The 54,855-nt window shown below is 45.8% G+C and overlaps 2 protein-coding genes across 3 annotated transcripts; one reads left to right on the top strand and one right to left on the bottom strand.

The window, feature by feature from the left end:
* Positions 1-19,170: 19,170 nt before the first annotated feature.
* Positions 19,171-41,908, bottom strand: LOC120037314 (general transcription factor 3C polypeptide 3-like). Its single transcript, XM_038983474.1, has 20 exons — positions 41,711-41,908; positions 41,444-41,555; positions 40,997-41,262; positions 40,596-40,719; positions 39,819-40,010; positions 39,324-39,489; positions 35,547-35,694; positions 35,126-35,468; positions 32,674-32,774; positions 32,379-32,550; positions 30,064-30,266; positions 29,885-29,986; positions 29,622-29,757; positions 28,376-28,518; positions 28,119-28,201; positions 26,075-26,129; positions 25,829-25,964; positions 24,106-24,230; positions 23,259-23,411; positions 19,171-20,548 (listed from the first exon to the last, which is right to left on the bottom strand). The coding sequence occupies exons 1-20, from the start codon at positions 41,807-41,809 to the stop codon at positions 20,426-20,428; spliced, it is 2,982 nt and encodes a 993-aa protein (XP_038839402.1). The 5' UTR covers positions 41,810-41,908; the 3' UTR covers positions 19,171-20,425.
* Positions 41,909-42,217: 309 nt separating this feature from the next.
* Positions 42,218-45,253, top strand: LOC120037315 (PEST proteolytic signal-containing nuclear protein-like). 2 transcript variants are annotated; one of them, XM_038983476.1, is made up of 5 exons: positions 42,218-42,301; positions 43,047-43,270; positions 43,362-43,436; positions 44,102-44,154; positions 44,592-45,253. In XM_038983476.1, exons 1-5 carry the CDS (start codon positions 42,253-42,255, stop codon positions 44,704-44,706), a joined length of 516 nt encoding a protein of 171 aa, XP_038839404.1. In that variant the 5' UTR covers positions 42,218-42,252; the 3' UTR covers positions 44,707-45,253. The 2 variants fall into 2 exon arrangements, with proteins under 2 accessions (XP_038839404.1, XP_038839405.1); XM_038983477.1 differs by having other exon boundaries at positions 42,231-42,301; positions 43,050-43,270.
* Positions 45,254-54,855: the final 9,602 nt, after the last annotated feature.

Raw genomic sequence — 54,855 nt, 5'->3', positions numbered from 1 at the left:
CTGTAACCTGATAAAAACAACTCCACTAACTCCTGTTATTTACTGTAGACCTGATAAAAACAACTCCACGATATACTGTAGACCTGATAAAAACAACTCCACTATATACTGTAGACATGATTAAAAACAACTCCATTATATACTGTAGACCTGAGAAAACAGCTCACATTATAGACTTGTAGACCCTGATAAAAACAACTCACTAGATTACTGTAGACCTGATAAAAACAACTCCACTCATATACTGTTAGACCTGATAAAAACAACTCCACTATATACTGTAGACCTGATAAAAACCCCCTATATACTGTAGACTGATAAAAACACTCCACTATATACTGTAGACCTGATAAAACAACTCCACTATATACTGTAGACCTGATAAAACAACTCCATGTATATACTGTAGACCTGATAAAAACAACTCCACTATATACTGTAGACCTGATAAAAACAACTCCACTATATACTGTAGACCTGATAAAACAACTCCATGTATATACTGTAGACCTGATAAAAACAACTCCACTATATACTGTAGACCTGATAAACACTCCACATATACTGTAGACCTGATAAAAACAACTCCATGTATATACTGTAGACCTGATAAAAACAACTCTGTATATACTGTAGACCTGATAAAACAACTCCACTATATCTGTAGACCTGATAAAAACACTCCACTATATACTGTAGACCTGATAAAAACAACTCCACTATATACTGTAGACCTGATAAAAACACTCCACTATATACTGTAGACTGATAAAAACAACTCCACTATATACTGTAGACCTGATAAAACAACTCCATATATACTGTAGACCTGATAAAAACAACTCCACTATATACTGTAGACCTGATAAAAACAACTCCACTATATACTGTAGACCTGATAAAACACACTCCATATATACTGTAGACCTGATAAAAACAACTCCACTATATACTGTAGACCTGATAAACAACTCCATGTATATACTGTAGACCTGATAAAACAACTCCATGTATATACTGTAGACCTGATAAAACAACTCCATGTCTATACTGTAACCTGATAAAACAACTCCATGTATATACTGTAGAACCTGATAAAACAACTCCATGTATATACTGTAGACCTGATAAAAACAACTCCACTATATACTGTAGACCTGATAAAACAACTCCACTATATACTGTAGACCTGATAAAACAACTCCACTATATACTGTAGACCTGATAAAACAACTCCATGTATATACTGTAGACCTGATAAAACAACTCACTATATACTGTAGACCTGATAAAAACAACTCCACTATATACTGTAGACCTGATAAAAAACAACTCCACTATATACTGTAGACCTGATAAAAACAACTCCACTATATACTGTAGACCTGATAAAACAACTCCACTATATACTGTAGACCTGATAAAACAACTCCACTATATACTGTAGACCTGATAAAAACAACTCCATGTATATACTGTAGACCTGATAAAAACAACTCCACTATATACTGTAGACCTGATAAAACCAACTCCACTATATACTGTAGACCTGATAAAAACAACTTCCACTATATACTGTAGACCTGATAAAAACAACTCCACTATATACTGTAGACCTGATAAAAACAACTCCACTATATACTGTAGACCTGATAAAAACAACTCCATGTATTTACTGTAGACCTGATAAAACAACTCCACTATATACTGTAGACCTGATAAAAACAACTCCATGTATTTACTGTAGACCTGATAAAAAACAACTCCACTATATACTGTAGACCTGATAAAAACAACTCCACTATATACTGTAGACCTGATAAAACAACTCCATGTATTTACTGTAGACCTGATAAAAACAACTCCACTATATACTGTAGACCTGATAAAACAACTCCATGTATTTACTGTAGACCTGATAAAAACAACTCCACTATATACTGTAGACCTGATAAAAACAACTCCACTATATACTGTAGACCTGATAAAACAACTCCACTATATACTGTAGACCTGATAAAACAACTCCACTATATACTGTAGACCTGATAAAACAACTCCACTATATACTGTAGACCTGATAAAAACAACTCCATGTATTTACTGTAGACCTGATAAAACAACTCCACTATATACTGTAGACCTGATAAAACAACTCCACTATATACTGTAGACCTGATAAAAACAACTTCACTATATACTGTAGACCTGATAAAAACAACTCTGCTGTCACCTCCCTCTACTCTCTCTCTCTCTCTCTGTCCATCTCCCCTCTACTCCCTCTCTCTGTCCATCTCCCCTCCCTCTCTCTTCCCCTCTCCCCTCTACTCTCTCTCTCTCTCTGTCCATCTCCCCTCCCCTCTCCCCTCTACTCCCTCTCTCTGTCCCTCTCCCCTCTACTCCCTCTCTCTCTCTCTGTCCATCTCCCCTCTACTCCCTCTTTCTTTCTAACAGGACATGACTGACCAGCTAACCATAATGAAATAGTTTACATAATTGAGTCTGGTTAGTTTTAGTGTTAGAGATGTAGGTTGGTATGGCAGTCTGGTCCCTGTAGTGCAGTCACACCCCTTCCACTTGAACCTAATGTAGCAGGCCTGACCTGCCTTTCTTTCTGACCAGAAGTCCTGACCAGAGGTTTTCCTCTGCACTGTTCAACCAATCCAGTAAACGTGGAGGAGGAGTTAAGATGGAGTGTCTCCTTGTTAACGTCCAAAAGAGGAAGTCGTGTCACAGGCTCTCTTTCCATTTCCCCTGAAAACCGGAAGCAACCGGTTGTAACCGACCCCGTTGAGGGTGCCGCCTCTCTAACGTCTCCAATGTCTCCATTTCCTCAATCTGTCACAGCTTCAGTCCAGTGAGATGACTTTTGACCTCTGGCTGTCACTTAGACAGAGCAGGGTGTCAACAGGGGCAACACACTGACCTCTGGGAAACGTAGTTGAGAGGCAGTAAAGGGGATGGTCCTGTCTGTCTGAAATATGAATGGGGATGGTCCTGTCTGTCTGAAACATGAATGGGTGTGGTCCGGTCTGTCTGAAACATGAATGGGTGTGGTCCTGTCTGTCTGAAACATGAATGGGGATGGTCCTGTCTGAAACATGAATGGGGATGGTCCTGTCTGTCTGAAACATGAATGGGTGTGGTCCTGTCTGTCTGAAACATGAATGGGGATGGTCCTGTCTGTCTGAAACATGAATGGGGATGGTCCTGTCTGTCTGAAACATGTATGGGGATGGTCCTGTCTGTCTGAAACATGAATGGGGATGGTCCTGTCATGAATGGGGATGGTCCTGTCTGTCTGAAACATGAATGGGGGTGGTCCTGTCTGTCTGAAACATGAATGGGGTGGTCCTGTCTGTCTGAAACATGAATGGGGATGGTCCTGTCTGTCTGAAACATGAATGGAGATGGTCCTGTCTGTCTGAAACATGAATGGGGATGGTCCTGTCTGTCTGAAACATGAATGGGGATGGTCCTGTTTGTCTGAAACATGAATGGGGATGGTCCTGTCTGTCTGAAACATGAATGGGGATGGTCCTGTCTGTCTGAAACATGAATGGGGATGGTCCTGTCTGTCTGAAACATGAATGGGTGTGGTCCTGTCTGTCTGAAACATGAATGGGGGTGGTCCTGTCTGTCTGAAACATGAATGGGGATGGTCCTGTCTGTCTGAAACATGAATGGGGATGGTCCTGTCTGTCTGAAACATGTATGGGGATGGTCCTGTCTGTCTGAAACATGAATGGGGATGGTCCTGTCATGAATGGGGATGGTCCTGTCTGTCTGAAACATGAATGGGGGTGGTCCTGTCTGTCTGAAACATGAATGGGGATGGTCCTGTCTGTCTGAAACATGAATGGGGATGGTCCTGTCTGTCTGAAACATGAATGGAGATGGTCCTGTCTGTCTGAAACATGAATGGGGATGGTCCTGTCTGTCTGAAACATGAATGGGGATGGTCCTGTCTGTCTGAAACATGAATGGGGATGGTCCTGTTTGTCTGAAACATGAATGGGGATGGTCCTGTCTGTCTGAAACATGAATGGGGATGGTCCTGTCTGTCTGAAACATGAATGGGGATGGTCCTGTCTGTCTGAAACATGAATGGGTGTGGTCCTGTCTGTCTGAAACATGAATGGGGGTGGTCCTGTCTGTCTGAAACATGAATGGGGATGGTCCTGTCTGTCTGAAACATGAATGGGGATGGTCCTGTCTGTCTGAAACATGTATGGGGATGGTCCTGTCTGTCTGAAACATGAATGGGGATGGTCCTGTCATGAATGGGGATGGTCCTGTCTGTCTGAAACATGAATGGGGATGGTCCTGTCTGTCTGAAACATGAATGGGGATGGTCCTGTCTGTCTGAAACATGAATGGAGATGGTCCTGTCTGTCTGAAACATGAATGGGGATGGTCCTGTCTGTCTGAAACATGAATGGGGATGGTCCTGTTTGTCTGAAACATGAATGGGGATGGTCCTGTCTGTCTGAAACATGAATGGGGATGGTCCTGTCTGTCTGAAACATGAATGGGGATGGTCCTGTCTGTCTGAAACATGAATGGGATGGTCCTGTCTGTCTGAAACATGAATGGAGATGGTCCTGTCTGTCTGAAACATGAATGGGGATGGTCCTGTCTGTCTGAAACATGAATGGGGGTGGTCCTGTCTGTCTGAAACATGAATGGGGGTGGTCCTGTCTGTCTGAAACATGAATGGGATGGTCCTGTCTGTCTGAAACATGAATGGGGATGGTCCTGTCTGTCTGAAACATGAATGGGGATGGTCCTGTCTGTCTGAAACATGAATGGGGATGGTCCTGTCTGTCTGAAACATGAATGGGGATGGTCCTGTCTGTCTGAAACATGAATGGGGATGGTCCTGTCTGTCTGAAACATGAATGGGGATGGTCCTGTCTGTCTGAAACATGAATGGGGATGGTCCTGTCTGTCTGAAACATGAATGGGGATGGTCCTGTCTGTCTGAAACATGAATGGGGATGGTCCTGTCTGTCTGAAACATGAATGGGGATGGTCCTGTCTGTCTGAAACATGAATGGGGATGGTCCTGTCTGTCTGAAACATGAATGGGGATGGTCCTGTCTGTCTGAAACATGAATGGGGATGGTCCTGTCTGTCTGAAACATGAATGGGGATGGTCCTGTCTGTCTGAAACATGAATGGAGATGGTCCTGTCTGTCTGAAACATGAATGGGGATGGTCCTGTCTGTCTGAAACATGAATGGGATGGTCCTGTCTGTCTGAAACATGAATGGGGATGGTCCTGTCTGTCTGAAACATGAATGGGGGTGGTCCTGTCTGTCTGAAACATGAATGGGGAGGGTCCTGTCTGTCTGAAACATGAATGGGGATGGTCCTGTCTGTCTGAAACCTGAATGGGGATGGTCCTGTCTGTCTGAAACATGAATGGGGATGGTCCTGTCTGTCTGAAACATGAATGGAGATGGTCCTGTCTGTCTGAAACATGAATGGGGGTGGTCCTGTCTGTCTGAAACATGAATGGGGTGGTCCTGTCTGTCTGAAACATGAATGGGGGTGGTCCTGTCTGAAACATGAATGGGGATGGTCCTGTCTGTCTGAAACATGAATGGGGATGGTCCTGTCTGTCTGAAACATGAATGGGGATGGTCCTGTCTGTCTGAAACATGAATGGGGATGGTCCTGTCTGTCTGAAACATGAATGGGGATGGTCCTGTCTGTCTGAAACATGAATGGGGATGGTCCTGTCTGTCTGAAACATGAATGGGGATGGTCGTGTCTGTCTGAAACATGAATGGGGATGGTCCTGTCTGTCTGAAACATGAATGGGGATGGTCCTGTCTGTCTGAAACATGAATGGGGATGGTCCTGTCTGTCTGAAACATGAATGGGGATGGTCCTGTCTGTCTGAAACATGAATGGGGATGGTCCTGTCTGTCTGAAACATGAATGGAGATGGTCCTGTCTGTCTGAAACATGAATGGGGGTGGTCCTGTCTGTCTCTTCAAATGAAATAGGCTAATAATAAATCATTCTATAAAACTCTCTGCCCTTTCCGATTTATTTTCTAAGCACTCAAATATGGTTTCTATCTTTGAAATGGGACCATCTGTCTCAGATAAGGATGAACAAATACAGTATTACACTATTAAACATGGTTATATATAATATAGTATTACACTATTAAACACAGTTATATATAATATAGTATTACACTATTAAACATGGTTATATATAATATAGTATTACACTATTAAACATGGTTATATACAATATAGTATTACACTATTAAACATGGTTATATACAATATAGTATTACACTATTAAACATGGTTATATACAATATAGTATTACACTATTAAACATGGCTATATACAGTATAGTATTACACTATTCAACATGGTTATATACAATATAGTATTACACTATTAAACATGGTTATATACAATATAGTATTACACTATTAAACATGGCTATATATAATATAGTGTTACACTATTAAACATGGTTATATACAATATAGTATTACACTATTAAACATGGTTATATACAATATAGTATTACACTATTAAACATGGTTATATACAATATAGTATTACACTATTAAACATGGTTATATACAATACGAGGCTATTTACATGACTATGTATTTGTATCACTGCATACCCAGTGTGTAATATGCAGTCTTAGTTCTGTGTACTGCAGTGCTGTGTGTCTAAGACAATTCCCCTGTCTGGGACATTAAAGTGGATCCTATCTGAATAGAAGAAGGCGTCTATAGGACGAGACGTTGAGTCTATCTCCTAACCATGAAGCAGTCCCTGATACCTGGTGGCCAGAGTAAACCTGCTACTGATAACCTCTAACCAGAGTCAGTTACATCAGGGAGGAGGATAACCTCTAACCAGAGTCCGTTAAATCCGGGAGGAGGATAACCTCTAACCAGAGTCAGTTAAATCCGGGAGGAGGATAACCTCTAACCAGAGTCAGTTAAATCCGGGAGGAGGATAACCTCTAACCAGAGTCAGTTAAATCCGGGAGGAGGATAACCTCTAACCAGAGTCAGTTAAATCAGGGAGGAGGATAACCCTGTGGTCGCGATGGTAAATACACACACACACACACACACACACACACAAACACACACACACACACACACACAAAGACACAAACCCAAACAAACACAAACACACACACACAAACTCACCTGTGGCATTAAATGTACTGTAATCTGGCCACATCAATCTAACTGCTCTGAAGAGATGGCTTTGTAACTGGACTGGGTCGACACACAAACACGTAACCTCTGGCTCTGTCCTGGTTGTAGAGTCATGTGGCGCCGTCTCAACCCTCTATCAGTATCAGTGCAGGGCTGGCTACTGTCTGTCAGAACACCTGAGACCCATTAGCTAATGATCTGACACCCCTCACTCCTACTGGGCAGAGAGACACACGAGAGGACCTACCTCCTGAAGACGCCGGCAAGGGCAGAGAGACACACGAGAGGATCTACCTCCTGAAGATGCCGGCCAGGGCAGAGAGACACACGAGAGGATCTACCTCCTGAAGATGCCGGCCAGGGCAGAGAGACACACGAGTGGATCTACCTCCTGAAGACGCCGGCAAGGGCAGAGAGACACACGAGAGGATCTACCTCCCGAAGATGCCGGCCAGGGCAGAGAGACACACGAGAGGATCTACCTCCTGAAGATGCCGGCCAGGGCAGAGAGACACACGAGTGGATCTACCTCCTGAAGACGCCGGCCAGGGCAGAGAGACACACGAGAGGACCTACCTCCTGAATACGCCGGCCAGGGCAGAGAGACAATTGAGAGGACCTACCTCCTGAAGACGCCGGCCAGGGCAGAGAGACAATTGAGAGGACCTACCTCCTGAAGACGCCAGCCAGGGCAGAGAGACAGCTGATTCAGCCATCTCCCCTACCTTCACCTCCCTACCCACCAATCACCTCCCTACCCACCCACCATTCAATATCCTGTTGTAGTCTACACACCATTCAATATCCTGTTGTAGTCTACACACCATCCAATATCCTGTTGCAGTCTACACACCATTCAATATCCTGTTGTAGTCTACACAGCATCAGAGGGAGGGATTCTGGGGCCTGAAGTATGTATTTGACCCAGCAGGTCTTGTCCCAAGACATTACTCTCTCTCTCTAAATATATATATCTATATCTCCCTCCCTTAGAGGTGAGAGAGACACTGCCAGAGCTGAAGGAAGGGGAACAAACATGACCAACACAACAGTTAGTGTTACTGTCCTGGTTATAACACACATGACCAACACAACAGTTAGTGTTACTGCCCTGGTTATAACACCCATGACCAACACAACAGTTAGTGTTACTGCCCTGGTTATAACACCCATGACCAACACAACAGTTAGTGTTACTGCCCTGGTTATAACACACATGACCAACACAACAGTTGGTGTTACTGTCCTGGTTATAACACCCATGACCAACACAACAGTTAGTGTTACTGTCCTGGTTATAACACACATGACCAACACAACAGTTAGTGTTACTGTCCTGGTTATAACACCCATGACCAACACAACAGTTAGTGTTACTGTCCTGGTTATAACACACATGACCAACACAACAGTTAGTGTTACTGCCCTGGTTATAACACACATGACCAACACAACAGTTAGTGTTACTGTCCTGGTTATAACACACATGACCAACACAACAGTTGGTGTTACTGCCCTGGTTATAACACACATGACCAACGCAACAGTTAGTGTTACTGCCCTGGTTATAACACACATGACCAACACAACAGTTAGTGTTACTGTCCTGGTTATAACACACATGACCAACACAACAGTTAGTGTTACTGCCCTGGTTATAACACCCATGACCAACACAACAGTTAGTGTTACTGTCCTGGTTATAACACACATGACCAACACAACAGTTAGTGTTACTGTCCTGGTTATAACACCCATGACCAACACAACAGTTAGTGTTACTGCCCTGGTTATAACACACATGACCAACACAACAGTTAGTGTTACTGCCCTGGTTATAACACACATGACCAACACAACAGTTAGTGTTACTGCCCTGGTTATAACACCCATGACCAACACAACAGTTAGTGTTACTGCCCTGGTTATAACACCCATGACCAACACAACAGTTAGTGTTACTGTCCTGGTTATAACACCCATGACCAACACAACAGTTAGTGTTACTGCCCTGGTTATAACACCCATGACCAACACAACAGTTAGTGTTACTGTCCTGGTTATAACACCCATAACCAACACAACAGTTAGTGTTACTGTCCTGGTTATAACACACATGACCAACACACCAGTTAGTGTTACTGCCCTGGTTATAACACACATGACCAACACAACAGTTAGTGTTACTGTCCTGGTTATAACACACATGACCAACACAACAGTTAGTGTTACTGCCCTGGTTATAACACCCATGACCAACACAACAGTTAGTGTTACTGTCCTGGTTATAACACACATGACCAACACAACAGTTAGTGTTACTGTCCTGGTTATAACACCCATGACCAACACAACAGTTAGTGTTACTGCCCTGGTTATAACACACATGACCAACACAACAGTTAGTGTTACTGCCCTGGTTATAACACACATGACCAACACAACAGTTAGTGTTACTGTCCTGGTTATAACACACATGACCAACACAACAGTTAGTGTTACTGCCCTGGTTATAACACACATGACCAACACAACAGTTAGTGTTACTGCCCTGGTTATAACACACATGACCAACACAACAGTTAGTGTTACTGCCCTGGTTATAACACCCATGACCAACACAACAGTTAGTGTTACTGTCCTGGTTATAACACACATGACCAACACAACAGTTAGTGTTACTGCCCTGGTTATAACACCCATGACCAACACAAGTTAGTGTTACTGTCCTGGTTATAACACCCATAACCAACACAACAGTTAGTGTTACTGTCCTGGTTATAACACACATGACCAACACAACAGTTAGTGTTACTGTCCTGGTTATAACACCCATGACCAACACAACAGTTGGTGTTACTGCCCTGGTTATAACACACATGACCAACACAACAGTTAGTGTTACTGTCCTGGTTATAACACCCATGACCAACACAACAGTTAGTGTTACTGTCCTGGTTATAACACACATGACCAACACAACAGTTAGTGTTACTGCCCTGGTTATAACACACATGATCAACACAACAGTTAGTGTTACTGTCCTGGTTATAACACACATGACCAACACAACAGTTAGTGTTACTGCCCTGGTTATAACACACATGACCAACACAACAGTTAGTGTTACTGCCCTGGTTATAACACACATGACCAACACAACAGTTAGTGTTACTGCCCTGGTTATAACACACATGACCAACACAACAGTTAGTGTTACTGTCCTGGTTATAACACACATGACCAACACAACAGTTAGTGTTACTGTCCTGGTTATAACACACATGACCAACACAACAGTTAGTGTTACTGTCCTGGTTATAACACACATGACCAACACAACAGTTAGTGTTACTGTCCTGGTTATAACACACATGACCAACACAACAGTTAGTGTTACTGTCCTGGTTATAACACCCATGACCAACACAACAGTTAGTGTTACTGTCCTGGTTATAACACCCATGACCAACACAACAGTTAGTGTTACTGTCCTGGTTATAAATAACTGTAACTGTTACTGCTATTTATACCACAGCAGAAAACACACACACCCACACCACACATGAGCGTGGACTTCTTCTCCTGACATGAACCCCTCAGCCCTCCTAAAACAGCCCAGAACATGGAGCTCAATGTCAGCTACATTACTGACACGTCCTGTCTAGTCCAGAGAGGAAAACACCAACATAGACCTTTCCTTGACCCCTTCCTGTGTACGCAGTGATCACACACACACACACACACACACACACACACACACACACACACACACACACACACACACACACACACACACACACACACACACACACACACACACACACACACACACACAAAACAGGCACACACACTAAAAAACACAAGTATACACACACACACAAATAGACACACATGCAAAAAACCACACACACAGTTCAGACTTCCAACACACAGTCACATGCTCTTTCTTAAAACGTCATCACAGATGTATAAATTACTATGTGAAATGTTTGAACATTCAGATAGGAGATGACTTGGCTCACTAATGGAATGTGTAAACTAAATACCTGAGTCAATCTATTCCTGTCCGGTATGTTGTTGTTCCACTGGTACTGTTGGTTTGTAGCTGCTATAAGAAACAGAGAAGGGAAGTTCTGGCTCGGACAAGGCTACTTAACAAACAAGTAGTAGTCCAGGTTATTACTATGTTACAATGTAAGCATGTTACCAGGTTATTTCTTATTAAGCACCTGGTCATTTATGTGTTGTAAAATAAAGGTGCCATATCACTGCAACTCTATACTACCAGCCACACCTACTGCCTTCAGGGTACTGAGATCAGATTGTCAGACTACTGCCTTCAGGGTACTGAGATCAGATTGTCAGACTACTGCCTTCAGGGTACTGAGATCAGGTTGTCAGACTACTGCCTTCAGGGAACTGAGATCAGGTTGTCAGACTACTGCCTTCAGGGTACTGAGATCAGATTGTCAGACTACTGCCTTCAGGGTACTGAGATCAGGTTGTCAGACTACTGCCTTCAGGTTGTCAGACTACTGCCTTCAGGTTGTCAGACTACTGCCTTCAGGTTGTCAGACTACTGCCTTCAGGTTGTCAGACTACTGCCTTCAGGGAACTGAGATCAGGTTGTCAGACTACTGCCTTCAGGGTACTGAGATCAGGTTGTCAGACTACTGCCTTCAGGGTACTGAGATCAGGTTGTCAGACTACTGCCTTCAGGGTACTGAGATCAGGTTGTCAGACTACTGCCTTCAGGGTACTGAGATCAGGTTGTCAGACTACTGCCTTCAGGGTACTGAGATCAGGTTGTCAGACTACTGCCTTCAGGGTACTGAGATCAGGTTGTCAGACTACTGCCTTCAGGGTACTGAGATCAGGTTGTCAGACTACTGCCTTCAGGGTACTGAGATCAGGTTGTCAGACTACTGCCTTCAGGCAACTGAGATCAGGTTGTCAGACTACTGCCTTCAGGCAACTGAGATCAGGTTGTCAGACTACTGCCTTCAGGGTACTGAGCTCAGGTTGTCAGACTACTGCCTTCAGGGTACTGAGATCAGGTTGTCAGACTACTGCCTTCAGGGTACTGAGCTCAGGTTGTCAGACTACTGCCTTCAGGGTACTGAGATCAGGTTGTCAGACTACTGCCTTCAGGGTACTGAGATCAGGTTGTCAGACTACTGCCTTCAGGGAACTGAGATCAGGTTGTCAGACTACTGCCTTCAGGGAACTGAGATCAGGTTGTCAGACTACTGCCTTCAGGGAACTGAGATCAGGTTGTCAGACTACTGCCTTCAGGGTACTGAGATCAGGTTGTCAGACTACTGCCTTCAGGGTACTGAGATCAGGTTGTCAGACTACTGCCTTCAGGCAACTGAGCTCAGGTTGTCAGACTACTGCCTTCAGGGTACTGAGCTCAGGTTGTCAGACTACTGCCTTCAGGGTACTGAGCTCAGGTTGTCAGACTACTGCCTTCAGGGTACTGAGATCAGGTTGTCAGACTACTGCCTTCAGGGTACTGAGATCAGGTTGTCAGACTACTGCCTTCAGGGTACTGAGATCAGGTTGTCAGACTACTGCCTTCAGGGTACTGAGATCAGGTTGTCAGACTACTGCCTTCAGGGTACTGAGATCAGGTTGTCAGACTACTGCCTTCAGGCAACTGAGATCAGGTTGTCAGACTACTGCCTTCAGGGTACTGAGATCAGGTTGTCAGACTACTGCCTTCAGGGAACTGAGATCAGGTTGTCAGACTACTGCCTTCAGGGAACTGAGATCAGGTTGTCAGACTACTGCCTTCAGGGAACTGAGATCAGGTTGTCAGACTACTGCCTTCAGGGAACTGAGATCAGGTTGTCAGACTACTGCCTTCAGGGTACTGAGATCAGGTTGTCAGACTACTGCCTTCAGGGTACTGAGATCAGGTTGTCAGACTACTGCCTTCAGGGAACTGAGATCAGGTTGTCAGACTACTGCCTTCAGGGAACTGAGATCAGGTTGTCAGACTACTGCCTTCAGGGTACTGAGATAAGGTTGTCAGACTACTGCCTTCAGGGAACTGAGATCAGGTTGTCAGACTACTGCCTTCAGGGTACTGAGATCAGGTTGTCAGACTACTGCCTTCAGGGAACTGAGATCAGGTTGTCAGACTACTGCCTTCAGGGTACTGAGATCAGGTTGTCAGACTACTGCCTTCAGGGTACTGAGATCAGGTTGTCAGACTACTGCCTTCAGGGAACTGAGATCAGGTTGTCAGACTACTGCTTTCAGGCAACTGAGATCAGGTTGTCAGACTACTGCCTTCAGGCAACTGAGATCAGGTTGTCAGACTACTGCCTTCAGGCAACTGAGATCAGGTTGTCAGACTTGGCACAGAGACAGGTATGGAGGTATGTGGGTTTCCGTGACCTGTTCTGTCCTGCCTTATCCTGTCCTGCCCTGTCCTGTCCTGCCCTGTCCTTTTCTGTCATGTCACGGTGGTGATGCTCATACAGGGTAGACTAGTGAATCTCAATTAAAAGGAGGAGGGATCAGGATTGGACCAGGCTCAGAGAGAGAGAGTGATCCAGGGCCGAGAGCCTGTCTAGAGCCTAGAACCTAGAGGAAGAGAGGGAGAGAGTGATCCAGGGCCGAGAGCCTGTCTAGACCCTAGAACCTAGAGGAAGAGCGGGAGAGAGAGAGAGAGAGAGAGAGAGAGAGAGAGAGAGAGAGAGAGAGAGAGAGAGAGAGAGAGAGAGAGAGAGAGAGATCCAGGGCCGAGAGCCTGTCTAGAGCCTAGAACCTAGAGGAAGAGAGGGAGAGAGTGATCCAGGGCCGAGAGCCTGTCTAGAGCCTAGAACCTAGAGGAAGAGAGGGAGAGAGTGATCCAGGGCCGAGAGCCTGTCTAGAGCCTAGAACCTAGAGGAAGAGCGGGAGAGCGGGAGAGAGGGAGAGAGAGAGTGATCCAGGGCCGAGAGCCTGTTTAGAGCCTAGATCCTAGAGGAAGAGCGGGAGAGAGGGAGAGAGGGAGAGAGAGAGAGAGAGAGACTAGACACAGCCAACCGTCATCCAATCAGCTTCAAGCTTCAGGCATACAGGGTTTACATTCCCTAATCACCCTGTCAGGAGATTACACTGAGAAAGGAGGGAGGGATGAAGGTAGTATGGGAGGAAGAGGAGAGAGGGAAATGGGGTAGAGAGAGACGGAGAGAGGAGGGAGTAGGCAGCGAGAGAGAGAGAGAGAGGTGGAGAGAATAAGTGAAAGAGGGAGAGAGTGAAAGAGGGCGAGGTAGCACTGTACAGAGAGCAGAGCTCTTAAAGGGCTGGCACAGCGGAGGTGGTATTGAGATATCTGAGATGTAGCCTACAAAACCGTTTCCACATGAGGCAGAAATAGGATGGTAGAGAGAGCGATGCCATATGGGTGTGTTTGTGTGTGTATGAAGTGACAGGTGTCTAGAACAGTTTAGGTTATAGTGTAGTAATGTTAGGTTAGGTACCATAAGATTCTCCCTCTCCTCTCCTGTCCACCCTCTGGTTTTGGATTCAACCACAGACAGGTACCATTCCCAAAATACACTGGCGTTATGTGACAATATTGTTGACTAAAGTACTAAAAACAACCCTCTATTCTCTCCGCTTACAGGAAATTAGGTCATAAGTCCAAGAGAAAAGCAGAGGCAGCCAGGCAGTAGACCCCAGTCACATGGGTGGTGGGTAGCGGTTCAGGTGTATTAACAGAGCTAGAGGTAAGGTGTGTTAACAGAGTTACAGGTAAGGTGTGTTAACAGAGCTACAGGTAAGGTGTATTAACAGAGCTAGAGGTAAGGTGTGTTAACAGAGTTACAGGTCAGGTGTATTAACAGAGCTACAGGTAAGGTGTATTAACAGAGCTAGAGGTAAGGTGTGTTAACAGAGCTAGAGGTAAGGTGTGTTAACAGAGTTACAGGTCAGGTGTATTAACAGAGCTACAGGTCAGGTGTATTAACAGAGCTAGAGGTAAGGTGTGTTAACAGAGTTACAGGAAAGGTGTGTTAACAGAGTTACAGGTAAGGTGTATTAACAGAACTAGAGGTAAGGTGTGTTAACAGAGCTACAGGTAAGGTGTATTAACAGAACTAGAGGTAAGGTGTGTTAACAGAGTTACAGGTCAGGTGTATTAACAGAGCTACAGGTCAGGTGTATTAACAGAGCTACAGGTCAGGTGTATTAACAGAGCTACAGGTCAAGTGTATTAACAGAGTTACAGGTCAGGTGTATTAACAGAGTTACAGGTAAGGTGTATTAACAGAGCTACAGGTCAGGTGTGTTAACATAGCTACAGGTCAGGTGTATTAACAGAGCTATAGGTCAGGTGTATTAACAGAGTTACAGGTACGGTGTATTAACAGAGTTACAGGTCAGGTGTATTAACAGAGCTACAGGTCAGGTGTATCAACAGAGCTACAGGTATGGTGTGTCAACAGAGCTACAGGTCATGTGTATTAACAGAGTTACAGGTAAGGTGTATTAACAGAGCTACAGGTCAGGTGTATTAACAGAGTTACAGGTCAGGTGTATTAACAGAGCTACAGGTAAGGTTTATTAACAGAGCTACAGATCAGGTGTATTAACAGAGCTACAGGTCAGGTGTATTAACAGAGCTACAGGTCAGGTGTATTAACAGAGTTACAGGTCAGGTGTGTTAACAGAGTTACAGGTCAGGTGTATTAACAGAGCTACAGGTAAGGTTTATTAACAGAGCTACAGATCAGGTGTATTAACAGAGCTACAGGTATGGTGTGTCAACAGAACTACAGGTCATGTGTATTAACAGAGTTACAGGTCAGGTGTATTAACAGAGTTACAGGTACGGTGTGTCAACAAAGCTACAGGTAAGGTGTATTAACAGAGCTACAGGTCAGGTGTATTAACAGAGCTACAGGTCAGGTGTATTAACAGAGCTACAGGTCAGGTGTATTTAACAGAGCTACAGGTCAGGTGTGTTAACAGAGTTACAGGTCAGGTGTATTAACAGAGCTACAGGTAAGGTTTATTAACAGAGCTACAGATCAGGTGTATTAACAGAGCTACAGGTCAGGTGTATTAACAGAGCTACAGGTCAGGTGTATTAACAGAGTTACAGGTCAGGTGTGTTAACAGAGTTACAGGTCAGGTGTATTAACAGAGCTACAGGTAAGGTTTATTAACAGAGCTACAGATCAGGTGTATTAACAGAGCTACAGGTATGGTGTGTCAACAGAACTACAGGTCATGTGTATTAACAGAGTTACAGGTCAGGTGTATTAACAGAGTTACAGGTACGGTGTGTCAACAAAGCTACAGGTAAGGTGTATTAACAGAGCTACAGGTCAGGTGTATTAACAGAGCTACAGGTCAGGTGTATTAACAGAGCTACAGGTCAGGTGTATTTAACAGAGCTACAGGTCAGGTGTGTTAACAGAACTATAGGTCAGGTGTATTAACAGAGTTACAGGTAAGGTGCGTTAACAGAGCTACAGATAAGGTGTATTTAACAGAGCTACATATAAGGTGTATTTAACAGAGCTACAGATAAGGTGTATTTAACAGAGCTACAGGTCAGGTGTATTTAACAGAGCTACAGATAAGGTGTATTTAACAGAGCTACAGATAAGGTGTATTTATTTAACAGAGCTACAGGGTGATCCATGGAGTCACTGTGTTTAGGGACAGTGAATGTAAGAGGCAAAGTGGACAGCCAGTGTGGAACGGAATGACTGATATTCTATTCAGTTGGTCAACAACAACACAGATAGGATGCAACCTAAATGGCACCCTATTCCCTATATAGTGCACTACTTTTGACCAGAGCCTTATGGGCGCTGGTCAAAAGTAGTGCACTACATTGGAAATAGGGTGCCGTTTGGCCAAAGAGTTCGGAAGTTCCCGGCCAGTGGCACAGGATGGAATGTTATGGGCAGGGCTCTGAGCTCTGGGCTGTGAACAGGAAGCTAGCTGCAGTGTGTGTATGTGTGTGTGTGTTGCCTAGGCTACATATTGTTCTCCATCACACACCACCAGTTATTTCTGGACTCCCAGTCAGCCCCTGTAAGGTCTCATGTACATAATGTCCAGTGAAATGTCCAGTTCTAACCCTATGAAGGACATGACTAGGCCTATACAAGACAGAGCCTACCATTAGTTTATAACAGAAAATACATTCACATAGTTTGGCCATGAGTGTCCACTCAAAAACATATAGGTCCGTGACTCCCCTGGCCAGCCCCACTGTCCTGTGTGATTCTCTATGATCTCAATAAACTGGTTCGCTCGCTCGCACACACACACACACACACACACACACACACACACACACACACACACACACACACACACACACACACACACACACACACACACACACACACACACACACACAGCCAGATGTTGCACAGAAGTAGTTAATGTTTTACTCTATTCCTGTGGTGTCTGTGAGTTAAAGACGTATTGAGCCAATTAGAGATGAGGAAATATACTGAGATGAATCCCAGGCCCTGCTGTTATTGAGTTAGACAAAGAAACCAGACTGGTTCTGAGCAGAGGTCAGTCTGGTTCTGGCCTCACCATTACTCATGAAACACCATATTGCAACCGTTTTCTATCTGTTCATACTTATACATAGAGAAATAAGGGATTTATTTCTGACTAACATGTTCCCTCAGAAACCTATTATAGGCTGTCACAACAGCTAGCTGGTGGGCCGCTGCCAAGTAGGCTATGTATGATGCATTGTCATATATCAACATGGCATTACACTAGTCACTAGATACCTGACACAAACCGTCACAGGCACCAGCAGTTTTACACTACTAGACCACAGGCCTATACTGAGATCATTTAAAACCCGTTAAACGATTACATTGTTGTTATTATGGGGTTGAACTCATTTCTTGAGAAATATAAATATCCCACATATGTGAAGTGTATTATCGCCCACTGTAGCCTGCATACCCAAACGTGTTCGCTGTCAACCTGTCACAAGTAGCATCACTTTCCGTGTCAGCCCAGCTCGCGACTTCCCGGGATGAAAACAATAACAGCAAATCCCAGCGAAAACCCAGTACCCATTATGTAAGCACACCTCACTTACCGTCAAAATAACGTGGAACACCGTACGGCTATCGACACGTCAAGCCCGCTTTCCCGTGTTCTTATTTACGGTGAATTGTATGTACTATAACCAAGTAGCAGTAGCTAGCTACATGTTTATTTCCCGACGTCTGATCATGGACGACAGATCCGCATGGGCCGTGCCCCACCGAAGGTCTGTGGACTCCCAGCCGTGTTCCAGCGCTCTTTCGCGGCGGCACTGTTTCGCTCCCCTTCCAGTCTCCCGTCTGTCAAATGTCAGCCGTAAAATCTGGTTCTCGATCCGAGGTTGCGATGTCATCTGTTAGATTTCATAGCATTGGTGGATAAACTCCGTTAGTTTCTACCGAACCGTTACTTGACGTGCCAGTCTGCAGTAAAGAAAGCGCTCCTCTTTTCTTAATTATTTAGAAGACCCCATATCCGCTGCACTGTTTCCGCTCCTGTGGCAGCAACAATGAATACGTTCCTATTTTTGTAGCATCTCTCCTTGGTGACAGGTCGGAACGGTGCCAGCATATCGAGATTTTAACTCAACACTTTTCCAAAAATCAACCCTTGAATCTCGTTGAGGAACTTTCTAAAAGGCTATATCTGGTAAGCCGTGCGCTAGCTGGCGCGGCATAACGTTGTTTGGACCAGTGGCATCAGTTAGTATACGAGCATAGTGGATGAAAGTAGGCTAGATGTATCACTAGCACTATGAGGAAGCAGCGACAAGATGTTAGCAGATGGACGGAGGGATTTGGTCAATCTCACTTTTATAATCCCTGTAGCGTAACAAAGGAGCCAGTCAGATGTTTTTCCAACAACATCAGGCTTCTGGGTCAGGTTTAAAAAGGCACCACAAATGGTTAATAAACATATTTTTTATTTTATTTCAGTGTATTCAAATAAATTTTTCTACAAAATCTATGTACACAAGTTAGAGTTAACATAAGGTGTTGTTGACAACAATATATACAAAACATGTTTACCTTTTTACATCTTTAGACAGTTTTTTAGCAAGGCTGTGGAACAGGGAGTAAGTGACTGGGGTGATTTTAAATGTGACCCCTGGATACATCTAGTATTCCCTGTGGTAAATATGATTTCCTATACAGTGTAATAGTATTCCTATGGTAAATATGACTTCCTATACATGATACAGTGTAATAGTATTCCTATGGTATAGGTCAGGACATCATATGACATCACAGTGTTTCCCCTATACTAATTTAGCAGTGGCGGCACACCACATCGTTGCTGCCACTCCCAAAAATATGACTTGCTGCCACTCTCCCCAAAAAACATATATATTTTTTCTATGTAGAAAAGCTCATGGAGTGATAGATTTTTTATTAAGAGTATCTTTGAGAACAAAAAAAAGAATCACCAAAATAAAAACTAGTCAGGGAGAATAAAAAGTTCCCCTAAAATATCATGTCACGGGGCCCCCATTGATTCTGTTATAATGTTTGAGTCATTCAGACAGCATAAGAACAAGGCAGAAGAACACGGCATAAGCCATGGCAAAATGTGTAGAATTGCAGGACATTTGTTTTTAAAGTGAGCATTTTTCTCTTAGCACCATGACAAAATGTGTAGAATTGCAGAAAATTTGCTTTAAAAACACCAAAATGTCTCTGCTCATTTTCGGTCGGAGACCGTGCCATTGGCCACACCCACTACACTAACTTGGTCACCGCTGCTGAAGAAAATACTTGGGGAAACACTATCTTATACCATCAATTATGTCTCCTAATACACATCACATAGGACCTGATAGGCTGTTATACCATGCAGTATAGAGGACCTGATAGGTCACTATACAGTTCAGTATTGAGGACCTGATAGGCTGTTATACCATGCAGTATAGAGGACCTGATAGGTCACTATACAGTATAGTATTGAGGACCTGATAGGTCATTACACAGTTCAGTATAGGAGGACCTGATAGGCCGTTACACCGTGCAGTATAGGAGGACCTGATAGGCCGTTACACCGTGCAGTATAGGAGGACCTGATAGGCCGTTACACCGTGCAGTATAGGAGGACCTGATAGGCCGTTACACCGTGCAGTATAGGAGGAACTGACAGCCCGTTACAACGTGCAGTATAGGAGGACATGATAGGCCGTTACACCGTGCAGTATGTGTTGATGAGGTGCCGTACCATCTCAGTGTTTCCACTGGCCTGGTAGATGATTGACAGGTTGAAGGCTATCTCTCTACGCAGGTCTACCTGGTCAGCCTCAATACCCTGTAGGAGAGAGATGAGGAAGAGATGAGGTGGGTCTGTAGTATATACCTCTAGTGTAAGAGGAGGGAAGCTGAGAGCCTTGTGGTAATAGTGAATGGAGAGGTGTGTCTGTAGTATATACAGTTGGAGTCGGAAGTTTACATACACTTTAGCCAAATACATTTAAACTCAGTTTCATAATTCCTGACATTTATTCGTAGTAAAAATTCCCCGTCTTAGGTCAGTTAGGATCACCACTTTATTTTAAGAATGTGAAATACCAGAATAATAGTAGAGAGAAGGAGTTATTTCAGCTTTTATTTCTTTCATCACATTCCCAGTGGGTCAGAAGTTTACATACACTCAATTAGTATTTGGTAGCATTGCCTTTAAATTGTTTAACTTGGGTCAAATGTTTCAGGTAGCCTTCCACAAGCTTCCCACAATAAGCTAGGTGAATTTTGGCCCATTCCTCCTGACAGAGCTGATGTAACTGAGTCAGGTTTGTAGGCCTTCTTGCTCGCACACGCTTTTTCAGTTCTGCCCACAAATTGTCTATAGGATTGAGGTCAGGGCTTTGTGATGGCCACTCCAATACCTTGACTTTGTTGTCCTTAAGCCATTTTGCCACAACTTTGGAAGTATGCTTGGGGTCATTGTCCATTTGGAAGACCCATTTGCGACCAAGCTTTAACTTCCTGACTGATGTCTTGAGATGTTGCTTCAATTTATCCACATCATTTTCCTCCCTCATGATGCCATCTATTTTGTGAAGTGCACCAGTCCCTCCTGCAGCAAAGCACCCCCACAACATGATGCTGCCACCCCTTTGCTTCACAGTTGGGATGGTGTTCTTCAGCTTGCTAGCCTCCCCCTTTTTCCTCCAAACATAACGATGGTCATTATGGCCAAACAGTTCTATTTTTGTTTCATCAGACCAGAGGTAAATTTCTCCAAAAAGTACGATCTTTGTCCCCATGTGCAGTTGCAAACCGTAGTCTGGCTTTTTTATGGCGGTTTTGGAGCAGTGGCTTCTTCCTTGCTGAGCGGCCTTTCAGGTTGTCGATATAGGACTCGTTTTACTGTGGACATAGATACTTTTGTACCTGTTTCCTCCAGCATCTTCACAAGGTCCTTTGCTGTTGTTCTGGGATTGATTTTCACTTTTCGCACCAAAGTACGTTCATCTCTAGGAGACAGAACGCGTCTCCTTCCTGAGCGGTATGACGGCTGCGTGGTCCCATGGTGTTTATACTTGCGTACTATTGTTTGTACAGATGAAAGTGGTACCTTCTGGCTTTTGGAAATTGCTCCCAAGGATGAACCAGACTTGTGGAGGTCTACCATTTTTTTTTAATGAGGTCTTGGCTGATTTCTTCAGATTTTCCCATGATGTCAAGCAAAGAGACACTGAGTTTGAAGGTAGGCCTTGAAATGCATCCACAGGTACACCTTCAATTGACTCAAATTATGTCAATTAGCCTATCAGAAGCTTCTAAAGCCATGACATCATTTTGTGGAATTTTCCAAGCTGTTTAAAGGCACAGTCAACTTAGTGGATGTAAACTTCTGACCCACTGGAATTGTGATACAGTGAATTATAATTGAAATAATCTGTCTGTAAATAATTGTTGGAAAAATGACTTGTGTCGTGCACAAAGTAGATGTCCTAACCGACTTGCCAAAACTATAGTTTGTTAACAAGACATTTTTGGAGTGGTTGAAAAACAAGTTTTAATGACTCCAACCTAAGTGTATGTAAACTTCTGACTTCAACTGCACCTCTAGTGTAAGAGGAGGGAAACTGAAAGCCTTGTGGTAATAGTGAATGGCGAGGTGTGCCTGTAGTAGATACCTCTAGTGTTATAGGAGGGAAGCTGAGAGCCTTGTGGTAATAGTGAATGGCGAGGTGTGCCTGTAGTAGATACCTCTAGTGTTATAGGAGGGAAGCTGAGAGCCTTGTGGTAATAGTGAATGGCGAGGTGTGCCTGTAGTATATACCTCTAGTGTAAGAGGAGGGAAACTGAGAGCCTTGTGGTAATAGTGAATGGCGAGGTGTGTCTGTAGTATATACCTCTAATGTTAGAGGAGGGAAGCTGAGAGCCTTGTGGTAATAGTGAATGGCGAGGTGTGTCTGTAGTATATACCTCTAGTGTAAGAGGAGGGAAACTGAGAGCCTTGTGGTAATAGTGAATGGCGAGGTGTGTCTGTAGTAGATACCTCTAGTGTTAGAGGAGGGAAACTGAGAGCCTTGTGGTAATAGTGAATGGCGAGGTGTGTCTGTAGTAGATACCTCTAGTGTTAGAGGAGGGAAGCTGAGAGCCTTGTGGTAATAGTGAATGGAGAGGTGTGCCTGTAGTATATACCTCTAATGTTAGAGGAGGGAAGCTGAGAGCCTTGTGGTAATAGTGAATGGCGAGGTGTGCCTGTAGTATATACCTCTAGTGTAAGAGGAGGGAAACTGAGAGCCTTGTGGTAATAGTGAATGGAGAGGTGTGTCTGTAGTAGATACCTCTAGTGTAAGAGGAGGGAAGCTGAGAGCCTTGTGGTAATAGTGAATGGCGAGGTGTGCCTGTAGTATATACCTCTAGTGTAAGAGGAGGGAAGCTGAGAGCCTTGTGGTAATAGTGAATGGCGAGGTGTGCCTGTAGTATATACCTCTAGTGTAAGAGGAGGGAAACTGAGAGCCTTGTGGTAATAGTGAATGGAGAGGTGTGTCTGTAGTAGATACCTCTAGTGTAAGAGGAGGGAAGCTGAGAGCCTTGTGGTAATAGTGAATGGCGAGGTGTGCCAGGCCCATCTGCTGCAGGGCCCGTCCCAGGTTGTACATGCTTTCCTGGCAGTGCCCACGCTGCTCCACGTAACGCCACAGGAACGAGAAGCCCTGCCACAACACACAGACACACACGTTATGACACAAAACACATACACATAGGGTCTACACACACACACACGACACACAGGGTCTACACACACACAGGGTCTACACACACATACAGGGTCTAAACACACACACGACACACAGGGTCTACACACACATGACACATAGGGTCCACACACACACACAGGGTCCACACACACACACAGGGTCCACACACACACACACAGGGTCCACACACACACACGACACACAGGGTCTAAACACACACGACACACAGGGTCTAAACACACACACACACGACACACAGGGTCTAAACACACACACACGACACATAGGGTCCACACACACACACACAGGGTCCACACACACACACGACACACAGGGTCTAAACACACACACACGACACACAGGGTCTAAACACACACACACGACACACAGGGTCCACACACACACACAGGGTCCACACACACACACACACACACACACACACACACACACACACACACACACACACACACACACACACACACACAGATATAGGGTCTACACACAGACACACACACAGACCGAGGGTTACAGGCTTACAAAAGGGGTGACTGTATGACTTTATAACAGGTTTTATAGCACAACCACACCACATGAACACATACATCCTATAGGTTCTACACACTTCTATGGGACACAATAGGAGTCTGACCTGCAGTATCAGCGGGTGGCGTTTAACCACAAACTTCTGAGACGCCATGTGGAAGAAGGTGAGGCCAACACACAGACTGTACAGAGGTTCATCTGGCTTAGCCCTGAACGCCTGAACGTACTGACCTAGAGAGAGAGAGACAGGGAGAGAGACAGAGAGAGACAGGGAGAGAGACAGAGAGAGAGAGAGAGACAGAGACAGGGAGACAGGGAGAGAGAGAGAGACAGAGACACAGAGAGAGAGACACAGAGAGAGAGACACACAGAGAGACAGGGAGAGAGAGACACACAGAGAGACAGAGAGAGAGACAGGGAGAGAGACAGGGAGAGAGACAGAGAGAGACACACAGAGAGACAGGCAGAGAGACAGGCAGAGAGAGAGACAGACAGAGAGAGAGAGACAGGGAGAGACAGGAGACGGAGAGAGACAGAGACATTAATTCCTACTTGGATTCCACATTAACCTGGATGTGCAATAACCATTCCCCTGGCTAGAAGGCCATAGTTTTATGTAGTATGCATCCGTAGTATGCATCAGTAGTATGCATCTGTAGTATGCATCAGTAGTATGCATCTGTAGTATGTATCTGTAGTATGCATCTGTAGTATGCATCTGTAGTATGCATCTGTAGTATCTGTAGTATGCATCTGTAGTATGCATCTGTAGTATGCATCTGTAGTATCTGTAGTATGCATCTGTAGTATGCATCTGTAGTATGCATCTGTAGTATCTGTAGTATGTATCTGTAGTATGCATCTGTAGTATCTGTAGTATGCATCTGTAGTATGCATCTGTAGTATGCATCTGTAGTATGTATCTGTAGTATGTATCTGTAGTATGTATCTGTAGTATGTATCTGTAGTATGCATCTGTAGTATGTATCTGTAGTATGCATCTGTAGTATGTATCTGTAGTATGCATCTGTAGTATGCATCTGTAGTATGCATCTGTAGTATCTGTAGTATGCATCTGTAGTATGTATCTGTAGTATGCATCTGTAGTATGTATCTGTAGTATGCATCTGTAGTATGCATCTGTAGTATGCATCTGTAGTATGCATCTGTAGTATGCATCTGTAGTATCTGTAGTATGCATCTGTAGTATGCATCTGTAGTATGCATCTGTAGTATCTGTAGTATGCATCTGTAGTATGCATCTGTAGTATGCATCTGTAGTATCTGTAGTATGTATCTGTAGTATGTATCTGTAGTATCTGTAGTATGCATCTGTAGTATGTATCTGTAGTATGCATCTGTAGTATGCATCTGTAGTATGTATCTGTAGTATGTATCTGTAGTATGTATCTGTAGTATGCATCTGTAGTATGTATCTGTAGTATGTATCTGTAGTATGTATCTGTAGTATGTATCTGTAGTATGTATCTGTAGTATGTATCTGTAGTATGTATCTGTAGTATGTATCTGTAGTATGTATCTGTAGTATGCATCTGTAGTATCTGTAGTATGTATCTGTAGTATGCATCTGTAGTATGCATCTGTAGTATGTATCTGTAGTATGCATCTGTAGTATCTGTAGTATGTATCTGTAGTATGCATCTGTAGTATGTATCTGTAGTATGTATCTGTAGTATCTGTAGTATGTATCTGTAGTATGTATCTGTAGTATGCATCTGTAGTATCTGTAGTATCTGTAGTATCTGTAGTATGTATCTGTAGTATGTATCTGTAGTATGCATCTGTAGTATGCATCTGTGTGGTCATACCGAGTGCGTGTTTGAAGCTGCCAGACACCAGTGCGTTGTGTCCACTGAGAACACACAGGGCGTGGTTGTCTGGGTTCTTCATCATCAGACGCAGACAGAACCGATGATGACGCACGTCCTGGGAGTGAAGGGTCACCTGGTGGGAGAGGACAGGGAGAATGAGTGAGCTGGTGTGTGTGTGTGTGTGTGTGTGTGTGTGTGTGTGTGTGTGTGTGTGTGTGTGTGTGTGTGTGTGTGAAGGATCACCTGGTTGAATACATTCCACAGCATGGGCCACTCCTGCTTCTCCATCAGCGTCAGCCTACAAACAGATGGAGGTTAGAGGTCAATATGGTCCCCACACACACTCAAAATAAGCCCTGGTGCACCTCCTGATCTAACACACATGGAGTGTATATGACAAGGAGGAAGCTGTTTCTCTCTAGATGTTTCTGGAGTCAGTAGGACAGCCAGTCAGCAGTACGGACAGCCAGTCAGCAGTACGGACAGCCAGTCAGCAGTACGGACAGCCAGTCAGCAGTACGGACAGCCAGTCAGCAGTACGGACAGCCAGTCAGCAGTACGGACAGCCAGTCAGCAGTACGGACAGCCAGTCAGCAGTACGGACAGCCAGCCAGCAGTACGGACAGCCAGCCAGCAGTACGGACAGCCAGCCAGCAGTACGGACAGCCAGCCAGCAGTACGGACAGCCAGCCAGCAGTACGGACAGCCAGCCAGCAGTACGGACAGCCAGCCAGCAGTACGGACAGCCAGCCAGCAGTACGGACAGCCAGCCAGCAGTACGGACAGCCAGTCAGCAGTACGGACAGCCAGCCAGCAGTACGGACAGCCAGCCAGTAGTACGGACAGCCAGCCAGTAGTACGGACAGCCAGTCAGTAGTACGGACAGCCAGTCAGCAGTACGGACAGCCAGTCAGTAGTTACGGACAGCCAGTCAGTAGTACGGACAGCCAGTCAGTAGTACGGACAGCCAGTCAGCAGTACGGACAGCCAGTCAGTAGTTACGGACAGCCAGTCAGTAGTACGGACAGCCAGTCAGTAGTACGGACAGCCAGTCAGTAGTACGGACAGCCAGTCAGTAGTACGGACAGCCAGTCAGTAGTACGGACAGCCAGTCAGTAGTACGGACAGCCAGTCAGCAGTACGGACAGCCAGTCAGCAGTACGGACAGCCAGTCAGCAGTACGGACAGCCAGTCAGCAGTACGGACAGCCAGTCAGCAGTACGGACAGCCAGTCAGCAGTACGGACAGCCAGTCAGCAGTACGGACAGCCAGTCAGCAGTACGGACAGCGAGTCAGTAGTACGGACAGCGAGTCAGTAGTACGGACAGCGAGTCAGTAGTACGGACAGCCAGTCAGTAGTACGGACAGCCAGTCAGTAGTACGGACAGCCAGTCAGTAGTACGGACAGCCAGTCAGTAGTACGGACAGCCAGTCAGTAGTACGGACAGCCAGCCAGTAGTACGGACAGCCAGCCAGTAGTACGGACAGCCAGCCAGTAGTACGGACAGCCAGCCAGTAGTACGGACAGCCAGCCAGTAGTACGGACAGCCAGCCAGTAGGACGGACAGCCAGCCAGTAGTACGGACAGCCAGCCAGTAGGACAGCCAGTCAGCAGGACAGCCAGTCAGCAGGACAGCCAGCCAGCAGGACAGCCAGTCAGCAGGACAGCCAGTCAGCAGGACAGCCAGTCAGTAGGACAGCCAGTCAGTAGGCCAGTCAGTCAGCAGGACAGCCAGTCAGCAGGACAGTCAGTCAGTAGGACAGCCAGTCAGCAGGACAGCCAGTCAGTAGGACAGCCAGTCAGTAGGACAGCCAGTCAGTAGGACAGCCAGTCAGCAGGACAGCCAGCCAGCAGGACAGCCAGTCAGCAGGACAGCCAGCAGGACAGCCAGTAGGACAGCCAGTCAGCAGGACAGTCAGTAGGACAGCCAGTCAGCAGGACAGGCAGTCAGTAGGACAGCCAGTAGGACAGCCAGTCAGCAGGACAGCCAGTCAGCAGGACAGCCAGTCAGTAGGACAGCCAGTAGGACAGCCAGTCAGTAGGACAGCCAGTCAGCAGGACAGCCAGCCAGTAGGACAGCCAGCCAGTAGGACAGCCAGTCAGCAGGACAGTCAGTCAGCAGGACAGTCAGTCAGCAGGACAGCCAGTCAGTAGGACAGCCAGTCAGTAGGACAGCCAGTAGGACAGCCAGCCAGTAGGACAGCCAGTCAGCAGGACAGTCAGTCAGCAGGACAGTCAGTAGGACAGTCAGTCAGTAGGAACAGCCAGTAGGACAGCCAGTCTGACCTGATGTAATCGTAGGCCTTGCGGTAGTTATGGTCCAGGAAAGCAGCCGACAGACCAAAGAACTCCAGCTCTTTCCTCTTCACCTAAACAACACATCACTGTCATGTAGATTTAACCAACAAAGTGCTAACAATACATTTAGAAAGATAGAACAATAAATGAGTCATTTTTACAATACATTTTCTTTATAATGAACAATGTCTTCATTTTAACGACAGGAAGAGAAAGTGCCAGAAGGCCAGCTGGTTCCTCTTTACCTTGACGTCATAGAAGGAGTAGAACTCCAGAGAAGAATCCACCAGCAGCTCTGCCTCTTTAAAACGCTTCATCTCACACAGCGTACACACACACCTCACCAACAGTAACCACCAGTCCTCCCGGGACAACACACTGGTCTTACCTGGGGAGGGAGGGAGGGAGGGAGAGAGAGAGAGGGAGGGAGGGAGGGAGGAGAGGGAGAGGGAGGAGAGGGAGGGAGGAGAGGGAGAGAGAGAGGGAGAACATCACTTAATCGTTTCTCTTTTTCGGTCTGTAATCTCTCAGTACATCTGTAACATGTGATCCATCAGAGGAGTCTTACCACTGATGTCCTGGTAGGGTCTGTAATCTCTCAGTACATCTGTAACATGTGATCCATCAGAGGAGTCTTACCACTGATGTCCTGGTAGTGTCTGTAATCTCTCAGTACATCTGTAACATGTGATCCATCAGAGGAGTCTTACCACTGATGTCCTGGTAGTGTCTGTAATCTCTCAGTACATCTGTAACATGTGATCCATCAGAGGAGTCTTACCACTGATGTCCTGGTAGGGTCTGTAATCTCTCAGTACATCTGTAACATGTGATCCATCAGAGGAGTCTTACCACTGATGTCCTGGTAGGGTCTGTAATCTCTCAGTACATCTGTAACATGTGATCCATCAGAGGAGTCTTACCACTGATGTCCTGGTAGTGTCTGTAATCTCTCAGTACATCTGTAACATGTGATCCATCAGAGGAGTCTTACCACTGATGTCCTGGTAGGGTCTGTAATCTCTCAGTACATCTGTAACATGTGATCCATCAGAGGAGTCTTACCACTGATGTCCTGGTAGTGTCTGTAATCTCTCAGTACATCTGTAACATGTGATCCATCAGAGGAGTCTTACCACTGATGTCCTGGTAGGGTCTGTAATCTCTCAGTACATCTGTAACATGTGATCCATCAGAGGAGTCTTACCACTGATGTCCTGGTAGTGTCTGTAATCTCTCAGTACATCTGTAACATGGGATCCATCAGAGGAGTCTTACCACTGATGTCCTGGTAGGGTCTGTAATCTCTCAGTACATCTGTAACATGGGATCCATCAGAGGAGTCTTACCACTGATGTCCTGGTAGGGTCTGTAATCTCTCAGTACATCTGTAACATGTGATCTATCAGAGGAGTCTTACCACTGATGTCCTGGTAGGGTCTGTAATCTCTCAGTACATCTGTAACATGTGATCTATCAGAGGAGTCTTACCACTGATGTCCTGGTAGGCTGCCTCCTGGTCACCGATGTCTGACACCAGGTCCTTAGACACCTTGACCAGACGCAGGTGTCTGACCCCCGACCACATGCTGGCTCTGACACACACCTGTGCCCGCGTCATAGCCACCTGAATGACAACACAGTAGGAACAACATCAGTGTGTGTGTGTGTGTGTGTGTGTGTGTGTGTGTGTGTGTGTGTGTGTGTGTGTGTGTGTGTGTGTGTGTGTGTGTGTGTGTGTGAGAGAAGCCTACCTTCAGCAGCATAGCCAGCATGGTCAGCATGGTATCCAGGTAGTCATCCAGTCGGCCTTGGGAACGCAGCAGAGTAGAGCGGTGCAGCAGCAGCTTCAACTCCTGGACCACACACACACACGGGGATAATCAGTACACACACCCTGACACCCTCCCCTCCCTCCTCCCCCTCCACCTGCCTGCTGTGCTGCGGAGGCGTCCTGTGCCAGTGTGTCTGGGTCGTACATGGGCTCCAGGGCCTTGAGGGCACAGAGAGGTCGACCCAGCTGCTGCTGCAGAGTAGACAGACACAGCCTGGCCTCCAGGTGAAGAGGAGCCATCTGTACTACCTTGTTGTAACTCGTCACTGCTACCTCCATGTGGCCCAGCGCCTTCAGACACTCTGGAGACACACATCAATTAACACGTTAGGAACTGTTGAGATGACGGAGTTGTAACGCGGTACGACGACAGAGTTGTAACGCGGTACGACGACAGAGTTGTAACGGGGTACGACGACAGAGTTGTAACGGGGTACGACGACAGAGTTGTAACGGGGTACGACGACAGAGTTGTAACGGGGTACGACGACAGAGTTGTAACGGGGTACGACGACAGAGTTGTAACGGGGTACGACGACAGAGTTGTAACGGGGTACGACGACAGAGTTGTAACGGGGTACGACGAGAGAGAGTTGTAACGCGGTACGACGACGGAGTTGTAACGCGGTACGACGACGGAGTTGTAACGCGGTACGACGACAGAGTTGTAACGGGGTACGACGACAGAGTTGTAACGGGGTACGACGACAGAGTTGTAACGGGGTACGACGACAGAGTTGTAACGCGGTACGACGACAGAGTTGTAACGCGGTACGACGAGAGAGAGTTGTAACGGGGTACGACGACAGAGTTGTAACGGGGTACGACGACGGAGTTGTAACGCGGTACGACGACAGAGTTGTAACGCGGTACGACGACAGAGTTGTAACGGGGTACGACGACAGAGTTGTAACGGGGTACGACGACAGAGTTGTAACGCGGTACGACGACAGAGTTGTAACGGGGTACGACGACAGAGTTGTAACGGGGTACGACGACAGAGTTGTAACGCGGTACGACGACAGAGTTGTAACGGGGTACGACGACAGAGTTGTAACGGGGTACGACGACAGAGTTGTAACGCGGTACGACGACAGAGTTGTAACGCGGTACGACGACAGAGTTGTAACGGGGTACGACGACAGAGTTGTAACGCGGTACGACGACAGAGTTGTAACGGGGTACGACGACAGAGTTGTAACGCGGTACGACGACAGAGTTGTAACGCGGTACGACGACAGAGTTGTAACGCGGTACGACGACAGAGTTGTAACGCGGTACGACGACAGAGTTGTAACGCGGTACGACGACAGAGTTGTAACGCGGTACGACGACAGAGTTGTAACGCGGTACGACGAGAGAGAGTTGTAACGCGGTACGACGACAGAGTTGTAACGCGGTACGACGACAGAGTTGTAACGCGGTACGACGACAGAGTTGTAACGGGGTACGACGACAGAGTTGTAACGGGGTACGACGACAGAGTTGTAACGCGGTACGACGACAGAGTTGTAACGCGGTACGACGACAGAGTTGTAACGCGGTACGACGACAGAGTTGTAACGGGGTACGACGACAGAGTTGTAACGGGGTACGACGACAGAGTTGTAACGCGGTACGACGACAGAGTGTAACGCGGTACGACGACAGAGTTGTAACGCGGTACGACGACAGAGTTGTAACGGGGTACGACGACAGAGTTGTAACGCGGTACGACGACAGAGTTGTAACGGGGTACGACGACAGAGTTGTAACGCGGTACGACGACAGAGTTGTAACGGGGTACGACGACAGAGTTGTAACGCGGTACGACGACAGAGTTGTAACGGGGTACGACGACAGAGTTGTAACGCGGTACGACGACAGAGTTGTAACGCGGTACGACGACAGAGTTGTAACGGGGTACGACGACAGAGTTGTAACGCGGTACGACGACAGAGTTGTAACGCGGTACGACGACAGAGTTGTAACGGGGTACGACGACAGAGTTGTAACGGGGTACGACGACGGAGTTCTAACGCGTTACGACGAGAGTTCTAACGCGTTACGACGAGAGTTCTAACGCGTTACGACGAGAGTTCTAACGCGTTACGACGAGAGTTCTAACGCGTTACGACGAGAGTTCTAACGCGTTACGACGAGAGTTCTAACGCGTTACGACGACAGAGTTCTAACGCGTTACGACGACAGAGTTCTAACGCGTTACGACGACAGAGTTCTAACGCGTTACGACGATGCCGTTATAATGCATTACTATGATGCCGTTATAATGCATTATAAGACCTGTCAGGAGGCCCCTTTTATGCATTATTATCATCTCATAATGATCCGGACAAAATAACAGCCAGTTTGAGACAGTTGACTGTGTGTGTGTGTGTGTGTGTGTGTGTGTGTGTGCGTGTGTGTGTGTCTACCAGCGTGTCGGAGCCAGACAACAGCCAGGTTGTATCTCTCAGAGCAGACCAGGGCAGAGAGGAGAGGCAGGGCTGAGTTGTACTCTCCCTCGTCCAGGAAGGCCTCAGCCACGTCCAGGTACAGATCCCCCAGCTCCTCTGGGCTCTGCTCCATCAGAGACGTCAACATGGACTGGGGGGTAGAGAGGATGATGGAATGTCCATTTATACATTCAGAAACAAAGATTATAAGGTGTGATATTTGGTAGGAGTCTATGTGTTCCCAAAGCAGATAGATACGTTGTGTGGTACTCACATCCAGAGGTCTGTAAACATGCTGGTGGATCAGACAGACCATGAGTTTCACTCTGATGTCCACTGGTACATGGTCTGGAACTACCACCTGTCTAACCTCCCCTGGAGAGGGAGAGATATGGAGAGAGAGGGGAGGAGGGAGAGAGCGAGAGAGAGAGAGGGGAGGAGGGAGAGAGCGAGAGAGAGGGGAGGAGGGAGAGAGCGAGAGAGAGGGGAGGAGAGAGAGAGGTGAGGAGGGAGAGAGCGAGAGAGGGGAGGGAGCGAGAGAGAGAGGGGAGAGAGAGAGCGAGAGAGGGGAGGGAGAGAGGGGAGGAGGGAGACAGCGAGAGAGGGGAGGAGAGAGAGAGCGAGAGAGGGGAGGAGAGAGAGAGCGAGAGAGGGGAGGAGAGAGAGAGCGAGAGAGAGGGGAGGAGAGAGAGAGCGAGAGAGGGGAGGAGAGAGAGAGCGAGAGAGGGGAGGAGAGAGAGAGCGAGAGAGAGAGAGGGGAGGAGAGAGAGAGCGAGAGAGAGGAGGAGAGAGAGAGCGAGAGAGGGGAGGAGAGAGAGAGCGAGAGAGGGGAGGAGAGAGAGAGCGAGAGAGGGGAGGAGAGAGAGAGAGAGAGAGGGGAGGAGAGAGAGAGCGAGAGAGGGGAGGAGAGAGAGAGGTGAGGAGGGAGGAGGGAGAGAGCGAGAGAGGTGAGGAGGGAGAGAGAGAGGTGAGGAGGGAGAGAGAGAGGTGAGGAGGGAGAGAGAGAGGGGAGGAGGGAGAGAGCGAGAGGGGAGGAGGGAGAGAGCGAGAGGGGAGGAGGGAGAGAGCGAGAGGGGAGGAGGGAGAGAGCGAGAGGGGAGGAGGGAGAGAGCGAGAGAGGGGAGGAGGGAGAGAGCGAGAGAGGGGAGGAGGGGGAGAGAGAGGTGAGGAGGGAACAGAGAGAGGGTGAGGAAGAGAGAGGCATAAGAGAGTTCTGCATAGAAATGTTACTGGCTCTCCACACTGACAACTTATCAAAACCAACACTTCATAATGAAGTCCTAGATCCAGACAGTAGGACAGACTTCATAATGAAGTCCTAGATCCAGACAGTAGGACAGACTTCATAATGAAGTCCTAGATCCAGACAGTAGGACAGACTTCATAATGAAGTCCTAGATCCAGACAGTAGGACAGACTTCATAATGAAGTCCTAGATCCAGATAGTAGGACAGACTTCATAATGAAGTCCTAGATCCAGACAGTAGGACAGTAGGACAGACTTCATAATGAAGTCCTAGATCCAGACAGTAGGACAGTAGGACAGACTTCATAATGAAGTCCTAGATCCAGACAGTAGGACAGACTTCATAATGAAGTCCTAGATCCAGACAGTAGGGCAGTAGGACAGACTTCATAATGAAGTCCTAGATCCAGACAGTAGGACAGTAGGACAGACTTCATAATGAAGTCCTAGATCCAGACAGTAGGACAGTAGGACAGTAGGACAGTAGGACAGACTTCATAATGAAGTCCTAGATCCAGACAGTAGGACAGACTTCATAATGAAGTCCTAGATCCAGACAGTAGGACAGTAGGACAGACTTCATAATGAAGTCCTAGATCCAGACAGTAGGACAGACTTCATAATGAAGTCCTAGATCCAGACAGTAGGACAGACTTCATAATGAAGTCCTAGATCCAGACAGTAGGACAGTAGGACATACTTCATAATGAAGTCCTAGATCCAGACAGTAGGACAGTAGGACAGACTTCATAATGAAGTCCTAGATCCAGACAGTAGGACAGACTTCATAATGAAGTCCTAGATCCAGACAGTAGGACAGACTTCATAATGAAGTCCTAGATCCAGACAGTAGGACAGTAGGACAGTAGGACAGACTTCATAATGAAGTCCTAGATCCAGACAGTAGGACAGACTTCATAATGAAGTCCTAGATCCAGACAGTAGGACAGTAGGACAGTAGGACAGACTTCATAATGAAGTCCTAGATCCAGACAGTAGGACAGACTTTATAATGAAGTCCTAGATCCAGACAGTAGGACAGTAGGACAGTAGGACAGACTTCATAATGAAGTCCTAGATCCAGACAGTAGGACAGACTTCATAATGAAGTCCTAGATCCAGACAGTAGGACAGTAGGACAGACTTCATAATGAAGTCCTAGATCCAGACAGTAGGACAGTAGGACAGACTTCATAATGAAGTCCTAGATCCAGACAGTAGGACAGTAGGACAGACTTCATAATGAAGTCCTAGATCCAGACAGTAGGACAGTAGGACAGACTTCATAATGAAGTCCTAGATCCAGACAGTAGGACAGTAGGACAGACTTCATAATGAAGTCCTAGATCCAGACAGTAGGACAGACTTCATAATGAAGTCCTAGATCCAGACAGTAGGACAGACTTCATAATGAAGTCCTAGATCCAGACAGTAGGACAGACTTCATAATGAAGTCCTAGATCCAGACAGTAGGACAGACCTCCAGTCTCACCAGGCTCCTCTGTTGTCGCTGTTTTCATCTTCTGCTCCTCCTCTGGGTTCTCCTCCTCTGCTTCCATCTTCTTCTGCTCCTCCTCTGGGTTCTCCTCCTCTGCTTCCATCTTCTTCTGTTCCTCCTCTGGGTTCTCCTCTGCTTCCATCTTCTTCTGCTCCTCTGATTCCATCTTCTCCTGTTCCTCCTCTGGGTTCTCCTCCTCTGCTTCCATCTTCTTCTGCTCCTCCTCTGATTCCATCTTCTCCTGCTCCTCTGGGTTCTCCTCCTCTGCAAGGTCTGGCTTAAGTTCTCCTCTCTCCAGGACGATCCCGCAGAACTGGACTAGAACCTGAGGAGGGAAAACACTGGTGTCACACATACACACACACACACACACACACACACACACACATACACACACACACACCTGAAGAGCCTTGCCGTGTTCGTGGTTGGCGATGTAGAGCTCAGCAGCCATGTTGATGCTCTCGTCTGTCACCAGCTCTGGGTGTCTCCTCAGGGCCTCCTCCATCACCCCCATGGCTGACGGCAGGTCACTACTCTCATAGTAGCTTCTGGAGAGAGAACACACACATCACCGTTACACACTGAACCTAACACACATCACCGTTACACACTGAACCTAACACACATCACCGTTACACACTGAACCTAACACACATCACCGTTACACACATCACCGTTACACACTGAACCTAACACACATCACCGTTACACACTGAACCTAACACACATCACCGTTACACACTGAACCTAACACACATCACCGTTACACACTGAACCTAACACACATCACCGTTACACACATCACCGTTACACACTGAACCTAACACACACTGAACCTAACACACATCACCGTTACACACATCACCGTTACACACTGAACCTAACACACATCACCGTTACACACTGAACCTAACACACATCACCGTTACACACATCACCGTTACACACTGAACCTAACACACATCACCGTTACACACTGAACCTAACACACATCACCGTTACACACTGAACCTAACACACATCACCGTTACACACATCACCGTTACACACTGAACCGTTACACATCACCGTTACACACATCACCGTTACACACTGCACCTAACACACATCACCGTTACACACTGAACCTAACACACATCACCGTTACACACTGAACCTAACACACATCACCGTTACACACATCACCGTTACACACTGAACCTAACACACATCACCGTTACACACATCACAGTTACACACTGCACCTAACACACATCACCGTTACACACTGAACCTAACACACATCACCGTTACACACATCACCGTTACACACTGCACCTAACACACATCACCGTTACACACTGAACAGAACACACATCACCGTTACACACTGAACCTAACACACATCACCGTTACACACTGAACCTAACACACATCACCGTTACACACATCACCGTTACACACTGAACCTAACACACATCACCGTTACACACTGAACAGAACACACATCACCGTTACACACTGAACCTAACACACATCACCGTTACACACTGAACCTAACACACATCACCGTTACACACATCACCGTTACACACTGAACCTAACACACATCACCGTTACACACATCACCGTTACACACTGAACCTAACCCACATCACCGTTACACACATCACAGTTACACACTGAACCTAACACACATCACCGTTACACACTGAACCTAACACACATCACCGTTACACACATCACCGTTACACACTGAACCTAACACACATCACCTAACACACATCACCTAACACACATCACCGTTACACACTGAACCTAACACACATCACCGTTACACACTGAACCGAACACACATCACCGTTACACACTGAACCTAACACACATCACCGTTACACACTGAGCCTAACACACATCACCGCTACACACTGAACCTAACACACATCACCGTTACACACTGAACCTAACACACATCACCGCTACACACTGAACCTAACACACATCACCGTTACACACTGAACCTAACACACATCACCGTTACACACTGAACCTAACACACATCACCGAACACACATCACCGTTACACACTGAACCTAACACACATCACTGCTACACACATCACCGTTACACACATCACCGTTACACACATCACCGTTACACACTGAACCTAACACACATCACCGTTACACACTGAACCTAACACACATCACCGAACACACATCACCGTTACACACTGAACCTAACACACATCACCGTTACACACTGAACCTAACACACATCACCGTTACACACTGAACCTAACACACATCACCGCTACACACAGAACCTAACACACATCACCGTTACACACATCACCGTTACACACATCACCGTTACACACATCACCGTTACACACTGAACCTAACACACATCACCGTTACACACATCACCGTTACACACATCACCGTTACACACATCACCGTTACACACTGAACCTAACACACATCACCGTTACACACTGAACCTAACACACATCACCGTTACACACTGAACCTAACACACATCACCGTTACACACTGAACCTAACACACATCACCGAACACACATCACCGTTACACACTGAACCTAACACACATCACCGTTACACACTGAACCGTTACACACATCACCGTTACACACTGAACCGTTACACACATCACCGCTACACACTGAACCTAACACACATCACCGAACACACATCACCTAACACACATCACCGTTACACACTGAACCTAACACACATCACCGTTACACACATCACCGTTACACACATCACCGTTACACACTGAACCTAACACACATCACCGTTACACACATCACCGTTACACACATCACCGTTACACACATCACCGTTACACACATCACCGTTACACACATCACCTAACACACATCACCGTTACACACTGAACCTAACACACATCACCGTTACACACTGAACCTAACACACATCACCGAACACACATCACCGTTACACACTGAACCTAACACACATCACCGTTACACACTGAACCTAACACACATCACCGCTACACACTGAACCTAACACACATCACCGCTACACACTGAACCTAACACACATCACCGTTACACACTGAACCTAACACACATCACCGTTACACACTGAACCTAACACACATCACCGTTACACACATCACCGTTACACACTGAACCTAACACACATCACCGTTACACACATCACCGTTACACACTGAACCTAACACACATCACCGTTACACACTGAACCTAACACACATCACCGTTACACACATCACCGTTACACACATCACCGTTACACACATCACCGTTACACACTGAACCTAACACACATCACCGTTACACACTGAACCTAACACACATCACCGTTACACACATCACCGTTACACACTGAACCTAACACACATCACCGTTACACACTGAACCTAACACACATCACCGTTACACACATCACCGTTACACACATCACCGTTACACACATCACCGTTACACACAGAACCTAACACACATCACCGCTACACACTGAACCTAACACACATCACCGTTACACACTGAACCTAACACACATCACCGTTACACACTGAACCTAACACACATCACCGTTACACACTGAACCTAACACACATCACCGAACACACATCACCGTTACACACTGAACCTAACACACATCACCGTTACACACATCACCGTTACACACATCACCGAACACACATCACCGTTACACACTGAACCTAACACACATCACCGTTACACACATCACCTAACACACATCACCGTTACACACATCACCGAACACACATCACCGAACACACATCACCGTTACACACTGAACCTAACACACATCACCGTTACACACTGAACCTAACACACATCACCGAACACACATCACCGTTACACACTGAACCTAACACACATCACCGTTACACACTGAACCTAACACACATCACCGTTACACACTGAACCTAACACACATCACCGTTACACACTGAACCTAACACACATCACCGTTACACACTGAACCTAACACACATCACCGTTACACACTGAACCTAACACACATCACCTAACACACTGAACCTAACACCCTGTTGCTTGTGTGTATTGTCTGTGTCTATACAGGTGTGAATGAGTTTGTACAGTATCTGGTTGTGTATCTGTGTACACGTGCATGGCGGACTAGCCTCACTTGGCCATGTCTCGTGACAGCTGCATGAAGTGCTCTCCGTCACTAGGGGGCAGTAGGTTGAGGATACGGCGGTACCCGTCCATGGACTGCTTGTGTTCCCCCACCTGCTCATACAGGCTGCAACGTTCCCATAGGTAGCGCACATTACTGGGGTCATACTTAATGGCTGAGAGAGAGGGAGGGAGACACAGACAGACAGACAGACAGACAGACAGACAGACAGACAGACAGACAGACAGACAGACAGACAGACAGACAGACGAAGAAACAGGGATAGAGAAATGTGTTAGGAGACAGTTATTTCAGTGAGGTTGCCATTGATTGATTGAAATTCTTAGATAATTAAAATGAGTAGCTCAAGCCGGAGACAACATTAGTTGGCCATCAGTATCAACTAGCAGTAACTAGCAGTAAATCAATCAAATAAATAACATATTTTAGCAGTTTGAGGTCAGCGGTCAGAGGGCCGGGGTTAGAGGTCAGGGGTCACCTCACCTTTGGTGTAGCAGATGATGGCCTGCCTGATGTTGTCCTGCTCCAGAGACATGTCGGCCAGCTTGACCCACTCCTCACAGTCGCTGGGGTTGAGATGGGCAGCGATCAGGCCAAACTGTAGAGACTTCTCCATGTCCCCCTGGTCTTCATAGATCATAGCCAGGGTGGAGAAGGGCTCGTAGGCCAGGGGGGCTGGTGGGAGAACGGTGAATAGAAGGGTTAGGTGGGATTCAATTTTAGTCAGCGTTTAACAGGAAGGCCTGCCTCATTGACACTTCCTGGTTAATATATATATTTTTAAAGACAACTTTGATGAATTCAGATCAGTCAGTAATGCTGCATTCATGACAAGTCGGAAACTCTGAACCTTCCAGTTAAAATTAACATAAGCTATTTGGGTAGAGCTACCTATTGGATGATTCTGATACTTTCCAAGTGGGAAATTCAAATATCATCTTTCTCAGAGTTTTCAGTTTCCTAGTTACAGCATGTCCTGAATGCAACATAAGTCTTTACAATGACTTTTGTGAATTGAGATGTCTACTACAGCAGTGTCTAGTGACAAAGAAATGCCCTGTCTCTTCCTTAGTCTGTTCCTCCTCTGTCCTGGAATACTACCCATCCTGTCTGATGATCTCCTCTGTCCTGGAATACTACCCATCCTGTCTGATGAGCTCCTCTGTCCTGGAATACTACCCATCCTGTCTGATGATCTCCTCTGTCCTGGAACACTACCCATCCTGTCTGATGATCTCCTCTGTCCTGAACACTACCTACCCTGTCTGATGATCTCCATACACATCAGGACGGCGTCCTCCTTGTCTCCGCGGGCGTAACGGATGTTGGCTTCTCCCATGAGGCCCCTTAGGGCCCGGGGCAGCTTGCTGCGGTTACGTCTCTCCTGAACAGTACACAATCACCATCAATAGTCCCATGTCAACAAACACTGCAGCATGACCAAGTGTAACAGAGGTGGTTCAGTGAACCAGGCTCAAATGGTGACTAGACTAACTTTGCCTGAGACTAGCCATAATTCAACTAGTATCGCATACACAACACCTCTATCGTCAAACTATGGCTAACATTGCGTTAGCTCCCTGATCTAATGTCAAGGCTCAGAGGGCTAACAGTCTTGTGAACCCTGTTAGAATGACGACCGCCCTTTATCTCATTTTCACCTTCATCATCTTCTTGTTCTCTCGGTTAAGCTCCATTTCCAGAGCAAAGACATCCCCAGCTGAGGGGCCTTCCTCATCTCCTTTAACTTCAACCTTCCTCTCCTCCTCTGAATCCTCCTCTTCCTCCTCCTCTTCTTCATAATCGTCATCGTTGTCTTCATCCTCCTCCTCCTCCTCTTCCTCAGTCTGTTCAGTCTCTGTTCCTTCCCCCATCATCGAGGCAAAGGCCTCCTGGACAGAGGGGCTGACACCTTCCTCAGGATCCGCTGGCAAGGACAGAAGAGGTGGATAGTTGGCATAAAGCAATGACTTGACTGGAATTGCGTAAGAAGACATGAAGAGTGCCTAGGCTTTAGCTCAGCGGGCTAATATACGATTGTGGGAAGCAGAAGATCCGTGTTCCGAACCCAAGCAGTCACACATGACTGAACAAGTGGAGACACACACCTGCGGGCCGTTTTTTGGAACATTTTCTCGGACTGCGGCCGTGGGAAGTGCTGGGGAGAGTGTCATCTGGTCCAATCTCTTCATCTTCCTCTAAACGTCCTTTGTTCGATACCTGAGAGAAGAGATCCGAGATGAGCTTCTTTCAACACAGGCATTTGTGAAAGGCGTTCCAGTAGCACATATTATATCATTGCGAGCTCCAAAACTTGTACACAAGTTTGATCTTTTCAACGTTAATACAGCATGCAGAGTGGATGTCCCACTTACCTTCAATTTAGCTTTTCTTTCCTCTCTCCGTATTTCAAAGTCCTCGAATGAAATCCTTCCCTCCAGGTAGTCAATGAGCTCTGAGCTGAACCCCGACATCTCACCGACTAACTAAAACGATTTTTGGTGTTTAAATACACGTAAAACAATGATGATAATTCTCATTGTAAACATTTCATTTTGACAACACGAGTGGCACTGGCGACTGTTAATGACGTATTTCAAAACGACGGCAGTTCTTCTTCGACGCTTCGAAAGGTAGATTTGTAAATCGTTACACACCGCCACCTATCGATTAATGCATGAACCACAAAAATACTCATAGACAAAGAGAGACAAATACACACATAAAGTATCTGATAAAGATAATAAATTGGTATATTATTCTTTGATGATTTTGGTATGAATCATTGGGAGTAAATTCGTTTTTGGTTGTTGTTGTGTTCAGACAATTCCTATTCCAGAACGTCAGGTGGCGCTGTTCTATACCATATCGTTAGAGAAATCCCAGCCCGTTCGCTTCTTCCATCGTCACCGATGTTATGGCGGACTACAACAAGCACAGCAGCAAGCGGCTCTCCGATGATGGAGGTGATACTAGTACATCTTTAGGGGCAATGTATCGCTGTCTTGTCGAAATAAGACTAGAAGTATAACGTTACATCGACCACCTGTAACTAATACAATATTCCCATGCTCATCGTGTCCGCTTGTGAACGGAGCTTCGGCCTGTCCCCATTCAGCTAGCTAGATAGCAGCCATTGATGTAACGTTAGCAGGCTTCCGATGTAACTAGATAGCTAGCTGGTTTTATTAGCTAGCTAGCTTTACACGAGATCGCTAGGTTAGCCATTGCAGCTGTTTATGTATGATGGAGCAATGTTTACGATTGTTTTTCAAATACTTTTTTCGGTAAACACAACTAATATGGGCTTCACTTGGCATGCAGCCAGTTTCACAAGAAGACACATTTAGCTACCTAAGACAGATAAATGCATAGGATGCAACGTGCGTTGAACGTTACAAATCTGTAACATGATATGAAATAAACTATAGGCTATGCATGCACATATGCTATGTGTCAAATTGCAATAGTGTTAAAATAACTAGCTAGGTTTATGACCTAAAGACCGAGCATAACCGCGACAGTAGTGGGAGGTCCTTTAGCACACCAACTTCCAAACAGGTGAACCCATAGAATTAGGAATTCCTTTAATAGGATCTCTATGGGTTCACCCACCTACCGGTAACTCGGCAACCACTCCCAGGTAACAGTAGCTCATCCTTGGTTTCCCAGGCAACAGTTGCTCACCTTGGTAAGTTGTTTCGCCTCCAGCAGGACCGGAGGAGAAGGAAGCCAGTGTGAAAACTAAGACTGTCTCTTCCAGCACTGGAGGAGGGGGGAAACGCTCGGCCCAGGAGGTCAGCCCTGGCCCGGGGAAGGAGTCCACCTCGAGCCACCCGGTACCCCCAGCCCCCAAAGTCTCCAAGATAGGGTTTGGTCTGATCAGCCAGCCTATAAAGAAGCCTGCGCCCATCTCCATCAAGCTGGGTGCTAGTGTGAGTACCATTAGGGGGGGGTTAGTGTGTGTGTGAGTGACATCTATCTCAGTGTGTGTGGTTGACAGACGTGTGTATCTCTCCATTTTAGAAACCCAAAGAGCCTGTACCTGTACCTGCCAAGAAACCAGCTCTGGCCTCGGTTTTCAATGTCGACTCTGATGATGTGAGTTAAGGCGTCAGCATGCTTCATTTCGGCTGGCGCCAAACCTGGCTAGCCGAACCCAACGAGTGTGCTTGCATACTCCCTTAAAAGAACGTTGCTGGAAAAATGAGAAAAAAGCTGCAATAGTACTGTTTGTCCATTTTGAGACACCGTAGCCAGTATACGCTTCCTCAAAATAGTCAGAATAAATAAAAAAAAGAACTCAAGAAATGTAATTAGTTTAGACGTTTTTGCTGAGGAGATCTTAGTCGTAAGTTTACATCTAAGATGTTTCTTGCAATATTTTTCAAAGAAAAGTTCTCTCATTGAATGACAAAGACTTTACAGAAGAATCCCTACTGTTGACCAATCAGAGACGAAGGGGCGTACACTTCCGCTCCGAACTTCGGCTTGCCTCTAGAAAAAAATGTTGTGCACCTGCACACCTGAAGAACCCTTCACCGAAATCCAAAACAAACAAAAATGTCACAAAATGGCATCACAATATATGCACAAACTGTTTTGGCTGGGAAGCATGCGGACGCCTTCATACACACACACACCACACGATATCCCAATAGATTAGTAGGTTGTGCAAACAAACTGTCATATGCTGTGAAACATCAATGCTAGTGGCTGTGCTCTAAGCACAGAGCTGTACTAACAGCTGTTTCCTGCTCTGACAGAGTGAAGAGGAGATGCCTGCAGAAGCCAAGATGAGGATGAAGAACATTGGCAGGTAAGAAGCACAACGGTTGAATTATCTCAAAATGTGTTTACAATATCTCGCAAATTTGATCTGAAATTCCAGGTTTTCTGACATAATACTCTATTCATAAATCATTTAAATGTAATGTACCTATTCCTAGATCCTTGTCAAGTATTCTACCTAGTGTGCGTCTCTGAAATGGCATCCTATTGCCTATTAGTTAACTAATATTGACCACTTTGGAGAGAGCTCTGGCCAAAAGTAGGGCACTATATAGGGAATAGGTTACAATTTTGGGTGTATTTGAACCAGGCGTGATGACCACGTGTTTGCATGGGTCATTTGAGCGTGGACCTACGACTAAGCAATGTGATGTTTTCATTTTGGTCAACGCACCAGTTCTGACCGCAGGGGTTTCAAGAACCTTTAGGTCCACTAGCACACATAACTCTCTATGTTCACCACAGGGAGACGCCCACGTCAGCAGGCCCCAACTCCTTCAACAAGGGGAAGCAGGGATTCTCCGACCACCAGAAGCTCTGGGAGAGGAAGCTCAAGTCTCAGACGGACACTGACCAATAGGGCTCCACCTCATTGGTTATTAGTCACAGTAGGACCAGTGGGGCTCGGCCTTACTGGGTTGCTAATGACAACAGTCAAACTGCACACCGTGTTTACTTCTGTGTGGAATGTTGTCACCTTGATTGAGTGTGCTTTTTCTCTTCCTTTGACTGTTGACGACGGTGTAAAAACAATGTACATACTGCTATGTAATGATGGTGAGACATTCGTGCTATCAAGCATATTTTTTGTTTTGTTTTAAACGTGTGTGTGTGTGCGTGTGTTATATAGCGGACTGGAGTGGGTGTAGTTAAGAGCAATGAGGACACGTTTTGGGAAAGGGAACTTCAAGACAACTTAATAATAGTTTCTGACTCATCTAGGATATATCACTACTTTCTAACTGTCCTAACAGGGTTTTCAACCCTGGCCTTTCCCTCATGTATGCACTGTCTGTCATGCCTTCACAGAGTGATCACAGACAGGAACCATTTCTCCCGTGCCTGAGGTTGACATGTAGAAATATTCATATTAGGACAATAAACTTGCATTCAATTCCAAAATTAAATGTATTTTTTAATGATATTTATGCAAAAAATGCAATTGAACCACAATGCACATACCAGTGTATCATATACATTCTTCATATGCATAAATAATGTAAAGCCTCAATGACAGTCTTGATGTTACTGGGTATAAGAAGAGGAGCGGAGGACAGTATTATCAAAGATTGTTATAACTAAACCAAGATAGACCACAGCCTGTCGTTTCAAAAGGGGAATGAATGAGTCGTAGTGAGCAGAACAAGCGGATGCCTCACCTTTATACATCCGGTGAAATATCTGTCTCATTGTTCTATCTGTGCTATTATACTCTTTCAAAATGGAAAGACGTGACGTAAGCATTTTTTCCTTCACATAAGGAAACTAATTCTTCCGCTGTCAACAGCTGTCTTTAACTGTAGCTTATGCAAGTATGTTACATCCGTCTCTGTACTGTAGTTCGTTTGTAATATAAATAAATAATATACCTCTTCTGGGGTGTATTAACTAGGGAACAAACAGCTCTTAGCTCCCTCTGTAGATGCCTACTGGAGAACTTTTATTTGTATTGCTTTTAAATCTTTTAAATTCATTTTTTAATCTTATTAACACTTTGTTCTAGCTAGCTATTTGTGTAGGTAGCTATCAAGTAAACAGAACTAAACAGAAGCAAGAGAAACGGGGACAGAACCTACCTGATTTTGTCCAATAGAAAGTAGTTTTTGTTGCAAAACGTTTTCCGTTTGCCAAAAGTTTTGCTATGGTCCAAAACCTTATGCTACGGTGTGCTCTACAGATTCTGATCTTTAGCACAGTTATTGGAGAAAAAACCTGATCTGGTTGGTTTAAAAGACCAATTACTGAAAGAAGAATACACCCAGGATCTGCATTGACTGCTATTTACCAGGAACCACATACGTTACCAGGTTCCAGGAGGTAAGAACACATTCTTAGAAGCAACAACCATGAAACCACAGGTCCCTCAACCCCAAAAAAAATATATATACAAGGTGTCAAGTTACTGGACAACCGTCCCCTCCCCCACAATAAAAAAAATATATACAAGGTGTCAAGTTACTGGACAACCGTCCCCTCCCCCACAATAAAAAATATATATACAAGGTGTCAAGTTACTGGACAACTGTCCCCTCCCCCACAATAAAATATATATACAGGGTGTCAAGTTACTGTAGAACCGTCCCCTCCCCCACAAAAAAAAAAAATATATATATATACAAGGTGTCAAGTTACTGGAGAACTGTCCCCCCACACAAAAAAAAAGATATACAAGGTGTCAAGTTACTGTAGACCCGCCCCCTTCCCCACAATTAAAAAAATATACAAGGTGTCAAGTTACTGTAGAACCGTCCCCTTCCCTACAATAAAAAAAATATATATGAGATAATCTTGACAAGGTGTCAAGTTACTGGAGAACTGTCCCCTCCCCCACAATTAAAAAAATATACAAGGTGTCAAGTTACTGGAGAACCGTCCCCTCCCCCACAATTAAAAAAATATACAAGGTGTCAAGTTATTGGAGAACCCTCCCCCCCCCCCAAAAAAAAAAAAATTATACATGGCGTAAAGTTACTTGAGCACCCCCCCCCCAAGGCTGGGCTTCCCAAAAGTATAGTAGCACTGAGATAATCTTTTGTCCATTTAGTTTCAAGCTTTTGGGAAACCCAGCCCAGGCATTTAGAACTTCTAACAGCTACAAAACAGTCCCTCTGTCCTGGGTGTCTGTGTGTCTGTCTAAGAGTGTCCATGTGTCTGTCCCAGTCCCACTCTGGGCTGGCATGGCCTTGTGGAGGGATCTCCAGAACCGTGATCCAGAGTTGGAGCTAGTTATCATCCTTCCCTGGTCCTGGGGAGTCCAGTGCAGAGCAGGCAGGACTCTGATGGCCCTCCGAACCAGTGGGGGCAGCGGTGAGGCTGGAGCCACCAGGCCCAGGGTGTGAGACAGGGATAGAGATAGAGGCCTGCTGCTGGTTGGGCTAGTGGTGCTGGGGCTAGGACTGGGGTTGGGGCTGGTGGTGCTGGGGTTGGGGCTAGGACTGGGGTTGGGGCTGGTGGTGCTGGGGCTGGTCCAGATGAGGATGAGCCTGAGGTGTGGGTCTTGTTGTAAGGCTCTGATGCCTGTCTCCAGTTCAAACAGACAGGTACTGGCCAGGTAGTCAGGACTCAGGACACACACCAGTCGCCTGCTGCTGCGGATCGCACACACCACATCCTCTGCATACGCTAAAGCACAGAACACACACACCAGACATGAACGCACACACAAACACAAAACCACAAACACCACACAAGTGTCATGCTTGGCATGGTGACATGATAGTTATGCAGACTGTCAAAATCTGACAGTAAAACAGTGACTCTGTGAACCACACATTCTTCAAAATACATTTCATTTGAAAGCTGCAATCTCTATGCCAACTGTACATTCAATGGCAATGTTTTACAGTCTACTCTGGTAATGTGACTGTTTCTATTCACATGGCCTGCTCAATTATAACCTGATCCTAGATCAGTTTGTGAAGTATAGCCAACTCCTATGGTCATCGGCTGGCTCTACAACACAAACTGGTCTGGGACCAGACTATTATGCACCATAAATGGCAGCCTTTCTCTATATAGTACCCTACTTTTAAGTAGTACACTAAATAGGGAATAGGGTGCCATTTGGGATGCAGCCTAGAACTCACCTCCGCCCGGCAGCAGGTCTCTCTCCAGCAGAAAGAGGCGGTAGCCCCACTGCCCCTCCAGAACCCTGGGCAGGAGCACCTCCAGCGCCTCCTCTCTTCCTCCTCTTCCTCGTCTCCCCGCCTCCTCAGAGGAAGAGCTGGGCACGTAGGACACAAAGGCATCATATTCCTTGTCATCTACAGAGTCAATACAGGGAAGGAGAGAGAAGAGACATTCAGGTTACAGAGTCAATACAGGGAAGGAGAGAGAAGAGACATTCAGGTTACAGAGTCAATACAGGAAAGGAGAGAGAAGAGACATTCAGGTTACAGAGTCAATACAGGGAAGGAGAGAGAAGAGACATTAAGGTTACAGAGTCAATACAGGGAAGGAGAGAGAAGAGACATTCAGGTTACAGAGTCAATACAGGGAAGGAGAGAGAAGAGACATTCAGGTTACAGAGTCAATACAGGGAAGGAGAGAGAAGAGACATTCAGGTTACAGAGTCAATACAGGGAAGGAGAGAGAAGAGACATTCAGGTTACAGGGTCAATACAGGGAAGGAGAGAGAAGAGACATTCAGGTTACAGAGTCAATACAGGGAAGGAGAGAGAAGAGACATTCAGGTTACAGAGTCAATACAGGGAAGGAGAGAGAAGAGACATTCAGGTTACAGAGTCAATACAGGGAAGGAGAGAGAAGAGACATTCAGGTTACAGAGTCAATACAGGGAAGGAGAGAGAAGAGACATTCAGGTTACAGAGTCAATACAGGGAAGGAGAGAGAAGAGACATTCAGGTTACAGAGTCAATACAGGGAAGGAGAGAGAAGAGACATTCAGGTTACAGAGTCAATACAGGGAAGGAGAGAGAAGAGACATTCAGGTTACAGAGTCAATACAGGGAAGGAGAGAGAAGAGACATTCAGGTTACAGAGTCAATACAGGGAAGGAGAGAGAAGAGACATTCAGGTTACAGAGTCAATACAGGGAAGGAGAGAGAAGAGACATTCAGGTTACAGAGTCAATACAGGGAAGGAGAGAGAAGAGACATTCAGGTTACAGAGTCAATACAGGGAAGGAGAGAGAAGAGACATTCAGGTTACAGAGTCAATACAGGGAAGGAGAGAGAAGAGACATTCAGGTTACAGAGTCAATACAGGGAAGGAGAGAGAAGAGACATTCAGGTTACAGAGTCAATACAGGGAAGGAGAGAGAAGAGACATTCAGGTTACAGAGTCAATACAGGGAAGGAGAGAGAAGAGACATTCAGGTTACAGAGTCAATACAGGGAAGGAGAGAGAAGAGACATTCAGGTTACAGAGTCAATACAGGGAAGGAGAGAGAAGAGACATTCAGGTTACAGAGTCAATACAGGGAAGGAGAGAGAAGAGACATTCAGGTTACAGAGTCAATACAGGGAAGGAGAGAGAAGAGACATTCAGGTTACAGAGTCAATACAGGGAAGGAGAGAGAAGAGACATTCAGGTTACAGAGTCAATACAGGGAAGGAGAGAGAAGAGACATTCAGGTTACAGAGTCAATACAGGGAAGGAGAGAGAAGAGACATTCAGGTTACAGAGTCAATACAGGGAAGGAGAGAGAAGAGACATTCAGGTTACAGAGTCAATACAGGGAAGGAGAGAGAAGAGACATTCAGGTTACAGAGTCAATACAGGGAAGGAGAGAGAAGAGACATTCAGGTTACAGAGTCAATACAGGGAAGGAGAGAGAAGAGACATTCAGGTTACAGAGTCAATACAGGGAAGGAGAGAGAAGAGACATTCAGGTTACAGAGTCAATACAGGGAAGGAGAGAGAAGAGACATTCAGGTTACAGAGTCAATACAGGGAAGGAGAGAGAAGAGACATTCAGGTTACAGAGTCAATACAGGGAAGGAGAGAGAAGAGACATTCAGGTTACAGAGTCAATACAGGGAAGGAGAGAGAAGAGACATTCAGGTTACAGAGTCAATACAGGGAAGGAGAGAGAAGAGACATTCAGGTTACAGAGTCAATACAGGGAAGGAGAGAGAAGAGACATTCAGGTTACAGAGTCAATACAGGGAAGGAGAGAGAAGAGACATTCAGGTTACAGAGTCAATACAGGGAAGGAGAGAGAAGAGACATTCAGGTTACAGGGTCAATACAGGGAAGGAGAGAGAAGAGACATTCAGGTTACAGAGTCAATACAGGGAAGGAGAGAGAAGAGACATTCAGGTTACAGAGTCAATACAGGGAAGGAGAGAGAAGAGACATTCAGGTTACAGAGTCAATACAGGGAAGGAGAGAGAAGAGACATTCAGGTTACAGAGTCAATACAGGGAAGGAGAGAGAAGAGACATTCAGGTTACAGAGTCAATACAGGGAAGGAGAGAGAAGAGACATTCAGGTTACAGAGTCAATACAGGGAAGGAGAGAGAAGAGACATTCAGGTTACAGAGTCAATACAGGGAAGGAGAGAGAAGAGACATTCAGGTTACAGAGTCAATACAGGGAAGGAGAGAGAAGAGACATTCAGGTTACAGAGTCAATACAGGGAAGGAGAGAGAAGAGACATTCAGGTTACAGAGTCAATACAGGGAAGGAGAGAGAAGAGACATTCAGGTTACAGAGTCAATACAGGGAAGGAGAGAGAAGAGACATTCAGGTTACAGAGTCAATACAGGGAAGGAGAGAGAAGAGACATTCAGGTTACAGAGTCAATACAGGGAAGGAGAGAGAAGAGACATTCAGGTTACAGAGTCAATACAGGGAAGGAGAGAGAAGAGACATTCAGGTTACAGAGTCAATACAGGGAAGGAGAGAGAAGAGACATTCAGGTTACAGAGTCAATACAGGGAAGGAGAGAGAAGAGACATTCAGGTTACAGAGTCAATACAGGGAAGGAGAGAGAAGAGACATTCAGGTTACAGAGTCAATACAGGGAAGGAGAGAGAAGAGACATTCAGGTTACAGAGTCAATACAGGGAAGGAGAGAGAAGAGACATTCAGGTTACAGAGTCAATACAGGGAAGGAGAGAGAAGAGACATTCAGGTTACAGAGTCAATACAGGGAAGGAGAGAGAAGAGACATTCAGGTTACAGAGTCAATACAGGGAAGGAGAGAGAAGAGACATTCAGGTTACAGAGTCAATACAGGGAAGGAGAGAGAAGAGACATTCAGGTTACAGAGTCAATACAGGGAAGGAGAGAGAAGAGACATTCAGGTTACAGAGTCAATACAGGGAAGGAGAGAGAAGAGACATTCAGGTTACAGAGTCAATACAGGGAAGGAGAGAGAAGAGACATTCAGGTTACAGAGTCAATACAGGGAAGGAGAGAGAAGAGACATTCAGGTTACAGGGTCAATACAGGGAAGGAGAGAGAAGAGACATTCAGGTTACAGGGTCAATACAGGGAAGGAGAGAGAAGAGACATTCAGGTTACAGAGTCAATACAGGGAAGGAGAGAGAAGAGACATTCAGGTTACAGGGTCAATACAGGGAAGGAGAGAGAAGAGACATTCATCTACAGAGTCAATACAGGGAAGGAGAGAGAAGAGACATTCAGGTTACAGAGTCAATACAGGGAAGGAGAGAGAAGAGACATTCAGGTTACAGAGTCAATACAGGGAAGGAGAGAGAAGAGACATTCAGGTTACAGGGTCAATACAGGGAAGGAGAGAGAAGAGACATTCAGGTTACAGAGTCAATACAGGGAAGGAGAGAGAAGAGACATTCAGGTTACATAGTCAATACAGGGAAGGAGAGAGAAGAGACATTCAGGTTACAGAGTCAATACAGGGAAGGAGAGAGAAGAGACATTCAGGTTACAGAGTCAATACAGGGAAGGAGAGAGAAGAGACATTAATCTCCAGAGTCAATACAGGGAAGGAGAGAGAAGAGACATTCAGGTTACAGAGTCAATACAGGGAAGGAGAGAGAAGAGACATTCAGGTTACAGAGTCAATACAGGGAAGGAGAGAGAAGAGACATTAATCTCCAGAGTCAATACAGGGAAGGAGAGAGAAGAGACATTCAGGTTACATAGTCAATACAGGGAAGGAGAGAGAAGAGACATTCAGGTTACAGAGTCAATACAGGGAAGGAGAGAGAAGAGACATTCAGGTTACAGAGTCAATACAGGGAAGGAGAGAGAAGAGACATTCAGGTTACAGAGTCAATACAGGGAAGGAGAGAGAAGAGACATTCAGGTTACAGAGTCAATACAGGGAAGGAGAGAGAAGAGACATTCAGGTTACAGAGTCAATACAGGGAAGGAGAGAGAAGAGACATTCAGGTTACAGAGTCAATACAGGGAAGGAGAGAGAAGAGACATTCAGGTTACAGAGTCAATACAGGGAAGGAGAGAGAAGAGACATTCAGGTTACAGAGTCAATACAGGGAAGGAGAGAGAAGAGACATTCAGGTTACAGAGTCAATACAGGGAAGGAGAGAGAAGAGACATTCAGGTTACAGAGTCAATACAGGGAAGGAGAGAGAAGAGACATTCAGGTTACAGAGTCAATACAGGGAAGGAGAGAGAAGAGACATTCAGGTTACAGAGTCAATACAGGGAAGGAGAGAGAAGAGACATTCAGGTTACAGAGTCAATACAGGGAAGGAGAGAGAAGAGACATTCAGGTTACAGAGTCAATACAGGGAAGGAGAGAGAAGAGACATTCAGGTTACAGAGTCAATACAGGGAAGGAGAGAGAAGAGACATTCAGGTTACAGAGTCAATACAGGGAAGGAGAGAGAAGAGACATTCAGGTTACAGAGTCAATACAGGGAAGGAGAGAGAAGAGACATTCAGGTTACAGAGTCAATACAGGGAAGGAGAGAGAAGAGACATTCAGGTTACAGAGTCAATACAGGGAAGGAGAGAGAAGAGACATTCAGGTTACAGAGTCAATACAGGGAAGGAGAGAGAAGAGACATTCAGGTTACAGAGTCAATACAGGGAAGGAGAGAGAAGAGACATTCAGGTTACAGAGTCAATACAGGGAAGGAGAGAGAAGAGACATTCAGGTTACAGAGTCAATACAGGGAAGGAGAGAGAAGAGACATTCAGGTTACAGAGTCAATACAGGGAAGGAGAGAGAAGAGACATTCAGGTTACAGAGTCAATACAGGGAAGGAGAGAGAAGAGACATTCAGGTTACAGAGTCAATACAGGGAAGGAGAGAGAAGAGACATTCAGGTTACAGAGTCAATACAGGGAAGGAGAGAGAAGAGACATTCAGGTTACAGAGTCAATACAGGGAAGGAGAGAGAAGAGACATTCAGGTTACAGAGTCAATACAGGGAAGGAGAGAGAAGAGACATTCAGGTTACAGAGTCAATACAGGGAAGGAGAGAGAAGAGACATTCAGGTTACAGAGTCAATACAGGGAAGGAGAGAGAAGAGACATTCAGGTTACAGAGTCAATACAGGGAAGGAGAGAGAAGAGACATTCAGGTTACAGAGTCAATACAGGGAAGGAGAGAGAAGAGACATTCAGGTTACAGAGTCAATACAGGGAAGGAGAGAGAAGAGACATTCAGGTTACAGAGTCAATACAGGGAAGGAGAGAGAAGAGACATTCAGGTTACAGAGTCAATACAGGGAAGGAGAGAGAAGAGACATTCAGGTTACAGAGTCAATACAGGGAAGGAGAGAGAAGAGACATTCAGGTTACAGAGTCAATACAGGGAAGGAGAGAGAAGAGACATTCAGGTTACAGAGTCAATACAGGGAAGGAGAGAGAAGAGACATTCAGGTTACAGGGTCAATACAGGGAAGGAGAGAGAAGAGACATTCAGGTTACAGGGTCAATACAGGGAAGGAGAGAGAAGAGACATTCAGGTTACAGAGTCAATACAGGGAAGGAGAGAGAAGAGACATTCAGGTTACAGAGTCAATACAGGGAAGGAGAGAGAAGAGACATTCAGGTTACAGAGTCAATACAGGGAAGGAGAGAGAAGAGACATTCAGGTTACAGAGTCAATACAGGGAAGGAGAGAGAAGAGACATTCAGGTTACAGAGTCAATACAGGGAAGGAGAGAGAAGAGACATTCAGGTTACAGAGTCAATACAGGGAAGGAGAGAGAAGAGACATTCAGGTTACAGAGTCAATACAGGGAAGGAGAGAGAAGAGACATTCAGGTTACAGAGTCAATACAGGGAAGGAGAGAGAAGAGACATTCAGGTTACAGAGTCAATACAGGGAAGGAGAGAGAAGAGACATTCAGGTTACAGAGTCAATACAGGGAAGGAGAGAGAAGAGACATTCAGGTTACAGAGTCAATACAGGGAAGGAGAGAGAAGAGACATTCAATCGTTACAGAGTCAATACAGGGAAGGAGAGAGAAGAGACATTCAGGTTACAGAGTCAATACAGGGAAGGAGAGAGAAGAGACATTCAGGTTACAGAGTCAATACAGGGAAGGAGAGAGAAGAGACATTCAGGTTACAGAGTCAATACAGGGAAGGAGAGAGAAGAGACATTCAGGTTACAGAGTCAATACAGGGAAGGAGAGAAGAAGAGACATTCAGGTTACAGAGTCAATACAGGGAAGGAGAGAGAAGAGACATTCAGGTTACAGAGTCAATACAGGGAAGGAGAGAGAAGAGACATTCAGGTTACAGAGTCAATACAGGGAAGGAGAGAGAAGAGACATTCAAGGTTACAGAGTCAATACAGGGAAGGAGAGAGAAGAGACATTCAGGTTACAGAGGTCAATACAGGGAAGGAGAGAGAAGAGACATTCAGGTTACAGAGTCAATACAGGGAAGGAGAGAGAAGAGACATTCAGGTTACAGAGTCAATACAGGGAAGGAGAGAGAAGAGACATTCAGGTTACAGAGTCACTACAGGGGAAGGAGAGAGAAGAGACATTCAGGTTACAGAGTCAATACAGGGAAGGAGAGAGAAGAGACATTCAGGTTACAGAGTCAATACAGGGAGAGGAGAGAGAAGAG

This window comes from Salvelinus namaycush, unplaced genomic scaffold (genome assembly GCF_016432855.1).
Source record: "Salvelinus namaycush isolate Seneca unplaced genomic scaffold, SaNama_1.0 Scaffold1693, whole genome shotgun sequence".
Taxonomy (NCBI): domain Eukaryota; kingdom Metazoa; phylum Chordata; class Actinopteri; order Salmoniformes; family Salmonidae; genus Salvelinus; species Salvelinus namaycush.
The sequence above is the reverse complement of the archived record's forward strand: the minus strand, read 5'-3'. Positions and strand labels throughout refer to the sequence as shown.

Excerpts from the sequence above, each read along its gene's own strand:
- LOC120037314 (XM_038983474.1), bottom strand. The coding sequence starts at position 41,809 with ATGTCGGGGTTCAGCTCAGAGCTCATTGACTACCTGGAGGGAAGGATT. Across the intron at positions 32,775-35,125 it reads GGAGCCTGGTGAGACTGGAG|GGGAGGTTAGACAGGTGGTA; the intron begins GTCTGTCCTACT and ends CTCCCTCTCCAG. Across the intron at positions 25,965-26,074 it reads TGTGGAATGTATTCAACCAG|GTGACCCTTCACTCCCAGGA; the intron begins GTGATCCTTCAC and ends CTCTCCCACCAG.
- LOC120037315 (XM_038983476.1), top strand. The coding sequence starts at position 42,253 with ATGGCGGACTACAACAAGCACAGCAGCAAGCGGCTCTCCGATGATGGA. Across the intron at positions 43,437-44,101 it reads TCAATGTCGACTCTGATGAT|AGTGAAGAGGAGATGCCTGC; the intron begins GTGAGTTAAGGC and ends CTGCTCTGACAG. Across the intron at positions 44,155-44,591 it reads AGGATGAAGAACATTGGCAG|GGAGACGCCCACGTCAGCAG; the intron begins GTAAGAAGCACA and ends TGTTCACCACAG.